The sequence below is a fragment of the Amblyomma mixtum genome, chromosome 9 (assembly GCF_055824585.1).
Source record: "Amblyomma mixtum isolate Tamu chromosome 9, ASM5582458v1, whole genome shotgun sequence".
NCBI classification, from domain to species: domain Eukaryota; kingdom Metazoa; phylum Arthropoda; class Arachnida; order Ixodida; family Ixodidae; genus Amblyomma; species Amblyomma mixtum.
Genome location: NC_143020.1, coordinates 37,966,707 through 38,029,592, shown reverse-complemented (window position 1 = coordinate 38,029,592; position 62,886 = coordinate 37,966,707). Strand labels below are relative to the sequence as shown.

The window sequence follows — 62,886 nt, the reverse complement described above, 5'->3', positions numbered from 1 at the left end:
TGTTGGTACAAAACGATGGACTCTTCCTCTCTTTAGAGCTTTGCTCGTTGTTTTTTTCAGTTTAGGAAAAGTGACGGGCACATTGGGAATGCATTGCAATAATGTTAGTACCCCTACGAAAATTTCGACCTCGCGGTTGGGAACATTGGCCTAAGCTCGACAGTGCGACCTACTGTCAGTCATAATATTTCTGGCTCCGGAAACAAGAAAAGCTACTTTTTACACGCACTATTGCGGAAAGCTACATCGCAAGATCGGTATCATTACTCTTTTTTTTTGTTCAAAAATAACTGGCAAAGAGACACCGGGGCGAGGAAGTAGGGAAGGGCACACGTACGACGTACCGGAAGCAAACACCACACAGTGCAGTAACACTGAGCAGCTGAGTCTTTGGCAGGATAAAATTCGGTTGTTCCAAATCTGTACCATCAGCGCGCAAAGTTTCGCAGCTATTTTGCACCTCTCTGCTCTGCGCTAACAAAGATGGTAGAAAACCGAAAGCTCAAAATCTCTTTAAGGCACCCTCCATCTCTTCCTTTCAATCCGAGTATTCGAAGCGCAGCAGTGTTATCATTGCAATCTTATATGAAGGGCGTCCTTTTCTGAAGCTTAAATGCTTGAATTGTCGAACGTAACCTGAACATTAAGCACCAGTTTTTTTCCGCACACGCACTATAGTATCTGAAGCACGAGTGATACCCACTTGGTGCGTGTATGCTGCCTTCCAGAAAGTACAGAGCTGGTAGTTAAATGAATTTTAAACATGCCAATTTCGCTTGTTTTCTAAAGGTGCACAGAGAGATTGGTGAACTCGTCGAGCTGTCAGGTGCCCAATGTGCAAACTTTCCAGGTAGGTAACTCAAAGGGCAGTGCTGGCTTTTAAAATAGAGGCGTATTTGCTTAATTTGGCCACGACGTCCTCCGGGCGTCTGTGAAGTACGCAGCGCCTGCTGGCGGGCAAGTGGTGGCATTATTTATGGCAAAACGCCACCATCTTCAGGAAACTCAAGCGGCTTGAAGTCTGATACCTTAGCTGATCCACAGAGTTAAGGGCTATCATAGAGGCATGCAGGAGCGTGGCGTCTGTTGTCTCAATTATGTATTCGTCCTCAGCCATGCGCTCCGCACATACCTAGCATACAAACGCGACATAAACGCTATGGATGCCTTGGTCCGCAAGGCATTGAAGGTAGCACTTCACCTTCCCATCAGCACACCTACAGACCGATTACTAGGCTTTGGCCTCCACAACACGAACGGAGAACTCGTGGAGACCCACCGGCAGGCACAATACATCAGGCTCACACTATCTTCCACAGGCCGATTTCGCGCACTGTGCCCTGGCACGCCCTCCTCTAGTCCCAGCATTTCCAAATACCTCAAGTACTGCCACTTACCCGAATTGAAGAAACTTTTCATCACTTTCGAACTATTTGCTCAGTTGCCTTCTCCGCTATCTCGTATTTACGTTTCAACACATTCTTTCATGAGGTGCGTTTATCGAGTTCCTACTCACAGTTATGACGACCTCCTTGTCGCCTCGTCGGCGAGTAAGACCAACGAGGTATTGGATCTCAAGAAACGGGGTTCAGATACGGGGCCAGATGGGCTCCGGTAGAATTGAATTTCATGATCAGTTCGGCACACTGCAGGTCCCATTTTTAGAGAGGTATTTGCTCATTGCTTCAATCAGCACGTTTTTCGAGATTCCTTTAGAACTAGTCGCATTATTCTGATGCCTGAAATCAGTCCTTTCTCCTGTTGTCCTATCGACTGGCGCCGCTTCACTTTTTTAAAGTCTGATGAAAACGTACTGGCTAAAATGACTGTACGGCGTCTGGCAGCGATGCTGCCGTCTTTCATTACCTGTCACCCTGTTTGTTCCGCACCTGGCCGCGATATCCACCGCCTATCGTCTGTAAAGCGTGAAATCCTGGACTACGCTATCCGCCGCCGCGCTAAAAGATTGCTAGTTTCCCTCGAATAGGAGATGGCATTCAGTTTTCTCGAACATGAATACATTTACACTCTTATGTAAAACGACATATCCAGCACACTTTGCTTTGATAGCAGAGAAAGTGCGCCTTTTTTCCTAACTCGTTTTGTTCGTTAAGTTTGCCTGCTCTCTTCTCTGTGTTGTGGCATTGAAGCACTTCCTCTTGACTGTACATCGCCACCCTCGAATTAGCAGTTTCGATTTGCCAGGTCGCAAGACAGAGCGTGCCATAGCTTACGCTGATGACACCACAATGCAATTTGAGGATGAACGGAGTCTTCTTGAGGTCTTCTCTATATTTTCAGTGTATGCCTAGTTGTCTCGAGGTGCTCTGAGCTTCTCCAAAAGCAGTTACATAGTTGTGGGGTCCTGCACGCTCGCATATCATCAGTAATTCTGCGAGAGGACGTGCACTTTAGCGTAACCTTTCGCTGCCTGTGTGTCGATCTGGGATAGAGTGTGGCCTTTGGTCGCAGAGGGAATAAAGGCCAGGACATGTTCGACGCTGACTTATGATCTCGCTTTGCACGAGCGACTTTTCCTTCTTCGTTGAATGACGCTGGGTGCCTTCTGGTTCCTCTACCACGTTACCCAGTCCCATCCTTATTCTCAGAAGTGTTCCTTGTTGTCACAAGCGTTTTTGGTCCGGAGGAGGAGAACTTTTGTCTTGAGCTGTGCTAGGGCAGCCCTTTGAGCGAGGTGGATTCGCGTTTCCAAGCCCCTCTATCGACTCATCTCTGGTAGTCTTGAAGACCCTTATGCACATCTTCCTTGGGCGCGCGTGTCCCTCACGAAGCCTGGTAAGGTATTTTTGGGCCCCTTAGGCCGTACCATATATGCTGCGGCTCTCTTCAACCGTGAGCCTCATTGTGAGCTGTCCCTGGTTTTTGCAGACTTGCTACGGCTATCCACATAGTCTTAGCTATGTGGATATCCACACATTAGTAATGTGTGCAGACCGTGTGGTCAATGTCATGGGGTCTCTCTTGCTGCTGCCTGTAGTACCAAAAAGCGGCGCTCGCCGAGGCGTTGCCCCTAGTGGGCACACATAATGACATCTAGACTACCAGCGAGCCTACAAGACGTTGGCAGCTCGGCTGGGCTGTTCTGCCTACTCGCAACCACCTAGAGCGGTGGGGAGTTGTGAGCACCATGAACATGCTCTAATTATCCGCTCGCGGTATCTAACCGCCACTGAACCGTCTCTTTCAATGCGGCGCTTGTCTTCTGACTCGCGGTTCATGCGCTATTCGAAGGGTAGTGCATTTCTTCGTTTGTTTCAGATGGCCGCTTGCATACCCGATGGCCGCTTCGCACGGCTGGCTGGCCTGTTTAGTTTATGGCGAGCTCTTTGCGCAGCGGTCGCTGGTGGCATTCGGCGTTTAGCCATGTAGCTAATACTCGGTCATCTACGAAGAGAATTTAGACTATTTGACGGTTTGTCTCTTGTTCTTGAGGCTTAGAGGTGTTCTTCCGGCAATGGTCGTGTCAATTTATTGCTGTGCGCAAAAACCATCCCTTTCTTGTTTTTAAGCCGAACTGACATGAAGGGCTTTATCAGCGCCATATAATTCCCTCTCAAAATTTCTGTTTGTGAACTTTCTGCTGTCCGTATCCTTTCATGTTAATTGATTGCCCTAATGTACTTTTGTTGACCCGCTTCACTTGTCTAGTATGAATGCTCATGTGAATGTTTAGCGTGAACGTTGATGTATTGTTTTGCCGTTTGAATTGTATATGAGAAAATAAACTTTTTCTACACACGTACTTTGCCTGCTGGAAGCGCTGATCAAACCAATGAGCATTTCGGCTGCAATAAAATCGCTAGTGTGACATAGGCAATGGAAGCTTAGTGCTTAGCTTGGATGCATGACATCGCTGCATTGGTTGAGAGAGTGCGAAAGTAATTTAATGAACCGAAATGTGGAGAAGTCGGCCGGAGGTGAACCGGCCAGCTACTCCGCACTAGAGAACGGTGAAAGGGGAAGGAAAGGGTTAAATTGTCCGAAGCTATTATGTTGATTATGCAAGTCGCTTAACCCCTTCAGGCGCATCGTTCTTAAATGTGTATACGCGCGGGGCTGTACACTTTGCTTAAACATGCGCAAATGCAGATGCAAGAATGGATGTCGTCTGATAGGAATAATGTAGAAGTTATTGTATCAGTCCTATCAAGTGAAGACAGGAATCACATTTTGAGTCAAACCAGTTTAAACTGTGACCTTGAAACCAATATAGAGCAACAATGTCTATATATAGCGAGCCAAGAGGCATTGCCTAGGGCGTTTCGGGAAGGCTATACTTTTTAGCAATCCTGGCATGCTGCTTTCAAAATTTGGAGTTTATGAATTTCTTTCTTCCACTTTTTAAATAGACGTCGCTATTGGGGTTAAAAAAAATTCGACAAAAACGCTTAACACTGCTTCAGTGTGAGAATGCGAAGTCATCGCTGTCCTTGGGTGCACTGACAATCACACGCGTGTGTCACCTACCGGAACGCTGTACCACTGTACGATGAACGCTTTCTACACAATTTTCACAAGAAAATTGGTTTTTGAGAATAGGGAATGGCGCAGTTACTGCCTCACATTTCGATGGACACCTCAAGCGCGTCCTCTCGGAAGAGGTAGTCTGGGAAGGCATACAATTGAAGGTGGATGCGTTGTCGATTCGAATCCTTGTCGCATACTAGCCTCGAACCTGACTGCCACATGTAAGCTATATACAACGAGAAATCATACGGCAGCACGCGGAACGCTGTACAACAAAAGGGTGAGTAACAGTTTTGGTACAGCAGCTGTCGGGCAAACTTTCGTTGCACTGAGGTCAGACAGTGAGAATTATATATAGACGAACTACTCGTATATGGTTCTCTGAAGTATTAATGCTTCATTGACGTCTGCGTCATAAAGCTGCTGATGACGTCATGCTATTTTTCTTCCCTTCGCTAGGATTTTCTGTATCATCTGCGAGCACACGCACGCACACCACCGGCTTTTTTGTAATGTGACTAGCAGTGCTGTAGCATTAAAACAATAAATCAGTAATCTTGCTACATATTCAGCATGTCGCAAATCTCTGTCGTTTTTAGAGCGTAGTCCATTCTGTGCTATGGGCTTAAAGTAGTAGAACCAATGCATCCTTGCAGAAAGAATCATTTTCCAGCATTTGAGTGCAGGAACCGTTGATAGCTGTTCATAGGCATTGAAGCCTTAGCTACCAGCAGAACTAAAAAAAATGCTTGCAAGGAAGCGCCCTAGAATCATAGATAACTGGGTGTGACTGAAAAACAGGACGCACGCGCGGAAAGACCGCAGTGTAGAACAAGAACGCACCTATGCATATATAGGATTTCTAAACCAAAATAAATGCACAGTTACACTACCTAAAATTTGGACCATGATACGCCTTTGAGGGTGAAGTTACGTGAGTGAAATGCCCAACAGTGCACGAAATTGCGTCGGTACATACATTTTTCTGTGTAGAATGCAGTCCTCAAATATCGGGAGAAGTATACCCCCTTTGTACGTGCCTGCCTAGCGTAGTTTCTGAGGAAAAATCTTCAATAATTGAGTTTTTGATGCTCGAGCAGATAATTTCATGCAAACCCTCGTACTTCCGGTTCTCTAACAGCAGAGCTCATGATGGAGTTTTCCTGCAAAGGATATCACGCGCTAGAGCTTGAAATATTAACCACAAACATGTGTTCATGTTCCGATACGATGACCTTCCGGTGCGGCGGCCGCAGCTACACTCCACAGCTGCACTTGAAACGCTGAAAGCGCAAAGATGGTCAATGGGGACGTGAAAAATCTACGTTGATATATCCTCCGCCCTACGCCTCTTTATATTCGGCGAGTAGGGACTTGAGTTTTTGTAGTCCATATTGAGGAAAATCAGCGGAATGTTTCCAGTGTTCAATTCTCAGTGCGCTCTTCGGTTTTTGTTGTCTATAGTTTTTGCCTGCGCAGAAATTACTGTTGTCTTTTTTCAGTCGTATAATGTGGTACTGGTGTGTGGGAAAAACTCCGAGCTTCTCTAGGCAACGTTGGTCTCCTAGAGCCGTCCGTTTGTTAGCAATTAGGACACACGTAAACATACGCACGAGCTCAAAAGGAAAAAAGCAAACAGCTCCTTATTCAACATCTCAGCAGTCACGCTCTGTTTAATTTGTTCCGCAACGTTCAGCATGCAGCGAAAATAGGGCAGCGGCATCAAGTAGTCTGCACGTGCACTATGCACTGATAGCCACAACATAACCTAGTGACAGACAGAACACAACATTTTGTTTACTGTCATCTATGACTTAGCGTCAGTGCACTTGCATGCAATGAAGAGACCTACTTCACCAAGAAGCTGCCCTAGGCAGTGGATCCCAGAGCACAACCAGCCTGCCTTACAGTTGACGGCGAGTAGATAGAGCTGCGCAGTCTGCGCAGGAGGGCGCGGCAGCGGAACATGTTATAGAACGGTGCTAGAGTGTCACCACGCTCCTCTCTCCCCTGCTTTGTTAATTTAAATGACTGTTTGACTGCCTATACCTCCTGCTCAACGCCAGCAATGCGTGGCGTGCCAGCCATGCTTTCTGACCGTATTCGGTTAAAACAACATGTTGAAAATTAATTTCGGCGTCTTTTTATCGTTGTTTTTTTGGTTGAAACTAAAGAGACACACCCCTACGTGCTACGGAATATATAGAATCTCGATGCTTCGCACCAACTATTCTTCTTTGCTCGTTCAAGCTAGAGCGCGAGAAATCTGAAATATATGTTGTGGCTTGGCTATAGCATGCTTCGTTTACGGGCAGTTAAACTCGTTTTGGAGCAAGCCAACGTAAGAGAATATATACAACGGGGTAAGGAGCTGGGTAAATCTCTCTGTTCATTAAACCCATCAGAGAACTTATATCTGTATACCTAACCCTTTTTCATAAGTAAACGGAATTAATATTGTCACGTTGTAGTGACGGCAGTCCAGCGGTCGGGAAGACGCCAATAAGACTTGGAAAGGAAGCTCTTTATTTGGGCTGACTTGCGCCCGCAAAAGAACTGAATCACTGGGCGGCGGCGTAAGCAACAAACGTGCTCGTCAGTCGTCGAACAACGAATGTCCGCCGCTCGCGGCATCGCTCAATTTTAAGCCGGCAAGGAAACTTCCAGATAACAGGTCAAGATCATCTACAGTAATCTGGAAAAACCTAGATGCAGCCTTTCATGGCTGCGATCAATCGAAATTAGTCTGGTCGCTTCTCGCGTCACGAACAAAAATGATAACACCCCTTTTGTGCGGCCTTGCGCGAACGAACGGACACTACAATGATACGTGGCAATATCACTGTCCTCGCATTAGCCTCCATCCTTCACCTACGGAGAAGATTCTGAGGGAGGTGAATGGTGCAAAGATGTGCTGCAGGGTGTTAGTGCTCTCAAAACTATCTCCTTAATGATCCTGTCTTTCACTTTGTCTTTTGAAATATTGCTTTTATCTCGCTTGGAGTCCCAATAACACGCCCTTTGTGGCTCCTGGAACCTTAAGGATTACGACCTGGGACATTAAGGATTAGAAGGATTACGATAATATTTTTATGCGAAGCATATTACTACACCTACACTACAGCCCGTCGAGCGCGGCGGTGGAGCTACCATTGACCTTTAGCGTGACCACGTGACACCACGTGACAACATGACGTCACAGCTGAGAAGAGATGGGCTGCCGGCTCGCGCGGTCGGCCGCGGCGGGGGAGGCCCACATCAGAGGCGCTGCAGCTGACCATGTGACGCTACAGCAGCGGTATAAAGCTGAGCTTGCCTCGCTCTCCGGCCACTTACGAGGCAGCCAGGTATTGGGATGCCGCCTAGAAGCAGGGCTGATTTTAACGAGAAGCGAAAGCTTCAGCGTGCCACAGAGACCGATGAAGAGCGGGATGAACGTATGGCTAAGCGGCGTGCTCAATATGCGGCTCGGCGACAACCAAGGAAAGCCAAACAAGTATTTAACCAAGGAAAGCCATGTATTACCAAGCCTAGCCATCAATATGCTTCGCATCTGACTACGCTTAACCTTAGCTAAGCCTCAGCCATTTTTAATAATTTACAGGAACAAGGATTAGTGCCCATAATTAAAAGAAATAAAAACGCCATGATAAAAATAAAGTATTAAGTGCCTTTTTTTCGTTGAGACAACACGTAAATAGGAAATATTGCAACAAGAACATAAAGTGACAACCTCGACTGCAAAAAGTTTGAGGTGAATATAAACCACCCTAAAGCGACAAATCACAGTTCGTCGCCACAGCAATTACAGAGAGCCAGACTCTGTGCCTAAGGTCTTTGTGGCGGCGAGCATCTTGACAAGGCAAGATACATTAAGTAATATAGTTGGCCTGGTGACCAGTGATATCGGGAGCTGCTTTGAATGCGCACATTGTAGTCATCATGCCAACAGACTTCCGAATGAAGCCCACCAGAAGGACAAGACAGAAAAGATTTGCGCCAATACGTGTTGTTATTCCCTCTAAAAGTTAACGCACAAACGTTAGCCACTGAAGATTAACCTGCCAAGTGTTTGGCGAAAGCTGGAGGCGCACGGCGAGAGTAGTGCGGAACTGCTTGATCTTCAATCCAAGCCAAAAGTTCCCCATCACCGATGTAACCCTCTAGTTTTACGATTAGTTTGGAATGGCATAGGCAGTCGAAGGCTTTAGCAAAGTCGAGTAATATGATGTCAGTTTGGCTGTTCTTGTCAATACTTAAAGCTACGTCTCGATCAACTTCAGTTAACTGAGTAACTGTTGATAAGTCGCGGCGGAATTCATGCTGATGAGGCGATTTGTGCTCTAGAAACTCTGTTATGTGCTTAAAATTATATGTTTAGTAGTTTACATGCGGTACTAGTGAGTATTTGTCTATTTGTACTTTGCCTATTTCAAGGAGTATACGATGTATTGTGCCCATGTTTATATTATGTTTATGTTTCTGAACTAGCATGCTTTTTTTCTTTAGGTTACTTAAGAAAATCTGTCAAACTTTTTCTCAATTTTTCTGTGCTGTGAAGTGTCTAGATTATATGAGCAGCGGTACTTTAAAAAACCGCTTTTAGAAATCTTATCGTTCACTATATTTGATGCATGTAATGCCCACCTATTCAATCCTCAACCAGAGATTGGCAGTATTCCAAATAAATAAGCAATAACAGCCCAGTCGTGACCTGAATAGTATGCCTTTTTGTGTCTATACGGTGGAGCTAAACAAACGCTTAATCACAAGCTAACGCCACAAGCGTAGCCAAGGTGCGACTTTCGCAACACAACTAGGTTTAACCAAAGCTAAGGCACAGCAAATTTTTTTTGCTAGGTGATATAAAGGCACTTTTTTCCGGGCTTATCCGCAATCCATCTAACGCCGTCGCCGAATTCGTCAGCGAGTCGACCATGAAGGAGAACACCCTGGAAGCACGAGCATGCTATTACCGAGAACAGACAAAGTCGCCTCGTCACGACTATAGGATAGCACGAAATTAGGAAAACCTACAGGATGTGATCCGCGACATGGTCTCGAAAGAGCTGCGTCGGCTGCAACGGTCTGCCAACTAGCCTGAAGTTTAGTTTAGTTTAGTTTATGGGGTTTAACGTCCCAAAGCGACTGAGGCTATGAGAGACGCCGTAGTGAAGGGCTCCGGAAATTTCGACCACCTGGAGTTCTCTAACGTGCACTGACATCGCACAGTACACGGGCCTCTAGAATTTCTCCTCCAAAGAAATTCAGCCGCCGCGGCCGGGATCGAACCCGCGTCTTTCGGGTCAGCAGCCGAGCACCACAGCCACTGAGCCACCGCGGCGACCATCGAGCAAATCATCCACACCAACATCACAGCCAGGCGGTAGCGATTTTACGCTGCTCCAGACTGTTGCGGTTACTCTGCACGCTTTACCTCGAAATAAACAGTAGAAGAACTGCTGATTGGGCTGGTTGGTTTAGATTCATAATGATGGTTCAACAGCGCACACACACACAAACCAAGAAAGGCACAAGACAAAAAACATCAGCGCTGGTTTGTGTGTCTGGTCTTTTTCTTAGTCTGTGTGTGTTTGCGCTGTTGAACCACCATTATTATCTCTAAAATTTGTTGTCAGCTTCAAAATGAGCGCGGTCGAGAGCGGCGGGCATTCTCTTTCAGGGCCGCCGAGTGCGCTTGGTGGTACGTAGCCGCTGAGTCATGCAATTCTTTGTGGGCGCATGAATGCCCCAATAAAGTTTTTTTTTTTCATCACCCCTTTCACTGCTTTTCTGAGTCCAGTCACCACTACGTGACACTAGTCTTACACTGTGCAAATGACATGCCAAAGTAGCAAAGATATCGTCGATACAAAACAAAGCTAAGGAAACTTTATTTTTTAAATCGAGTTCTTTATGAGTGGTGTGCCCAATTAGCAATGTGCTTATTACAGACGTTACATAATTTTGTGAATATAACAAATTGCAAAGCACGTATTACAGAAAAAAGAAGGCAAAAAAGAAGTAATGTAGGAAACCTCAATGGATATATACGCCGTTTTGAAGTTACACCAACTACTTTGCGAGGGTGCTTTGCAGTCTCTGGTTATGCTTGTTAAGGAATGGTGACCTTTAAGGTTACGGTTACCTGCCATTACTCAGAGAAAGATGACACAAATGCTCAAAGTGAGGTAAGGGCACTTGAAAAATTATGTAGTTTATTGCCAGCAGTGTTACATGTCAAAGATAATTTTCAGAAAAATTATAACACGTACCGAAGGCTGAAAACAACGACTATAGAATAAGCGAGCTTTAGGCTCGAATCTCAGCAGATGTGCTGTCGGGGTCTGTGCTAGAAATCGCATGTCCGAGGGTCGTACACCTGGTACTTTGGTGACGAGCCACAGTTTTCGTTGTAAATGAACTCACAGCAGTCGTTTGGTGCTTGCAAAGTTCCTCTACGGCGCCAAAGGGAACATCCATTGCCTATTCATTGTAGCAAAATTTTAAGAAAGGAAGCAGAAGTGAAGAATTGAAATTAAACACAGCAGATATAAGCCACGTGTTCGCAAATCTATTGGCGTTTTCGACCCCTGTGATAATCTGTCACTTGCATGCACTAAATCTAAATTAGCGTTGGCTATCCGGTTTGGGCCACCAATTGACGCCTCTGAGTTTTGTGCCCATTGTAAGTAAGGTGTTGCGGCGAACTCCCCCAGAGAAGCACAGGGACTTAGGAATGGTGACAATTTGGTGACCCGATTGCGGTGTCTATACTTGTTATGGCGAAAAGCATTCGCTTGTCCAAAAAACTGTGGTGAATGATTTCATGGACGTCTAGGACTACACGCTTGTTTTATGATCAGTTATTCTTTGAACCTGATACTTTCTCACGGAAATATCGACAGCTGCTTTTGCAGCCATCAATGTGCCGAAATTGTTATCGGCGAGATCATGAGCTCCGTGGCGGAGAAAGCAGGCACTTTGTCACATCCAGAATTGATTGGAATTGTTCTGCCAGACACCAGTCGAAATAAAATTACTTTACAACACTCAAACTCGACGTGCCAGTCCAGTGAATTAGCTTCTTCTCACTAGTTCCGACCCCTTTTATTGCACAGAGCATTGAAAGCAAATTCTTGAAGCGTTAGCTGATTGTTTCAGCTGGTTTACAAACAAAGGAAAAAGGCGAGTGCTGGCACATTTCTTCGCTGATTCTAATATGCCATGCCGAACATTTTCGAGATATATGTGGTCTCTATAGTCAAGCCTGTTCTTAAGAATATTTATCATAAAAACGCAATGAACGTTACTTGCTATGATAAACAAAAGGTCCGAATAATCTGTGGCCATCGTATTGTACTCCAGTATAGGCGTTTTTGTTTCTTTTACCTTTTCCGATATACCTCGACTTCCTGACACCGTTGCGCCGGAAACAACTCCAAACCGTACCATCGTTAAAGCGTCGTAGTCGCTGTTTCCGTGAATATGAAGTAATATCTGCTAGGGGCGTCAAAAACAAATCATCTGCATGAAACCTTTGCGCATAGTCGTTTTTGCTCTAAACCAATATACTAGCTCGTGCCACAGCATTCTACACATTGGGCAACAGCACCTGTCATATTTGCAATCGGGTGGAAAAATATTCAAGAAGTGTTTTTTTAAAGGCGAACACTATCCTTTTAACGGAAGCCTGAAATATGCTCCTGCTTGTCTCTGCGCATTATGAAGTACTATCAACGTTGACGAAAATAATTAATTTTGGTCCTATCCGAGGCCAAATATGCACATGCGCACTTTAATAAAGAAAGGGTATTGTTGGTACTTTCAGTGAGTGGTTGTCATTATTAACTTTATTGAAATTGGAAGACGCTCTTGAAGAATGGAACAAGCTGTCTTCCGATGTCATTATGTCCATTGACTCTATTTACAAATTGTTGGCATCTACCTCATAGGCGTATTTCGCATTTATGTCTGTTTGCTAGAAAGAGTTGAACATGTCTCCTTGTATTTTGCTCACTTAAGTTTCGCACGATGAGTTCATAACCGCAATTCTGTATTCTTTTCGCTTGTGCTGCTAGCGCCCACTTAGAGCCTGCACTATTTGTTAAAAATATAATAACTAAGTTCGTTCAGGTTTCTAAGCACTTACCGTCTGCGGTGTAGCGATGACGAAAAACAACACAGCTTGAACAGTCAACGTAGATTGCGTATAAATCTTGGAGAGCCGCATTTTCTGATTACATAAAAATAAAAAAAAATGTAACACTCCCTGAACCTTCCTTTAAAGAAAATATAGCGCTTCACTCTAGGCAATAACGTGTACTTAGAATTCTTCGGTTCCTAGCATATACCACTGTCTAACCAAAAAATTATAATGACATCTACTATAACGCTTATTTCACTTTAAAGCGCTCCTTGGGCAATTTATTCTCACAAAGTGTGAATATTATATCTAAGTTGCAGCCTCTCTGTAAAAACTTAATATTAAACACTAAGAACCTTGTCCTAAAACTGCACATAATCTTTTTGCGTAAATTTTAGATAATTAAATCACATGAGGAATGCCTGAAATCATTGCCTTTAACTGCACTTGAGTAGTCACCTGTGTGTATTTTAACATCCAGAGCGCGAAAAAAATGTCAATGCAGAATTAGATAAGCTCTCGAAAGGGCAAAGTTCACGCGGAAATATTCGACTAGGCTATTAGGAGCGTTTCTCTCTCAATTTTAGCGGCGATGTTTAGCTAGACTGCGTGGCGTTTTCCTGCCGCGTATTAAGTACGCATGGACATGTTTTAAATGTGCTCAGGTCTCAGCACGTGACCAATGCGCAAAGACGACACCATTCCTGTTTTCTACATGGCAATACGTAATCGTGCCTAATGCCGTGGCTTTCCCAGAGTAAGGTGCATATATAACTTTGGAATCCATTCTCTGATTGGTTAAGGAAGTCTGGATCCGATTAGGACTAATCAGGAACAAGCATGGAAGTTCTCTTTTTTTTAAGTTTCGGACATTTAAAGAAGAAGGTGAAGACTACCTACTGCCCAGCCTTAGCGTTACTGTGAAGTTTGTAGTCAGTCATGCTCAGTTATTCTAGCGTGTGCGAACGGGAGCAATGCGGTATTAGGCTTTAATCTGTACATGAACCTTTTCACGTCGCTACAATCTGGTGACACTTAAAGCAACTGGTACTATGTCGCCTCGAAGGTTTTTTAGAAAATAGTAAAAAAGAAAAACTATATTTGTTGTAATTAGATGAAATTTAAGGAAATCTATAAAGCTTGAAACCAAACCTTTTGAAGATTTTGTTTTTGTGCTGGCAATAAAATCAGTGACGCAACATCCTATTCCAACCACGTTCATGTTAAGGCTTCTCCCAATTTTGCGTTGTGCGTACAATCATGATGATGACATCATGTTGTCCAAGATTTCCGACTTCTGGCACGGTGTGAAATGCTTCGAAGCAAAACTCCGCTTGCTCACCTGCGATAGGGCTTGTTTTCTTTGTTTCGACTAAGCGTTCATTCCTTGAAAATTTATTACTATTTGTTAGAAAGCCATTATTCCCTCTCATGAGCGTAGGTTTGTTTGGTATATGGAGACGAATGAAAAATTTCGCCACTATAATAGGCAATTGTTTTTTTAAATTCTAAAATATGATTTCCCGTAGTTCCCTTTAAAGTTTTACACACTAAATTTAATTATAGTCGCAGCATTCATAAAAAATGAAGCATAGAGTTCACAATTGCATTTAAAATGACTAATTTCGAACGTTTTGGTTGCTCCAGCACATAACAGGAAAACGTTCGGGAACTTACAAGACTATGTACTCACCGTCATCAGGAATGAACTTGTGTATGTTTTTCCCTTTGTAACAACGTGGAGAGCTCAGTTTACAGCTCCCGGTCCTATGAAAAGAAGAGAATCACACTTCGCGGTATTTCGCGTCCTTCGCTTAAGTTTCACTTCTTTCGAAGGTGAAGCTGGCAGTTACCCTTGTTTTGTATATCCTGATTTGCGTCAGCCTACGCACAGACTACGTTTTCGACCATTTTGTTATGGAAAGATCCTCGCGTGACTTCTTACTTCAGCAGCAGACAGCGCAGTCCGATTGCATACAATCTACTTGTACAAAACCCGTTTTTATTTTGCTCAGTTAGAAAGGTAAAAGCAGTGGCTTCTTTTTGTAATAAAGCTATTTATCGTATGAGGGTTCTACAAACTTTATCCCGGCAAATGTTTTGAAGCACTTTTCAGTGCGAAAGAAACGCTGTTATTTTGTTTCGCTATATGCACATTGCACAGTTTTTTACGCGTCTCCTAATTCTCCCTGCAGAGGCTAAGTACCTAATAATACCGCTGTCAGGAGACCTTTTACTATTCTTGCGTTTAGTAGGAAAGTTGTATAGGGATTTTTCACGTACCGACTAAGGCTATTTCAAGGTGCTGCTACTGTAGAAGTCATGCCTTTCCTTCTGTCATCTGTTGTATGCCTAAGTTGCGAAATGAAGAATTGAAATCAAACTGAATAATTCTGCGACTACAATGAGTGGCGCGAAGTCGATACCAAAATTTTTTACACCACTCTACAACTTGACTTCATTTTATACCTCAACGACCCTTGTTAGACGGTATTACATAAGGGGTGGGGCATGCAGAAATGAAAGTACCACTAATTCTCTAGAAAGTTATGCAAATAAAAGGTTTTCATTGCGCAAGAACATGTCAAATTAGTTCAAGAAACTGAGATGGACAGCTGACAGCAACGACATGTCTTCCACTCGGAAGAAGTGAGATGAACTGATTTCTTTTCTGACACCAACGCTCAATGAAAAAACGAAGGCGAATGAATGATTGTCACACAGCTCATATCGAATGCACAGTGCTGATACCGCAACCATGATGCTCGGGTAATAACACTACCTGCCATACCTACGGAGCGGCGGCCCTGTGAGATGTGTGAGGAAATTTCACATGCACATTTATACTATAGCCTCTGTCTTTGCCCAAGCCGGAGATGCTGAGATGAAAATTAGAGCAACTGTCGAATATACAATACACAAAATCACAGAAAACCGCTACGTTCAACGTGCTAACGAAGACTAAGATCCCCACTTGTGATGAGTCAAAAATATATATCGCATTAATGGGGAGAAAACATCGATGTAGCAGTAGCGACATTAGAAGAGCGAATTCAGAAAAGGAAATAATTAATTTGCGCTGTTAGCACTGTGGTTTAAGATATGTGTTTTTATAATGCCGAGAACTTAAAGTCCTCTGATAGGTCTTTCCCCAGTTTTTACATTTCGAGGGAAAGGCGATAAAGGAATAAATTAGTCCAGGCGAAACAATGTGTTAAAAATGCTACAGTGCGTGCCGTGAGCCTTTGAATGAGCGGTATTTAAAACGGGCGAGCTATAAAGGTAGTTCTCTCGGCTTAGCATGTAAACGAAAATTTTCAGGTATCAAACCTTATGTTTTGATTGGAAAGTGAGACATTTTTGGGGTGCCAGAACAGCAGATGTGGAATGAATATTTGTTGTGTAGGCTCTAAAAACCTGCCAAATCATTCTATTCAGTGAGGAGGGAGCGACCATGTTGTTAGCTGGAGTCACCATATTCTCTGCCACAAACACTATGTTCCCTGTATGCAGCTAAAAACTACTAACGGCATTTCAAAACGGCAGCAATTTCCAAGGAGCTCAGAGTTGTCCAGTAAACGGGGTTCGAATTCTAGGCCTCTGATGCCTCTCTGTAACCATTAATGAAAGTGAAGATACGGCCTTGGTTTACTGGTTTGGATAAAATTCCATCGGTGAGGATGCGAAGCGCATATAAGTTGCATGTAGCGTACACTATGTACTTTGTCCATTCTGGCGGCGAGGAAAGAGCTGCTTTCGGGTGAAAACATCAGACTGTTTGTCCTTTATTTTCCTATCACAGCTGTGATAATTCTATAACTTTATTCTTCCAACTTTCAAACAAAATCTAATCAGGAACTCCATTACTATCGCCGAGCTAAAAAAATGGCTTGGCTTAGCTTATGGTTAAGCCTAGGATGCGAAGCATAACGCCGGCGGAGGCTGCGCGTCCGCAAGCGAGCGCACGAGTTGAGCCCCAGCTTTCACAGCTGTTATGACGTCAGCGCCCCTAGCGGAAGGAGCGGGTAGTTAGGCCGCCGGTGGAGTCTGCGCGTCCGCAAGCTAGCGCACGAGTTGAGCCGCAGCTTTCACAGCTATTGTGACGTCATATCACGTGGTGCGCCGATGTAGGTCAAGTGCTAGCTACGCGGCCGCGCGCGGCGCAGCAAGGAAGAGCTCGGTTGTGCGGCTAGTATGCTTCGCATAAAGAAACTATCCATCGAGACGACTCACCAAATAAAAATGAAGTAAGTCTGAGGCATTAAGGCCTCGGTACGAATGCATAATGGTTAGATCAGTGGCAAGAAAAGGGAGGCACAGGGAACAAATTGGTGGCACATGCGCTGCTACTCAGCAAGGGACGAAGGTCGGACTTTAGTTGAAAATGAGCGCCTGTGTTGTCGGCGTACTGTTTTGCTTCGCACTGCTAGAACAGCCTGCAAGAGATTGTGATCTACTGCAAACAACTGGTATATTGTGGAGACGCGTTTTCGTAGCCGAGAGCTTTCTGTGCTTACGTTGATCCATTCTGTCCGAAAGTAAAAGTGACTTGAGAGGTGAAATTTTCGTAGGTTCCATATCTGTGAAACTTGAGACACTTGGATGAGCCACCGAAGTCTGGATCAGCGTAGTAGTTCCTGTGCATGCAGATCCATTCACCTACATCTGGGTAGCACTGGAAACATGGAAAGGAACGGAGCTGATGCCTGATACAGCAAGATTAATATGTGCGCATTTGGAGCTTTCGTTTAACATGGAGGCGAGAAATTGCTAGCTTCGTACATGTTTATATCTGACTTGCAATACTGCAAAATAAACTAATGCAGTTCTCGCTTTGACTTCTTCATAAGTTTGAAATCGCCCTTCCATCGGCTACATTTCTGCTACATTAGGTGTTTGAGTGGCTGCCCTCGGAGGTGGTGGTTCCATGCTCGGTCACTGATCTAGGGTCATTTTTCTTACTCTGCGAAGCTCATAGCAAAGCTGCAGAGCTTTCTCTTTCAGCATTATTACACCGATAATTAGGACCTCAATCAATAATTACTTGAGAATTCAGCTTTTGTATGGGCGGCTCGTCGTATTCTTTGTTTTTAATAAGCTAATGCCGCAAAAAGCGGCGTGGTAAGTTTTTCAACTCTAAATTTAATATCACTGAAATCTTGAGGTTATCTCTTATTGAGTAAACCTTCTGGATAACTGGCTGACACTGAATTGGCAAGAAGGTTAAATCTGCCTTCATTTTAAAGTGAACTATATCACTGAATGTCTAACAAGTAACATACTGTGTGCTAACGGGCCAAAAACGTCACCGATATCGCACCTTGTAATAACAATCTTCCATGCTGCATTCTTTCCTCAGTTCTTCACAAATAAAAATGCGCTAGGTGTACCGTACCCCTGATTTTATATTCAAGTGGGATGGAAAGTATGCAGCAGCTGCATCTTACCGGTACTCACCTATGGGGCAGAAACGTGGAGGCTAACAAAAAGAGTTTAGCTTAAGTTAAGGACAACGCAGCGAGCTATGGAAAGAAAAATTATAGGTGTAACGTTGAGAGACCGGGAGCGGACGTAGTTGGTGAGAGAATAAACGCGAGTTAAGGATCTTCTAGTTGAAATCAAGAGAAAAAGGTGGGCTTGGGCAGGACATGTAATGCGAAGGCAAGATAACCACTGCTACTTAAGGGTAACGGAGTGGATTCCAAGATAAAGCAAGCGTCGCAGAGGGCGGCAGAAAGTTAGGTGGGCGGATGAGATTAAATGGGTTGCGGGAATACGACGGCCGCAACTGGAGAAGGGCAGGGTTAATTGGAGAGAGAAAGAGAAAAGGACGGAAAGGCAGGGAGGTTAACCAGGCGATGCCCAGTTGGCTACCCTACACTTCGGGAGGGGAACAAAGGGGAAAAAAGGAAAAAGAGCGGCAAGGAAATGAGTTGTCTAAGTGTCCAGCGACCACTATGTCACAGAGACAGAGGGCGCGCACTGAAAATTTAAAGATTATAGGCGGGAATGCAACCCCGAGTCTCTTAAGAAAGTCAGGAGCGCTTTCACCGCTTTCCGTTGTCTGGAAGATTGTGTCCAAGGCCCCAGAGCGTTAGACTCTGTTAAAGGACGCGAGTCCAAGCGGAGCAGAAGCACTTAGGAAACCGCGCTCTCACTCAAAACGAGGGCAGTCACAGAGGAGGTGGCTGATCGTTTCGTCACAACCGCACTGGTCACACGCAGGAGAGTCAGCCATTGCGATGAGATGGGAATAGGCGTTTGTGAACGCCACTCCCAGCCACAGGCGGCACAACAGCGTAGTATCACCGCGGAGGAGGCCGAATGGTATATGATGTTGGAGCAAGAGGCTGAAGTGATGCGAGCGGGGTGTCCAACCTCCAGGGGCAGACCACGACGTTACAGTCAGGTTTCGGGCGAGCAGTTGAAGGTGCCTTGCTGCGTCAGCTCTTGTAAGTGGTATGCGGACAGTGTTGGTTGTATCGTGAGCCGATCGAGCAGCATCGTCAGCTAAGGTGTTACCAACAATGCCGCTATGGCCTGGTACCCACTGGAAGATGATTTCATGATCTTGTTCGATTGCCTGGTGGTGCAGATATCGTATCTCCGCTACAAGTTGCTCATGGTCGCTGTCTCAAGGCAGATCGGAGACATTGTAGGGCAGATTTTGAATCACAAAAAACATCCCATTTTTGAGGTGATTGTTGTGAGATATACTGTACCGCCGAAAGAAGTGTGGCCAATTCTGCTCCAGTAGAGGTAGTCCGATGCGAAATTTGTTGGTGAATTTGAGTTTGTCGCGCAGGAACGACCACAGCGCAAGCAGAACTAGTAGAGGTTAGTGATCCATCCGTATAGACGAGAGTACGGTCCCAATATTCGAAGTGGAGCATGGACAGTGTCAATTGATTAATGGCTGGCGTCGATAGATTTGATTTCTTCGCTATCCCCGGAATAGCAAGGCGCACACATGGGAGCCGCATACACCACAGAGGAGAGGGAGGTAGTGCTGCCGGGGTGAACTGTTGTGGGATCGACGACTGCTGCGTTGTTATCACTTTTGCAAATGCAGAATGTGCTCTCTGCAGTGGCAGACGCGCAAGGTGATAATGTGAAATCCTTGAAATATGACGGATGTGCATTCGCAAGCAGTCTAGGACAATATAAGTAGAGATCGGGTGGTATTTGGCGAGTGCAATGCTTCCCGGTGTTGATGCGCTTCGAGGGAGACCTAGGCATGTGCGAAGGGCCTGACCCTGCACTGTCTGGAGGGCACGCATGTTAGTCTTGGACGTCTTTGTGAGTACAGGTGTACTGCACCGCAAGTATCCCAGAAATAGAGCTCTGTACAACTCCAGCATTGACTGGACCGACGAGGCCCATGGTTTTCCACCCAGAAGTCGGAGTAAATGAGCGATAGATGTTAGCTTTTTTTTCAGTAGAGTGCAATGCGGGCTCCATGATAAGTTACGGTCGATCAGGATCCCTAGGAAACGATGAGTTTGCAGTAAGAAATGATGTGACCGTCGATGCGTACCGGATATGGAATCATACATCTACGTGCAAATGCCACTAGCGCGCACTTTTCCGGTGAAACGCTGAGACCTTGCTTCTGGAGATACGAAGAAGTGATCGATGCTGCCCGCTGAAGTCTTGCACGCACCTGTAGACGCGTCAAAGAGGAGGCCCAAATGCAGATGTCTTCGGCGTACATACACACCTGGACGGTGTTGGGAAGGTTCTCAGGGAGGGCGATGAGTCAGATTAAACAAAGTAGGGCTAAGGACACCGCCCTGGGGCACGCCACAGTAGCTGTAATGCGCAGGCGTCGGGCCATCTTCACACTGGATAAAAAATGATCTTTTGGACAGATAGCCCTCTATCCACGCAAACATCCGACCACCGATGCCCACAGTTTCCAGCGCATCAAGGATGGCCTCATGGGTCACGTTGTCGTAGGCACCTTTCACATCCAAGAAGAGTGCCACTGACAAACGTTTCAATGGCTTCTGTTTTTGAACCGTGGATACGAGATCAACGACGTTGTCAATAGAAGAGCGACCCCGCCTGAAGCCGGCCATAGTGTCGGGGTATATTTTGTAGTGTTCAAGGTACCACTCAAGGCGCGACAAAATCATTTTCTCCATGACCTTTCCTACGCAACTGGCCAAAGCTATTGGCCTATACGATTAGAGCTCGACTGGAGATTTCCCTGGTTTTAGTAGGGGTATCAGTGGACTCGATTTCCATTCTTGAGGAACAGCACCGTCGAGCCACGAGTCGTTGTAACGTTTGAGGAGCTCTTCTCGTGCGTCGTGGCCAAGGTGGGACAGCGCAGCATATGTGATTCCATCTGGCCCTGGTGAAGACGAACGCCGACATCCTGCAAGAGCAGCGTCGAGTTCCTCGCGAGAAAAAAGGACATCCATGGCTGAGACCCGTGAGGCAGGAGGAACACGCCGGGAACTCGAAGCAGTTGGTACACCAGCAATTTTCCTGCAGTAGTCCGTTGCTACCTCAGACTGCTGTCGATCTTGATAGACAGCCAACGCATAGAAGGGTTGTCTTTGCTGCGGAAGCGTACGGAGGCCCCGCAAAGTACGCCATATGAGGGACATGGGCTTGCGGGGATCCAAGTGCTGACAAAAGGACCTCCAGCGCTGGTTCGCCAGCTGATCCATTCTTCGTTTGATTTTTTTCTGCGTACGTCTCGCTTCCCGTAGACCATTTAAGCACTTGGTTCGTCTGTATCGCTTTTCTGCTCTCCGCCGAAGAGCTCGCAGGCGTTCTAGTTCAATATCAAAATCACTGCGTATTCGTGAGGACGTGATGTGACTTCTCGCAACATTCATAGCATTAGCTATAGTGTGCTCCAGCCTGCCAGTGAGGGCTTCTTTGCTCATCCCCTCCATATCTTTTCGAAATACTGCCCAGTCAATTCGCGCGAGTTGGGCTGGGGAGGACGCACCAAGGCCGTTTATTTTGAGGTAGGTAGGAATGTGGTCACTTCCATGGGTCTCCACATCACAAAACCAGCGAACACTGCGGTGCAACGACCTTGAGACTAATGTCAAGTCCAGGCAGCTGCTATAGTGACAGCCGCGCAGGTATGTCGGACAGCCGTCATTCATAACATACAGATCATTGTCGGAAGCAAATAACGCCAGATGCCTTCCTTTGGTGTTAATTCTGGTGCTTCCCCATAGCAAATGGTGGGCGTTAAAATCGCCAGTAATGATCCAAGGAGCACGGGTTTCTTCCATGATGGCCTTCAGCCTTTCGCAGTCTAATTGAGAGGAGGGTTACACATATGCTGCAATCAGTGTGAATTCTAGCGTTTTTGTCTTGATTAAGAAACACGCGTATTGATTGTCATTGTTAGGTGGAACTGAGCAGCAAACATATGTCATATCAGTGCGGAGGTATACCAAGACTTGGCTGCGCTCCCCGCATGTAGGGGCGAAAAAAGATTCGTACCCGGAGAGCCTGATTGCTTCTAATAATTTGGGCTCGCAGATTACCAATATCGGGAAGTAGTTAGTGAATACGTAAGGACGAAAACTTGACATTCGCGACCTCAGACCTCTTGCGTTCCATTGGAAGATCGTGGCGCCTCTGACTTCCTCACGAAAGGAGGGAAGGTGGCCAGCCATTATAGATTAAAGTCCTTGAAGTGCTGAACACAAGGAGTCCAGCACTAGTAAAACGCTTCGAGCAGTTGGGGATCGCAGATCCTGTAGGAGAGGCCGAATTGCGTTGACCACGGTCTTTAATCACGAGGGTTTGGCGGTCTTGCTCCGGGAGCCCGTCTGCAGCGGCCGACGTGCTCAGCGATGGGAGCTTACGTGGAGGGGCCTCAGGAGGACATAATGGCGGAAGCGCTGGCCACGGATCGGAACCTGATGACATCTGGCCACCCTTGTCCACAAAGGGCGGACGGAGCACACTGGGGCGAGGTGGAACAGGAGGTGGAGGAGGGCGAGCAGGAGGCGCCAACAGCGCGTCGTTGCGGCTGCCATTGGCAGCAGCCTGTCTGGATTTCCTCTTGCGTCTCTTGCGAACGACCGCGGCGGCTTCGCGATGCGTCGAGTTGTCTCGGACCATTTATCTTAGGACAGCACGCTCTTCTTTTAGCCGCGGGCAGTCTCTAGATGAGGCGTCATGGGGACCGTTGCAGTTTGAACACCTGAGAATTTGTGCTGTGCATGTCTCAGAATCATGAGGCTCGGCACACCGGGAACACACACTCGCGTTGCCGCAGACTCTGCTAACATGGCCCAGTTTCATACAATTCGTGCATTGTAGGGGCTTTGGTATGAATGGCCGTACTGCGCGACGAAAAAGGCCTACCTTCACATGTGACGGGAGGCTGTTGCCTTTGAAGACAATCTTGACACAGCGAGATTTCCCAAGACGTGAAACTCGGAGAATCACGGTGCCTTCGTTTCCTGGCTATACAAGTATGGGCAGATCTTCTTGCGTGATCGTCTCATCGACGTCATAGATGACGCGAGAAGAAACGGCCTCGCCGAGCGGGATAACTGTACGGACCGACATGCCTCCGAGTTCATTGATGGCCTGCAGTGATTCGAGTGCTGGCATGATGGACGTCAACAGCAACAACGTTTTTGCGCGAGTTCACGCGAACGTCTTTACTTTCGTTCGGCACAAGGGCCTCAAGTTGCATTGAGACAGCTTGCCTGTTAAGCCGCCTCATTTTGTGGGATCGATGCGCAGGCAGGATGAGAATCGTATGCTTCGATGCTTGGCCAGTTGTCTTCACCGTGGACTGGCTCGATGAGGAGCTGGCTCTTAATAGTCTTCTTTTTGTCCTGCGGCTGAGGTATGTCTCAAATTCGCCTTCGGTACTGTCCTCGCTGAAGTACTCTATGGTGTCCTCGCTGTTGGGGTCACTGGGAAGGCTGCAACGCTTCCTCGAGAACTCGAGGAAGGAGCCGGCAGTCCGGTCGGATGCCCAGGAGGATCCACATCCATCGCCGTACGACCGGGGCGGCGTCCCCGCAATACACAGACAAAATACACTAACAAACGCTGGAGACGGATAGAAAGCGATTCCACCAAGAACATTCCAAGAGAGACATGGGAGAAGCCTTGGGTGTAGTCAGTGTAGTGCCTTGGGTGTAGTGCTTGGGTGTAGAAGCAGTGGGTGTAGTCAGGCTGATTATGATCATGATGATAATGATGGATGGGACCGACCTTTCGGCAGATAGATATGTATGTATAAGAAAGGAGCGCGCTAGTTAACATTCATTATATTAAAAAGTATCGATACTTAGTCGCATACGATGCGTTCTAGCTACACTGCGTTATTGTAGCAAAAATCGGCACTCTAGTGCTTTTACTTCATCTCAGGATGTGCTAATGCGTCAGAAGCCTAAATCCAATAGTTTCCTACCTGGCGAATCTGACCACTTATTTGAGCACGGCCGCCGCTCAGCTTCGCCCTCGAGAAATATTGCACGACTAAAAGAAGGGCATCATCGTTGCAATGCTAGTATTTTTACCCCACCAGGGTGCCTCAGTGCTTATGCGATCGGCTGTTGACCCAAAACGCGCGGGTTCAATCCGGGCCGCGGCCGTCGCTTTTCGAAGCAGGCGAATGCTAGGCGCCCTTGTGCTTTGTGATGTCCGTGCGCGTTAATGAACCTCAGGTGCTAGAAACTACCGGAGCTCTTCACTACGGCGTCCTTCGTAGCCTGGGCCACTTTGATGAGTTAAACACCCATAAATCATAAGGAGGAGAGCCAAATCACTCACCTTGCTCAGGTCTTGGTACTTTTGCAGGTCGCTGCGATCTTCAGGATAGTTCGACCAGTACGCGAGGGCTCCTAGCCTTTGCGCGACAAGAGCGGCAAGAGCCGCGAACAAGATCTTAGCTTTGCCACCCTCCATTGTTTGTTCGCTTGAAGAGCGCGGGGCACTATGAACATTGATGATTTACCTTTGAAACGTCCGCCTACAGGACCGTACATGAGTCGCTTTCTGCCACATCACTGACAGCTACGCCAGTGCTTTCATAGTTATGGGCCTAAAATACACGAGAAAAGGCTCGCAGGAAACCCTTTGAGTTCACCGGCTTAATAACCGTAAAAAAAGGTTGCTTTAAGCTGTAAAACTGTAAAGGTGGTCGTCGTGTATGCGTATATACAGTATTCACCAGCTTGTGAATTGTTTTCCACGTGTAGAGAGGACGCTGAACTCAGCCGCCCGCATGAATCCCAGTGAATACATTGAAGCAGCTTTTAAAGTTTTCAAGCCTCTTCTGTGACAAGATACTAAAGCATAAGGATTGCCTGTTCGAAAAACGATGGCCATTTCATATATTTAAAATTTTTTCGCATCGGTGTGTCATTTAAGAAGTGGGAGTTACATTGGGTAAATGTCCCACTAGATTTGTCTACCCCTTCAAAAATTGCGTCCTCGTACTTTGGAACAATGCTGAAATTATGCGATTATTGTCATTATTGACATTATTACTTCTGGCACCGGACACAAAACAAAAACTTTTCAGACTCACTATTGCGCAAACCTACGTAACGATGTCGGTATTATAGCATAATGTGGACGAAGGCGATGAAAGTTTCAAATCTGCCCTCCGTAGATGTCATCATCGAGCTTGTCCACACTCTTAAGACGCAGGTGAGTACATCACCATTTTAAACACAACCTTAAGAAGCTAGCGAAGCCTTTGCTACAGGCTTTCTATTTGTTCTAATCTGAGTATCGTGGAACTATATATATATATATATAACTGGAGGTGGATACGGTGTCGGTTTGAATCCTTGTCGCAACTTATCCTCGAACCTGACTGCCTCATGTAACCTATGTAAAAAGGGAAAACGTATGGCAGCCCCCGGAACGCTGTACAACAAAAGGTTGCGTCTCAGTTTTGGTGCGGCATCTCTCGTGAAAGCCAGCGGCGCACAGACGTTGGGCAGTGGGGAATATACGTATTTTGAAGAAGGACGTGTATATGGTTGTATGAAATGCTACTGCATAGCTTGCTGTCTGGCTCGCGCGACAGCTTGATGACGTCATATTACTTTTCTTTGTATCGCTTGGATTTTGTGTAGCATGTGCGAGCGCACGCATGCACGCCGCGGTTTTTTTTTAGTAATATGACTAACAAGGCCTTCGCAGTAAAAGAGTAAATCAGTAGCCTTGGTCCATTATCAGCATGTCACCAATCTCTGTGATTTTTAGAGTTCAATCCATTGTGAGCCACGGGCTTAAATTAGCAACACCAAAGTACCCTTGCAGAAAGCAGCATTTACTAGCATTTGATCGAATGAACCGTTCATATCTATTGCAAGCGACTGAAGCCCTGGTTACAAACAGGACTCAAAGGGGAGCTTATATTAAAGAGCCAAAGAGCACGAGCAAATGGGATGGCTGAGTAACCGGACGCATGCGCGGAAAGTCCGCAGTATAGAACAAGAATGCATTTCTGAATTTAAAGGAGATCTAAACAATAAAAAACAAACGTGCTGTTAAACTACTTAAAATTTTGTGCCATGATGTGCCTTTAGATGAAATTTACGCAAGTTAAATGCCCGGATGTTCTCGAAATTTCCAAGGTACACATATGTTTCTGTAAATACTGCGGTCCTAAAAAGAAGTATGACAGCATTCGCAGTGCCGCATAGGGCAGTTTTGAGAAACATTTTCAATGCCTAAATTTTTAATGCTCGAGCCGATAATTTAAAGCAATGTCGTACTTTCGCGTCTGTGATAGCAGACAGCATGGTGAAGTTTTCGTGCAAAGGATACCGCCCGCTAGAGGTCGAAACGTTAAGAGCACACACGTGTTCTTGTTCAGAAACGAGCTTGCAGTGCGGCGGCCGCAGATAAACTCCACAGCTGCAATTGAAACGCTACAACCGCAAAGCTGCTCAATGGAGACAACAAAAATATACCTGGATATGTCCTCCGCCATACGGCTGCTTATATTCTGCTAGTAGAGACTGAACTTTTCGTTTTTTTTAAATAAAAAATGAGCGAATGTTTCCAGCATTCATTACTGAGCGCGTTGTTTGTATTTTTTTTGCTCTCTGGTAATTGTCTGCGGAGAAATTACTGTTGTTGGTCGAATATTGTGGTACTGGTGTGTGAGAAAAACTAATAGGTTATCTGAGCATTTTTGGTCTCCTCGAGACTATGGTGCATGCATTCGCACGTAGAGCACTGTGAATGATGAAGGGTGCACGAGCTGCCATAAAAAAAAAGGAAACGCAAGTTTATTCAACATCTCAGCTGTCACGCTCCGCTGATTTGTTGCGCAAGATTCAGCAAGAGGTGAGATGGGGGCAGGGGCATCAAGTAGTCAACCTGTGTACTGTGCACGGATGCAGCCGCACAGTCCTCGTGATAGCCAGGAGACAACTAACATATTTGTGACACTTATCTTGGGTACCACGTCAGCGCCATTAGATGTAATGGAGAAGCCTACTTAACCAAGAAGCAGCCCTAGGCGTTGTACAACGAGAACAAACAGCCAGTTTTATGCAGACGGCCAAAAGATGGAGCTGCGCGGTCTGCTCAGGTGTGTTCAGCAGCGGAAACATTTGCTAAAGCGCACTACTCTACCTAATAGAGCGGTACCAGGGTGTCACCATGCTCCTCTCTTCAGTGCATTGTTAATCTGCCCGACTGTTTGACCGAGTATAGCGCCTACTCAAAACTAGCAACGTGATTCGTGCAAAGCATCTTATTCGGTTAAAACCAGGTGTTTTAAAATAATTTCGTGTTTTTTTACTGTTCTTTTTCTGGTAGAACCAAGGAGACAATGCCATATGTGTTACGCAATGCACATACTCTCGATGTTTCACATCAACTATTCGGTTTTGCTCGTTCGAACTAGAGTGAGAGGAATATGAAATATATTGTAGGACTGAAGGACGCTGGTAGGCTTCCTGCTTCCATCCTGCTCCGACCGATCCCCTCTGTGAATAACCCCCCGTGCGTGCTAAGCACGTAACAGTTTGGTGAGAGGTGCCGGGTATCGACCACGGAGCATTCCATTTACCGAAGGAGCCGTAGACTCGTAGGCTTCCCACCACTGCCATCAGACATGCCTGGAGACGACAATGCCGAGCAACCCGGGACATCCACAGCGAACAACTGGCCACATTACCGAGAGCCCCGCACATTTTTTGGAAAACCTGAAGAGGACGTTGACGAGTGGCTGAAACACTACGAGCGGGTGAGCAAATACAATCGCTGGAACGCTGCTACCAAACTGGCTAACGTGGTGTTTTTCCTTGCCGCCACTGCCCTTGACTGGTTCGACAATCATGAGGATACACTGAGTTCATGGGCAACCTTTACGACCGAAATCAAGAAAAATTCTGGGAATGAATCGGCAAAAAAGAAGCGTGCGGAACAGACATTGCTTCACCGCGCGCAAGTACCCGGAGAAACTTGCACGGCATACATCGAAGCCATCTTAAAGTTATGCAAGCTAGTTAACTCCAGTATGCTTGAAGAAGACAAAGTCGGCCACCTTCTAAAAGGAATTGCGGAAGATGTTTACAATTTCCTGATTAGTAAAGAGAGCCTGAGCACCACCGCTGACGTTATAAAATATTGCAGAACATTTGAAGCTCTTAAGCTGCGTCGAATTACCCCTAAATTCAGAAGATTGGCCAATGTCACCTCTATAGCCAGTGTTGAAGCCTGTCCTCCAAATTCTATGGCTGATATGATTCGTGAGATTGTGTGCGAGGAATTGTCCAGATCCCGGGACACCTTCTGCCGCACAGAATATCTGCGGCACAGTTCTGCACCGGTGGAAGATGTTGCCGCCCTGTCGACTCCGTGGGCTCAACCTAACGGCACTTTGCCCATGGACGATCGGAACATTGCCCAACGTTATGGCCACCAGCCGGCGGAAAGGAGGCCCACCTACCCAGAAGACGTGGTTCGTCAGCAGCGAGATCCTGGCTCCAGCCAACGTCGCGACTTTGTTCGCCAGGACTTTTATGGCGGTCGCTGGCGCTCTCAACCTTTGTGCTACCGGTGTGGCATTGCAGGGCATATCGCTAGATATTGCCGCCGTCGTTTCCCGACTTCTCAAGACTGCCAACCCCCGGCGCCTACTTACGGACAAGTGCACACCGCGCAGCAGCGACCCTCAACGTCCGCTTGGGACCCACACCGTCCGAGCACTTTGCGGAGTTCATCACCTGCATCTGACCGCAGTGTGACGCCGCCACCTCAGCGCCAACGGCGGTCACTTTCTCCTCGACGTCGTGCATCCCCTCCGCCTCCGGGAAACTAGGAGGCGCGGCCAATGGAGGTGAGGCCGCCGGCGAGTCGATGACGTCCAATATACCTCTGCCCGTGTTTATGTTGAAGAACAAACTGGAAGTGTTTATTGATGGTGTGAAAACAATGGCTCTTGTGGACACTGGTGCTACCGTATCCGTTATGAGTTTGAAGTTTAAGAACCGTTTAGGTAGGAAAGTGATGTTTAGTGGTGACCGTGCAGCGTTATTCCGTGGTGTCGGTGGTGAACCTTTGGTTCCACTTGGTGTGTGTGCTTCGGATGTTGTTATTGGTGGTCTAAAGTTTAGAACAGAATTCGCAGTGCTACCACGGTCAACGCATGATGTGATTCTTGTAATTGATTTTCTGCAAGAGTGTGGTGCAACTTTAGACTGTCGTACGGGAGAAATTGCTTTGAATTCTTCACTACTTTCAGCTCTTGTGGATAACTCGACACCGGATTTTGGAGCATTTGCGGTGGAAGAAGACACTATTGTACCAGCTTTCTGCGCAGCATTCGTGCGGGTTTCCTCTATTCACAATCAGTGCGAATCTTTTGAAGCTGTGGTAGAGCCTACGACACTCGCCTGCTCTAAGAAGAGTATCGTCGTGCCTCGTTGCGTCGTTCCCGTGGTGAGAGGCCGTACTGAGCTGTGGACAGTGAACCATTCTGAAGAGCCAGCTGTGTTGCCCCGGGGCCTCAAACTCGCCCGTTTCGAGGAAGGTGTGTCAGGTTCCGTCGCGACGTTAACCAACTCTGTCAGTGAGCAGCACGTGAAAAGAGATATGGAGACCCAAGTTAAGGCTATGATTAATCAGGCTCTTCCCACAACCGAGCGTCGCACTCTAGTGGAACTCCTTCTGAAGCACGTGTTCGTGTTCGACTTTGCCAAAGACGATTCTACACCACCGCCTACCAGTCGTATTCATCACACGATCAACACCGGCTCCGCACCTCCTATACGCCAGAAGCCCTATCGAGTCTCAGCCACTGAACGTAAGTTAATAGATGGCCAAGTTCAAGAGATGCTAAAGCGACGCATAATTCGAGATTCTTCAAGTCCTTGGGCAGCTCCAGATATCCTTGTTAAGAAAAAAGATGGCACATGGAGGTTCTGTGTTGACTACCGTCGCTTAAATACGGCCACGAAGAAGGACGTCTACCCGCTTCCACGTATATATGACGCAATTGATTGTCTGCACTCCGCTTCATACTTTTCTTCTATTGATTTGAGATCCGGCTACTGGCAAATCCCCATGCACGCTGCAGATAGGGAAAAAACGGCATTCATAACACCAGACGGACTTTACGAGTTTAACGTTATGCCTTTCGGATTATGTAACGCACCTGCAACATTCGAGCGGTTCATGAATACAATCCTGCGTGGACTTAAGTGGCAAATTTGTTTATGTTATTTGGACGACGTTGTAATTTTTGGCAAAACGTTTAGTGAGCACAACAGCCGCCTGGATATTGTGCTTGATTGCATGGAACGAGCTGGCCTTATCCTCAATTCCAAGAAATGTCATTTTGGGAACCGTGAAACAATTGTTCTTGGTCATTTAGTTGATAAAGAAGGTGTTCGACCAGATCCAAAGAAAATTGAAGCTGTCAAAAGTTTTACGGTGCCTCAATCAGTGAAAGAGCTGCAGAGTTTTTTAGGGCTCTGCTCGTACTTTCGACGCTTTATAGCTAGGTTTGCGGACATCGCTTACCCACTGACGTGTTTTCTGCATAAAGATGCACCGTTCAATTGGACCAGCGAATGTGACGCAGCTTTCCGACATCTGAAATTTCTTTTGACCTCGGGCCCCATCCTACTCCACTTCTGCCCATCGGCACCAATTGAAGTGCATACTGATGCAAGTGGTATCGGTATTGGCGCTGTACTTATCCAACGCCATGGTCACGATCAGCACGTGTTAGCATATGCCAGCCGTTCATTGAGTAAGAGCGAAAGAAATTACACGGTTACTGAGCAAGAATGTCTCGCCGTTGTTTTCGCTGTACAGCGCTTCCGCTCCTATCTGTACGGGAATGCTTTCACCGTCGTGACCGACCACCACTCGCTTTGCTGGCTAGTGAGACTTCGTGACCCCTGTGGCCGGCTTGCTCGATGGGCGTTGCGCCTACAAGAATTTAATTTCACTGTGGTGCATAAAAGCGTCCGTAAACACTCAGATGCCGATTGTCTTTCCCGTTTGCCGCTTCAAATGACTGATGACGACGCAGACAACTTTGATGAATACTTGGCGTCACTTTCACAAGCCTTCTCCGATCTTCAAGTTTTCCGAACTGAGCAACGCAAAGACCAAACATTAACCTCTTTGTTTGATGCCGCTCAAGATTCTGTAAAGAATACTTTTTGCATTCGCGACGGTTTGCTTTATAAGAAGAATTTCGCTTCTGGAGGAGCACGCATGCTTCTTGTCGTACCCGAAAACCTACGCATCACAGTTCTTGAAATGATGCACGACGACGCCACGTCTGGGCACTTGGGAGTGACACGCACACACCACCGCACACAGCAACGATTTTACTGGCCTAACATGCGTTCAACCATCCAGCACTATGTAGCCAGCTGTGTGCAATGCCAGCGGTTTAAGCTGGTGGTGGTGGTGGTGAAAACATTTATTAATCATAGAGAGAGGTGTTGGGGGTCGTGACCTGAAGGGTCACGCCCTTACAACCACTAGGTGGGATGCCTAGTCAGGCACACCATTGGCGTTTGCCGCAGCCCGGGCGCGCTGCGTTAAGGCCCTTTGGGCCTCGAGGGTGCAGCAACCGGACAGGGTCGCCTCCCAGTCCTCTCGGGTGGGGTTCGGGATAGGGGGTAGGGATGGGTTCTGCTGGCAGGCCCACACCATGTGGTAGGTTTCAGACACCTCCCCACAGTGTGAGCACCGCCCGTCGAATTTAGGATCGAAATGCTTTAGAATTGCAGGGCACAACATCGTGTTGGTGAGCAGGCGCAGGAGTACCCGCTCGTTGTCCTTCCCCAGCCCTTTGCATGGGGTGGGAAGAGTTTGGTGCGTGGATTTGTAATAATCGCATATTTCCTTAAAAGTGTAAATTGGATTGAAATGGAAGTCCTGGTCGGCGTCATGATGCCATTGCCATGATGCGCCTACCCGCCCTGCTTGGTGCGGTCGAAGGGGTCCAGCACGCGCTATACGCCGACGACATCACCATCTGGGCTACGCAAGGACGCCTGGGGGATATGGAGACTAGCCTGCAAACGGCCGCCAGCATAGTGGATCGCTATGCTCGAGACTGTGGTCTGCAATGCTCCCCGCAGAAATCGGAATTCGTGCATTTACGTCCCTCGCGCACATGCTCGACCCAAATCAATCTCTCGTTGCAAAGCGGTCCCATTCGCGAATCCAAGGAAATCAGAGTCCTTGGACTCTTCATACACAACCAGCGACGCTGCGACACAACACTCGCCAAGCTCCGGCAGGTGGGGGACCAGGTGGGCCGCATGGTCCGTCGGGTTTCCAACAAGCGCGGTGGGTTACGATGCAAAGACGCCTTGCGGCTGGCGAACGCATTCGTGACCAGTCGAATCTTGCATTCGACTCCCTACCTCCACCTGCGGAAACAGGAGGAGGATTCCCTCGAGGTCATCCTCCGCAAAATCATGAAACGAGCGCTGGACCTCCCAGTTTCTACCTCTACCAGCCGCCTTATGGCACTGGGGATGGTGAACACTTTTAGGGAGCTTCGGGAGGCCCACCTCAACAACCAATACACTCGTCTCACAAAGACAGGGTCGGGTCGCCGCCTTTTAGCCCGACTACACATCCAGCACACTCAATTCACAGAGGAGAGATGCCGCCTTCCCGTACACTGGAGACGCGCCCTCCACGTGCGGCCTCTCCCCACCAATATGTCCAAAGAGGATCATAATGGCAGGCGCCTGGCGCGGGCGGAAGCCTTGGACCGCCATTTTCGGAGCAAACCAGGAGTCTTCTACGTGGACGCGTCCGGCCCGGACTCTAGGGGATGGTACACGGCCGCGGTCGTCCACGAGGGTAAAACAGTAGACGCCCTTACTTTCAAGGCCCAGTCAGCAATTCACGCAGAAGAGGTTGCCATCGCTTTGGCAGCCTCTGACACCTCCTCCAAATACATAATCACCGACTCACGAGGGGCTTGTCGAAACGTCACGCAAGGGTGGGTTACTCCCCTAGCTTATCGTATTTACCAAAATTGTAGCCGAGACTCGGATCCCGCGCACCGATCTATCGTTTGGGCTCCAGGTCACCAAGGCGTCCACGGAAATGAGGCAGCCGACGCCGCCGCCCGCGCGCTCTCTCTTTAAGCTGCCGACTTCAAGTCCACCTGGCAAACTGCGGCCAATCACACCTCCAACAGCCCCGTTTGAGCAAGTTGGCATTGACCTCCTTGGACCTTTCCCACGGTCCTCGAAAGGAAATCGATGGATTCTTGTGTGCGTAGACCACTTAACCCGTTATTGTGTGACAGCCGCGATACCAGCTGCTACTGCGCCTGAAGTATCTAACTTCTTACTTCGTTTCGTCATTCTTCGGCACGGCCCTCCTGCAGTTCTCATTAGCGACCGTGGACGCCAATTTACAGCGGACGTTGTTGAAGAACTTCTCCGCCTCAGCAGCTGCAGTTTTCGCCACTCCACGCCATATCATCCCCAAACGAACGGTGTGGTAGAACGCACTAATCGGACGCTCACCACCATGCTTGCTATGTACGTCGCTGCAGATCATAAGGACTGGGATGGCGTCCTCCCGTTCATTACTCATGCATACAACACAGCGCAACATGAGACACCTGGCTACAGCCCCTTTTACCTGCTCTATGCTCGCTCGCCTCGCTGTGGCCTTGACACCATTCTACCATTTTTCATCCACGACGAACCTTCTCTTGCGACCACACTCTGCAGAGCTGAAGAAGCTCGCCAGCTTGCCCGCGTTCGAATTTTATCTTCGCAAGAGCGTTCCAAGAACCGCTACGACGTCCAACACCAAGAATTTTCTTATGTTCCTGGTGACATTGTGTGGTTGTGGACCCCTCTACGCAAGCGTGGTCTGTGTCAGAAACTGCTATCCCACTACACTGGACCGTTTGTTGTGTTGGAGTGCATTAGTGACGTTAATTACGTTATATCACGACTAACTGCTAGTGGTCGACGGTCACGCCAGTCTCAGGTGGTGCATGTAGCCCGCCTCAAGCGATTCCATCCCAGACGGTCTATTTAACTCGCCCGACGGGCTTCGTCTGCGCGGAGGGAAATGTCACGTGCTTCCATAGAACCTCGACGGAAGAAGCAGAAGATGAAGGACTGACCAGCAGAGAGAAAGGAAGAGAAAGAGCTGAAGGACGCTGGTAGGCTTCCTGCTTCCATCCTGCTCCGACCGATCCCCTCTGTGAATAACCCCCCGTGCGTGCTAAGCACGTAACAATATATTGAGGCTACTGTCTAACGCTTGCGTTGCTTACGGGCGGTAACAACTCGTTTTGGAGTTAGCCAACGCAGCATAATATATGCCGTGGAGTACAGGGCTTAGTAAATATCTCTGTTCATTTAGCCCTTTGAAGAACTTATATCTATATACTTGACACTTTGAGTAAACGGCATTAATATCACAGTTCTGGCGATCGCCTCCATCGTTCACCTAAGAAGAAGATTATCAGGCAGGTGGGTGCTGTGAATATGTGCGGCGGGTTGTGAGTGCTCTCAGAAATGTTAAATTAATGGTCCTGTAATTCACTTTGTCTTTTGATTTCTTGCTAATAACACGCTTCGTGGCTCAGGGGATCACTGGAAAAATGGAAATATTTTTATATAATTTAGAAGGAGGAGGATTATCGCAGAAAATTCACAAAAAAAACGACGTCAGAAGAGAATGATGTATTGGTGTTGTTTTTTGAAGTTTATAAAACACGTTAGAAAACACTAAAAAGTAAGAAAAAACGTTTTGTTCAAAGAAGCGAGAAGGCGATTTCAACTCAACAGCACATTCTTGTCACCGCGAAATGCAACTACGCTGGTATGGTGCACAGGGCCGGTGCACCGCAGAGCACTCCGACACCTGCCGAGGCTACTTCCCAATTTAAGAGCGTACGTTGTTGGGCTAGTCGGTCAATCATGGTAAATACAAGGGGGGGGTACTGCGCACAAAAAGACATGGACAAGAAGATAACACAACAAGCGCAGACTCGTGATTATATTTGAAAAAAACGACAGTCCTTTTATAGTTTCGAACTGTTACATCACACACATGTAGAAACCAAAACCCTGTCTTCATTCTGATACAGTTTCATAGAAGGGTCACTGACGCAATCTTTACCCTTCTGTTTCTGTTCCGTTCCTGTGTGGCACCTGTACTGGCTGACGTCTTCTTGTCCAGCATTGACTGTATTCTGGTGCGCTATTTTGACGTTGAGACAACTCTGATAATATTTAGGTACGTTGATGATTATTTAGTGTTTCTTAAAGATCGACCTGGCGCGACGCACCCTGTGACTGTGGAAGAATTTTTATCGATTTTCAGACGACATTTGAAGGGTTTAACCTTTACTCACGAGTTACCGGAACATGACAAGATACAGTTTTTAGATATTAACCTTACTTTAACACCAGATCATGTTTGCTAAATGTACTTACCACGTGCACAGAAAGACCTGTTGCCGTTCAGGTCAGCACATTCCAAGACTGTTAAACGGGCCATCGGAACGTATTGCTTGCAGGGCGCCTTGTCTAAGTATTGCGCTCACCTGGTGCACGAGAGCCTCAATAATCAGGTAATTAGGATGACGAAGGCTGGTTTTCCTGCTTCAGTCATTGCTGCAGTGGCAGAGAAGCGTCTGCGCAAACTGAAAGATAGGACGTGCCGGGATAGTGGCCGTTCTAAGGAAATGAGGCCAGGGGTTCTACCGTATATTCACATAATTTCCCACAACTTGAAGAATGTGGCGAAACGCTACGGCGTGCCGGTAGTTTTTACCGCCCCGTGCAAGTTGGCCTCATTGTGCCCTCAGGTCATGTCCGGAGGGAAGAGGAAGGCGGACTGCGTGAAGCGTCATGCCACTCGTTTCGTCAGCTGCCAGACGGGTGTCGTATACCAGATTCCCCGCACCTGTGGCAGGTTTAACATCGGCAAGACAGGCCGATGTCTGAATTACCGCTTAAGGGAACACCAGCTTTCCATGAAATCAGGGACAGGGTCGAATTTACCCCTGCATTGTGGCGCATGCCCGGATGCTACGCGCAATAAGCCATGCCTGCCTTTGCTGACAGATACCAAAGTTTTGAGGAGCAGCCGTAACCAGGTGGTGCGAGTTGGCGGAGGTGTTTTGCTTCAAACAGAAGGGTAAAGATTGCGTAAGTGACCCTTCTATCAAACTGTATCAGAATGAAGACAGGTTTTTGGTTTCCACATGTGTGTGATGTGACAGTTTGAAACTATAAAAGGAGTGCCGTTTTTTCAAATATAGTCGCGAGTCAGCGCTTGTTGTGTTATCTTCTTGTCCATGTCTTTTTGTGCGCAGTACCCCCCCCCCCCCCTTGTATTTACCAACTACTTCCCAAGAGAGTGCTGCAGGGCCAACCACGCCGCAGGCACAGACAGCGAAGGCTGCTCTGCCATCCCCAAAGGAGGGAGTGCCGGTCCATAAGGCGGCAACCCGCAACACTTCCCCCGACCGGGGAAGACCTGGAACCGACACACCCGCGGCTTCTCCGCGGGTGTGTCGCCTCTAGTGAGGATCAGGGATGTAACTCCCAGACCGCCGCTTTGCAGCGGCGCATCAGCTCTCTTCAGCGACAAGACAGAGACCTGATAATGGGCCCAGCCCAGCCCTTTTAGTGCCCTCCAAAATCTGAAACATGACTTGTTTGGTTCAGTGGAACCGTAGATCAGCGCTGATGAATTACAGAGACATAATATATATTGCTGCGAATATTTGCATCATTTGTTGATTCCTCAACACTGCCGAAGGGCAGCGTTCTCGCTTTGTAATACAAGACGCGACCATCTTAACTGGTGGCCTCCAGGTGGCGCCGATTCTACGTTTGTCCAGAATGTTGTAGTAATTTTGCACGCTGTATCTCGATATATCGCTATCAGCTTCACAATTCAGTGCCGCGCCGAGGGGCGGGCATCCTGTTGGACGACCGCTGAGCACGCCTGTTGCTGTGCTGCATCCGAGTCTTTCAGTTAAGTGAGCGCAAAATAATTTTTGCTTCGAAGCCATTCTCGCTGAACGGACTTCAGCCACCACATCGCCACATTATTCTAGGATCAATGTTGCCTGTAACGTGATATATTTGGGAAACCAATTTTGGTTCAAGAACGGTTAATATCCTGAAATATAAAATTTTCACCATGATCGCGAGCAGGCAAATAGACCCTCGGGAGGCGTCGCATTTTTAATTCAAAGCTAGGCCCCTGCTCAAGCAGTAAATTTTAAAACAAATAATGATGCTGTAGTGGTCAGTCTTGGTAGCTACAAAACACTAAGTTATGTTCTCTGTACCTTCGTCCACATATTGCAATGACAGTGCAAGATCTCTAATATCCTCTTTACACGGGCCGCCTAACTATAGTTAAGCTTAACTGCTGTTAGAGGGCTTAACCATAGTTAACGCAAACCACAGTTACCCGTGCTTACACGCAATTTGGGCATGTCGGTTAGAGTGACGGAAACCGTCATGTGATTACCACCTTTGTGAATTTATGATTTCACCTAAAGCGGTGTATTATCAATCAAGATTACTTTAAAAAGATTATATGATCGAAAAAACGGTTGTTTCTCGTTCTTCTATCTGCGGGGCAGTTTTTTTCCTGCGCATGTGGCGGACCTTAGAGTAAAGCTGGAAAGTAGTCTACACACAATGATCGTAGTTGACTTTCAGTCAACATAATAGCCATATCTAGCCACTACTGTCCCAACGGGAGCCGCCATATCGCTCGTTCCCATGGAGGAAGAAATGCTCGTTCCGTTGTGTCTCATTTTTGACTGTGTTCGCAACGCTTGTGCGTCGTTAGTGCAGTCAAGTGCGGCGCTTCATTGCCTCCTCGCTTTCGTGACACGAGTGTGCGATATCGTGTCCTGTGCTCTTCAGTGTGGGATTATTTTCATATGTCGAGTGCCAGACGTGTGGTCGAAAATGCGTTTGGGCGAGTGAAACCACGCTTCAGAATCTTGCTGAAGCGTCTGGAGTGCAACGTACACAATGTGAACACTGTGATCCGCGCTGCTTGTGTGCTGCACAATATCTGTGAGAAGCTCAATGATCAGTGTGATGCAGGCTGGTTTGGTGCAGTGCAAAGTGCAGATGAGAGGCGTCCTCAGCCAGTGTGCACAAGTAGCCGAGTAGAGCCGTCAGGGGTAGCTATACGGAATGCTCTGGCAAAGCATCTTTCAGGCAACTGAAACATCTTGCATGATCCGTGTTCCTTGCCTTTTTTTACTAATAGATGACTCAGTGTATTGAGCAACTAAAACCTTGGGCTAATTGAGGTTCAGTTTTGTTAAGATGAATTAATAGGTGGTTCAGCTGCGTAGCTGCCAGAGAGATGGCACGATGTAACAGGAGCTAGTTCTGTGTATATAATGAGAATGAGAGGAAATGGCAACTGTAGGTTGGCACAGAAGGCGTTTTGCCCGAGGTTGCTTTGCTTTCACTGCAGCAAAGCTGATGCATTGCTGGTATAGCTGGTGCCATTTATGAGGACTTCATTTAGAGGCTTGAGTTTCTACTACTGCACCCATTCTGCCACTGCTCTCTTCTCACAGGAATTCCAAGAATACCAACCTACCTTTCTTTTAACCATTTCAACCGCTTGTCGCTCGTGCTGAGCTGCCATTTGCATCTCTTTGTAGGTGTCTCTTTGATTGTGTTGTATTTAATTTTATTCTGGAGACATATGCATGCCTGTGGTAATGAGCTTTTCCTCAAATGAATCTTAAGCTTCATGAAGGGATGTGATACTTTGGTGGGTATACGCTGCTTGCATACTTCTATTCAGATGATGACATTGTCTGCATATGCCATGAAGTGTACATCTTCGTGGTGGGCAAGACAGTGCTTTAACCTGTTCACGATTACATTAACACCAATATGCGGAAAACTCTATTGTCAAGCCTGTACTGTCTCTTTTTTTTTCAAATCTCGGATGCTGCATGAGAGTCTGCTCACTCTCATTCTAAAATAGAGCCTTATTGCATGGTGGTCATTTTGTCCTTCCTTTGAGTTGCTGTAATGGTTCCCTCTTTCCTCAAGCAGTTACGGTGACAAATATTAGTGCAACCAGTATCGACAGAGTGCGTGTGTGTATTGTGCAGCAGGGGATGGAGGGACTATCTAGGATACATAGTCATTGTGCCATTGGAATTAACCCCTTGTAACACCATGTCAGCAACAATATGTTTGTAGTACTGTATTTTTAGTTTGGCCACCGGTAAAACACAGTGTGAAAGTTTTATGCTGCGCACGTCAACCATTATGTACCATTGATAGGGAGATTTTAGTTGTTGTGTTGCTTCGTCATGACTGTATACCCCTTGCTCTTACCTAGCATTTCAGGAATGCTAGGGGCCTCATTATGGCATCATTTGCACAAATTTATTCGAGTAGAATTTCATCTGCCTCCAAGTTCAGATTTGTTTCCTTTATTAATGGTTCAAACAACACATGCGTAATTATTTCCCCATAAGAATAATTCTCATGTGCTTCTGCATTAACTCATGAACACAGGCTCCGGTAACCAAGCATCAATAAATCCACTTCAATGTGTCAACATTCATAGCTTTTAAAATGACTGCTGCTAAAAAACAAGACATTGAAGAAAGTGTAGTGCAATATGTTTGCAATGAACTACTTGTAAGCAACATATATCAGACATGTACAGTTTTATGTCAGAACTAACTTTCTACTTTTAAGTCCCCTAATCTCAGCTGGAACACTCACTTGCCATAAAGGAAACCCATTTAGCTACAAACCAAATGAAAGCCTTGTAGCGAGATTACTTGGTACAGAGGCTGCTTACTGCTTTGCCAGGATGAGGCAGGTGGAATGATACTCGGAGGTTAACTGTTTTAAGCTAGAGGTTTGGGTGAGTGGGTCATATGTAAGGATGAAATGCAGCACAAAGCAAAGGAAGGACAAGAAAGAACTTGACGAAGCATACTGCTGACTGTTAAGCTCGTCTTTTACACCTGTGACAAAATATAGTTTGAGAAGGGGAACACTACTAGAGAATAATTTGTTTACACAGAGCTCACATACCTTACTAATATCCCACAAAACTTTCTTTCGAAAGCATGAAAATCTATCATTTGTACAGTTAGGCTCACGTTAAGCTGTAAAAAGGTGCGGTTTTTACCAACCACTAGCCCTTCTTGCGACAAACAGTCCTTCACCTACACATTACTTTCGCTGACAAACCTGTTAAATCATGCAGATCTCAATCCTTCCAGTAAATAAACAATTTGCTGGTACACAATAATGAAAAGCTGGTTTACGCTCCCATTTTTGTAGCTTAAGTTTCACATTTTATAGTATTCATTGTTGTTGAATATTGCTATTTTTTTGCTGATATACTGTCATTGTGCTATTTCATTTTGTAATTTTGTAGCATGATCTGTGCATTGTGTGTTGCTCTCTATTGCTTGCTGTGTATTTCTTCGCAATATTTGTGTATTACTGGCCTATATGCTCCTGTTTTACCAGTTCAAAAAGCTTTTAGTCTCGCACTCACAGTTTTTGAAAGTGCAGTGTGATAGATACTATTGCATTTTCTGTTGTTTGTTTAGCAAAAGTAAACTTTCTCTGTGCATTTTCATGTCAGTACTATTTTGCTATCATTAATATTCCCCAGAGTCTCCCCGCACGCTATCACTTACCCTAAAGAAAGCCCATTTGGTTGGAAAAGAGATGAACGCCCCTTGCAAATGATGATCAGTGGATAGGCAACAGCAGGAAGTTCACTGTGGAAAGGTATGTGGAGCGATACCCTAGGAGCAACAGCAGTATTTCTTGCCACAACCTTATTCGTTCATTGCACCCACACCTATATTCTTCTGTAGTGTACACACACCCATTGTCAATACGTATACTGCACACTGCTGTGGTAGTCAACCCCCACAGTAATTTGCTGCTTAAACCACAGTATAAAATTTCAGACGTAAAAGAGCTTTGTTCATATCATCACATGCTGCTAAATACCTTTGCATCGGTCTGCATTGTCGAAACGCCTCCTCTTTGGAGTATCAGAAACTGATTCCATTGCCTCTTAAGCCGTGCTAGGGTGAGGTGCACGTGACAGTCCAGTGAAATATATGGCAGCACCCAGGAAGCCCTCCAAAGAATACATCACAAACTGCGAACCAACAAGCACTTGTGATCACTCTTTATTTTGTGACTGACTGCTTCCTCTCTCAAGGAATCTTTCTAGAAGCCTGACCATGCTTCCGTTAATGTCGTTCGCTTCTCTTTGAAGGCAGACCATTTTTTTGCGCATTTTATGGGCTTTTCGTTCGGCCCGTACTGCTTCCTCTGCTTCTGTTTTGTGGAGGGCAATCAGCTGCTGCACAGTGGTTGCCGGTCTTTTGTGGCGACTCTTTTGAGTTTTGGGTCTGCTACCATTTGTCCCAGCAGTAACCGCACTGCTTCCTCCACCGCCATTGCTGCCACTTGCAATTGCCAGTGCATGTACCACAGGAGTGGTGCTGCAGCTGGCGGAACTGGCAGCATTTTGCAGGTGGTCCTCTCTGCTTGCTTCTGGAAGCCCGTCCTCCCACGACATCACCACTTCTGCACCGTCAGGTGCCTCATTGACGACTGGCAGCTGCACATGACACAACACAGAAAACAGCATGTTTTTAAGATTTGAAAGGAGAGGTTAAAGACATCCTAAAGAAATGCACTCACCAGCTGCCACAGCATATTGAGAAAAACAGAAGCTATTGACGGCCACGGTGAGGTGGGCATTTCAGCATGGCACTGAGGTTGAAGGGGTCTTATTTTGGTCTATGAAGAAAGGAAATGGCGCAGTAAATGTCGCACATATTGGTTTACACCTTAACTGAAAGGAGGGAGTGAAAGAAAAAAGGAGGAAAGAGGTGCCATATTGGAGAGCTCAAATAATTTCGACCACCTGGGTATCTTTAACGCGCACTGACGTCGCACAGCACACGAGGGCCTTTTGCGTTTTGCCTCCATCGAAACGCGGCCGTGTCTGTACATGGTTTCAAGAAGCAAGTGCCATTTTTTCTCTGCTTTGCTGATGCTCATGGTTGTGGGAGTGGTTTACTCTGCACAACTCCCAAATGTGCTCTTTACTGTTTGCCACTGGCCAGCCTGTCGTAAATCGAAGTACACAGTGCACTGAGAAATGGGTAGTGATGGAATTGTGCCGTGATTTCATGAACTGATAGGCAATGTTACAAATAGCAAGTCACCTCCATATTTTCCTCGACTCGCCCATTATCGTTGATGGGCAGGCACCCAAGAAAACTGTGGAGCTGCCAGTAGAACAACCATGGCACACCGGGTGAGCCTGCAGCAGTGCCTGTCCGTCTCAGCTGCCTGAAAAAATGGAAATCATTTCAATAAATAATTGTACTGCTTAAATAAAAGACATTGAAGATTGCAATCCGAGCAGTTCGCAGTCTCAGCAGTTATCTTCAGTGCATTAAAGGCCACTGTGCATTCAGCACTGCGAGACTAATATTTCACAATTATGTGCCTAACCAGCAGGCGCTTGTGCTGGTGAAATTAGTGCAGTTTAAATTTACGATGTTGCTTTAATCCTACCGGTTGCACTTCTGAAAATGAAGCCGCAACTGTCGTATTATGGTTCTGCTAATGGCATTCAAGTATCTGTGAGGCAGTGCAGAGTGGAACGCGGAAAAGTTATAAGAAATAAATAAATCTGCTCAGTTACTGCCATAGCAGGAGGCCTGAAACGCTGACGCGTGCGTGCAATGCCGACGCGTACCGAAGATGAAATACCGACGCTGATGGCGATGCAGATCGTAGACAATAACAACACAAACGGTGGATGAAGTTGTCATGCAGTTCGATGCACGCGTGCACGAGCGAAGTCAAATTAGAACGACTATACGCCGAGTGACGTGTTTGCTGCCTCTGTCATGTGTCCTTACTCTCGAAAACTTTACGACCTTTATAACATATCTGCAAGATCGTATCGGACACCAGTAATCGCTAGCGACATGTGCTATACTGCCGCACATGGGGTCTATAGCTCAGTTGCACCAGAGTTCTTCAATAGCTTGTTGCACTGAGTAAACAACACCAAGAAAGCGATATTGCACGAGTATTATTCGTTTAAGATCGCACTTACCGGTATTTCTTGTTGAGGTTGTCCATCTTCTGCTTGACTTGCTTGGCAGTGTATGGGCCTTCGCCCGGCGCAAGCCCGGCGGTCAGCGCGTCCGCGATCGCTGCGTATCGCGCGTTGCGCGTGTTGCTCGCAGCGCAGGGAGATGGTCCTCCCAGATGCGTATCAAGGCCGTTGTTGTTGCATCAGGCCAGTTGACACGCCTCTGGGAGGACGACTCGCTTGACATCGGCGCTTCTGCAGCCGCGGGCGCCGCCATCTTGTCGCAAACAGTAGTTAGCCGCAAACAGTAGTTACCCAGCTCGGCTACGTTAACTGCGGTTAGTGGCGTAACTATGGTTTGGCTTGTCGTGTGAGCACGGCTAACAATAGTTACGGAGAACCGTAGTTACCTTAACTGTAGTTAAGGGCACCCGTGTAAATACAGTATAAGACAGTTTCTGAACTTCCGGGGAAGCGAACGCTCTGTAATGGAAAGTTTCATCCTTACAATTAATGTATGTCTATAAAATACGAAAAAGGACACATAAGTTTGCCCAGGCTCCTGAAAAATGCGCTTCCTCAATATCACTTCCGCAACTCCATTTCTTTTAAACAGTTTTAAGTGGGATGGGTTAAATGATTCACGGGGAACTGATCACTTTCCTGCTGTCATCATTGTATCATCGTCTGCTCTGTATTCCCTACAAGCCCACAGCGGTTGGCACTTCAGCTAGCGGACTGGTCGCTCTTTAGAACAAATGACACCCTGCAAAAGGAATTTCATACAGAAATCGCCATGGACTAAATTAATCAAATGTTTGCTACATGTGCAATATCAACCGCAACACTCACCATACCACAAACAACAGAACTCGTACAGAAGAGCCACAAAGTACGGAGGACAAAAGACTGCACATTGTCGAAAAAACAGCAAAAAAAACCTGGAGCGCTCAGCGTCGATATCCCACTGCAGAGAACTTACTTATGTATAAGAAGGCTATGGTATACTTGAAGAATCGCAGAGAGAACTTCCTAGCAGAAATATGTGTCCTCAATAAACAGTTCTGATCATATTCATTTCCAACCTCAGTTGTTGACAACACGAGGCGTAGAAAGATGATTAGAAAAACAAGACAATATATTGGGTGAGCATGATTCTAAAGTCTCAAATTTCTCCAACTACACAAATACATTCCAGAAGCACAAATCGATAGCAGAAAAACGTAGCCTTTCCTCTTGAGCAGGCACGAATGAAGACTACCAAAGAAGGCCAACAAAGAACATTTCCTGCAATATTTAGACGTACAGAACAACATGGAAGTAAACCATGTTTTCTGGAACTCTAACACACGGTCAATTAAACCGATGCTCAATGTAAACTCAGAGCACTCCAAGATAGTTCTAGAGTAGCATAAATTGCTTAGCCAAGTCGTGCCTCCAGAATGCTCTGGAGAAATCATGTTACCATGCGATGAAGATTAGCTTAGAAGCCCAGGTGACCAGATTAATGGAAGGAGGCTACCCGCAGCAACTATTGGCGCATATCTTGGGTGAGCTAGCTAAAAAAATAAGTAGAAGGTTTTCTCACAAGAGCCAACAATGCAAACGGGATAAAAGTAATCAATTGGCCGTCAGTCCACACGCACACCGCCTCTTAGATTTCTCGAAGAACGTAGCGAAGCGACATGAAGTTGATGTCTTTGTGTCCCCTCCCTTGAAACTGGTTTGGTTTGGTTTATGGGGTTTAACGTCCCAAAGCGACTAAGGCTCTGAGAGACGCCGTAGTGGAGGGCTCCGGAAATTTCGACCACCTGGGGTTCTTTAACGTGCACTGACATTGCACAGTACACGGGCCTCTAGAATTTCTCCTCCAAAGAAATTCTAGCCGCCGCTGCCGGGATCGAACCCGCGTCTTTTGGGTCAACAGCCGAGCACCATAACCGCTGAGCCACCGCGGCGGCTCCCCTTGAAACTGGCCCGCATATGTCCATGGGTGTTTCATAAGCTGGAAGAACCAAACCGAGGTGCACACAGGAGTTTTATTATACACCATGGGAAGCAGTTCGTTGCGAGCAATGGATGCCTAGTGTATCAGATCAGTTTACCATGCGGAGCCATTTACGTAGGGCAAACTGGACGATGTCTGAACACGTGCCTTCGGGAATACAAAAAAAACACCGAAAATAACGACCCAGATTCTCGCATTGTCAAGCAATGTCTCACGTGCAGCGGGTGCTCGCGCTTTTTCAACACAGCAATAGTATTGTATAACCACAGGGATAAGACCACGCGGGAAGTTATGGAACCATATCGCGAAAAACCGGGGCAAGTGAATCACCAAGGACACAATAGTCCTTACAGATAAAGAGCTCGCTTTTCTGGACAAAAGCTGAGGGCTCAGTGTTCTGTATGTTTTTTATCTATCACTGCACACTCTTTGTATGAAACATGAACAACAAAAAAGTGTTTTAACACATTCTACAGTGAATACATCCCGTTACATCCCATGTTGGTTTTACTTGATCAAGCACTAATTGATTTCTCAAGTACTTTTATATTTCTTAAGGAAGCCAATATTTTAAACAAATTATAGATACCACCTCTAAAATAAACATTTTAACCATGCGTGTGGCGCATCATAGCTCTAGTTGCTTTTGGTGCCATTGAATTCATTACAGACTAACTAACATTTGATCACAATCCTTGAACATCATGCTGGCCCAAGTGTCCTGGGTGAACAAGTGAGCGCTCCACCCAACTGTAGCGTTATGGTTCCTGTAGGTGCCACAGAAGTCAAGAACATCGGAGCCTTCATCGAGTGGAACTCGCAGTTGCTTCTAGAGCGAGGAATCAGTATCGCATGAGGCATTACCCATTTTCGCACTTACCGTACTCGCTGCTGACGAACTTCACCGGAGAATATCGGCATGTCAACGGTGGAACAAAGATTGTTTTGTTTGACTAACTATCCGGCGTTTTTTTACGCCTTCGCTCTGTCCGACGGAATCCCAGAACATTCACCTAGGGAAGATAAAACACCTCTTTGTCTTACACTAAGGCCTAATCAGGAACTGTCAACACCAGATCTACAGTCTCCTTCGAACCTACAGCGAGTGCTTCTCGTTATCGCCGAAGGTAAGAAAAGCTCCGTTTTTCAAGCATCCTGTTGTAACCGACCGGCGCTCCCGACCTTTCCGCCAAAGCCCCTACCGTGTGTCGCCGCGTGAACTCCAAGCCATCCGGGACCAAGCTGAGGAAATGCTGCGCGACGAAGTCATCAGCCAGTCGATGAGCCTCGGGGCAGATCGGGTCGTCGTCGTGAAGAAGAAGGATTGTAATCTCAGGTTTTCTGTCGCGGTGCCGCCGCGGTGGCTCAGTGGCTATGGTGCTCGGCTGCTGGCCCGAAAGACGCGGGTTCGATCCCGGCCGCGGCGGCTGAATTTCTTTGGAAGAGAAATTCGAGGCCCGTGTACTGTGCGATGTCAGTGCACGTTAAAGAACCCCAGGTGGTCGAAATTTCCGGAGCCCTCCACTTAACCGTGTTTTGGTTGTGTCAGCATATTCTTCGACTGGCGCAAAACGAGCGGTGAACTCGTGACCACTGGTAAAATAAAAATATATGGTGAGCCTATCGGCACTACTTCGGTCCACTATACTTTGAAGGACTAGGCTAGGTGGGTGAGCACTCAAAATTGAGTTCTCAAGTAATCGGTTTCGGTTAATGTGATTCGACGTCCCATAGCGACTCAGGCTACGACTGAGGGCGTAGTTGAGGACTACGGATAATTTCGACCACATGGAGTTCTTCAAAGTGCACTGACATGGAACAGCACACGGGCCTCGAACAGTGCGTCCATCGAAATGCGACCGCCGCGAACGGGATCAAACCCGCTTCATTTCTTTCAGCGGTAATGAACATTACCCCCGAGTAACATTGACAACTGATTTTTCAAGTAATATATGAACCGCTAAATAATTCGGTATTTACACTACCTCAAGAAAGAAGATGAAGCTACTAAGCAGTTCTATAATTATTTCCCCTCAGATATACAGGACGGGATGAACTCTGCGCCCTTAATGGGCTGCCCTAAAACGGTTTGTTTTTATTAATAAGTGCAAATAAATTAGCCATTGCTCTAGAAAAATTTACAACTAGGAAATATGTTATCTTGTTTAGAAGGTGGCATAAACGAGTGATTACCCTAATCCGCCACAATGAGTACCGTGTTGGTACCCAGCAGTAAAGTCAAATCTGTGTTGTTTCGCGCCCCGAATAAACATGTTGACTATGACGGCAGCCGTTTTGTAGGCCTCTGGAAGAACTCAGACCACCAGTGTTCTTTAACACGCGATCACATTCCACAGAAAACAGGCATTTTGCATTCCAGCTTCATCACAATGGCGCTGCTGCAGACAGAATTCGATCTCCTGAGTTTAGGCTCTATAGCTACGCACCCACTGTGGCAGGTGCTAGGCAGGAGTTTCATGAATAAAGCGCAATTACTGAGTCATTTCCGACGAGCCAATTACTGAGCCATTTCTTGTACACAAAAATACTTTGCGTTCAAATCTAATTCCAACGAGCCAGGTGTCTCGCTTAGCGGGCGAAGGTGTTCCGTGGACTCCCTGGCAGCGCTGCAACATTCAATTCAATTCAGTTTATTTCTTTCCATGGAAAGAGGAGCTGAGGCAAGAGGCTGACTTGCCTGACGAAGGCCTCAGCACCCATACACGGTTAGCAATGTAGTGGCAAAAGTAAAACATTTGAAAAAATGTTACTTGTAATACAAGTTACGAAAAAAAAAACGAGGACGCATATGCAGGTTATAATACAATAATGCACAAAAAACAATTTGCAACACACACTTCAGTACATAAAGTTCACACAGCAAGAGCAGGCAACACAACCAAGATTTACTGATGAGAATACATAATCATCAAACAAAGTAGCATGATTCACCGAATACACACAGTAGCTGTAAAGAAATCTCGAGTGAAGTATTATGGAAATTTAATGTTACTGCATATTAGGTAATGTTTAAGGTTCTTATTGGACCAAGATGCGGAAGATTTCAAGTCAAGAGGTGGCTGTAAATTATTTATGGCTTTAGGAACTTGGTAGCGTAGTGTCTGTTTACCGTTATTGGACCGGATTCTAGGTACCAGTTTTCTTTGCTTTCGGAAGAGGTACAGGGTCGTCCACTCTTAGTTAGAATGCTCTAGCGCATGACCGCACTTTTCAGAGGGCCGCCGCGTGCGACACAGTCGCTCATCGCAGCAAAGTGGCGCAGGAGAAGGTGTACCTGGACGTGGTGCTTCGCGTCATCAGCCACTTCGCTTCGATGCGCAGCCGTTTCGGACGCAGTGACCCTGCAAAGAGCACGGCCATGCGCTAGCGTTTTCTAACTAAGAGTAGACGACCCTGTACGTTGTGGAAGAGTTTTCAGGAATAGAAGCGTATAGTCGTTTTTTGTGAATATATTGAAATAGTCGGAAGAAGTATATCTGATCTGCCGTCAGAATGCTATGTTTTATGAATAGTCGCATTGATGGGAGGTTCTGTGGTCGGCCGTGATATCCTTCAATTGGTTTCAGTTCTTTCTTTTGTATCTTAATTAATTTTTCGTAACTACCGGAAGTTGTAGTACCCTGTAGCGTTCCACTCCTTAAGGCGAAGTTTAAGCTTCATCCCATTTTTGTCCATGTGAATAAAGTCGCATCAATTCGTGACGGCGAATGGATTCAGGGCAATCATTTCGACGTGTGTGCTCTCTAGTAACCTTCTAAGCTGTGGCGCATGTTACGTAGCCTGTTTTCGCCAAAGGACGACGCAACCATGATTCCAGCAAGCGGACATCCTGCCATTTTATTGCCTAGTTCGGAATGTATAGTCATCGTGGAGCATTCTGTCCGCTCGCACAGTTCATTTTATCACAACAAACAATAGTTACACTGACAGTTTATATGAGTTTGTTATTTTCGTAGCTTCACTGAGGATAGCACAAACGAACATGCGCTCCCCTGCTATGTTACATCCGACAGCTTTATTTGTGCGGATACGTCCTGTTTTCATTTTGACAACCTCATATGGAGGCTCCTTTTAAATATTGTTCAATAAACTTCAACAACGCACAGCAGTTTGAGTCATGTTCTCTTCCTCCGTAAACGATAGACAGATAGGGAATTTCCTGCCACTTCGGAGTAGGCACTTTCCAGACTTCAATCGCTGCAGTGCTAGTGATGATCAGTGTGGAGATTTTCTGACTGGGTGATATCAATATATAACAGCCGATTTCGCCATAATTGAACTCAACGATGGCACTTTTCATACTGACCATCGAGAATAGTGAAGCAATCATGAACACCATCAGCCGCCGCGGTGACTCAGTGACTATGGTGCTCGGCTGCTGGCCCGAAAGACGCGGGTTCGATCCCGGCCGCGGCGGCTGAATTTCTTTGGAAGAGAAATTCGAGGCCCGTGTACTGTGCGATGTCAGTGCACGTTAAAGAACCCCAGGTGGTCGAAATTTCCGGAGCCCTCCACTTAACCGTGTTTTGGTTGTGTCAGCATATTCTTCGACTGGCGCAAAACGAGCGGTGAACTCGCGACCACTGGTAAAATAAAAATATATGGTGAGCCTATCGGCACTACTTCGGTCCACTATACTTTGAAGGACTAGGCTAGGTGGGTGAGCACTCAAAATTGAGTTCTCAAGTAATCGGTTTCGGTTAATGTGATTCGACGTCCCATAGCGACTCAGGCTACGACTGAGGGCGTAGTTGAGGACTACGGATAATTTCGACCACATGGAGTTCTTCAAAGTGCACTGACATGGAACAGCACACGGGCCTCGAACAGTGCGTCCATCGAAATGCGACCGCCGCGACCGGGATCAAACCCGCTTCATTTCTTTCAGCGGTAATGAACATTACCCCCGAGTAACATTGACAACTGATTTTTCAAGTAATATATGAACCGCTAAATAATTCGGTATTTACACTACCTCAAGAAAGAAGATGAAGCTACTAAGCAGTTCTATAATTACTTCCCCTCAGATATACAGGACGGGATGAACTCTGCGCCCTTAATGGGCTGCCCTAAAACGGTTTGTTTTTATTAATAAGTGCAAATAAATTAGCCATTGCTCTAGAAAAATTTACAACTAGGAAATATGTTATCTTGTTTAGAAGGTGGCATAAACGAGTGATTACCCTAATCCGCCACAATGAGTACCGTGTTGGTACCCAGCAGTAAAGTCAAATCTGTGTTGTTTCGCGCCCCGAATAAACATGTTGACTATGACGGCAGCCGTTTTGTAGGCCTCTGGAAGAACTCAGACCACCAATGTTCTTTAACACGCGATCACATTCCACAGAAAACAGGCATTTTGCATTCCAGCTTCATCACAATGGCGCTGCTGCAGACAGAATTCGATCTCCTGAGTTTAGGCTCTATAGCTACGCACCCACTGTGGCAGGTGCTAGGCAGGAGTTTCATGAATAAAGCGCAATTACTGAGTCATTTCCGACGAGCCAATTACTGAGCCATTTCTTGTACACAAAAATACTTTGCGTTCAATTCTAATTCCAACGAGCCAGGTGTCTCGCTTAGCGGGCGAAGGTGTTCCGTGGACTCCCTGGCAGCGCTGCAACATTCAATTCAATTCAGTTTATTTCTTTCCATGGAAAGAGGAGCTGAGGCAAGAGGCTGACTTGCCTGACGAAGGCCTCAGCACCCATACACGGTTAGCAATGCAGTGGCAAAAGTAAAACATTTGAAAAAATGTTACTTGTAATACAAGTTACGAAAAAAAAACGAGGACGCATATGCAGGTTATAATACAATAATGCACAAAAAACAATTTGCAACACACACTTCAGTACATAAAGTTCACACAGCAAGAGCAGGCAACACAACCAAGATTTACTGATGAGAATACATAATCATCAAACAAAGTAGCATGATTCACCGAATACACACAGTAGCTGTAAAGAAATCTCGAGTGAAGTATTATGGAAATTTAATGTTACTGCATATTAGGTAATGTTTAAGGTTCTTATTGGACCAAGATGCGGAAGATTTCAAGTCAAGAGGTGGCTGTAAATTATTTATGGCTTTAGGAACTTGGTAGCGTAGTGTCTGTTTACCGTAATTGGACCGGATTCTAGGTACCAGTTTTCTTTGCTTTCGGAAGTGGTACAGGGTCGTCCACTCTTAGTTAGAATGCTCTAGCGCATGACCGCACTTTTCAGAGGGCCGCCGCGTGCGACACAGTCGCTCATCACAGCAAAGTGGCGCAGGAGAAGGTGTACCTGGACGTGGTGCTTCGCGTCATCAGCCACTTCGCTTCGATGCGCAGCCGTTTCGGACGCAGTGACCCTGCAAAGAGCACGGCCATGCGCTAGCGTTTTCTAACTAAGAGTAGACGACCCTGTACGTTGTGGAAGAGTTTTCAGGAATAGAAGCGTATAGTCGTTTTTTGTGAATATATTGAAATAGTCGGAAGAAGTATATCTGATCTGCCGTCAGAATGCTATGTTTTATGAATAGTCGCATTGATGGGAGGTTCTGTGGTCGGCCGTGATATCCTTCAATTGGTTTCAGTTCTTTCTTTTGTATCTTAATTAATTTTTAGTAACTACCAGAAGTTGTAGTACCCTGTAGCGTTCCACTCCTTAAGGCGAAGTTTAAGCTTCATCCCATTTTTGTCCATGTGAATAAAGTCGCATCAATTCGTGACGGCGAATGGATTCAGGGCAATCATTTCGACGTGTGTGCTCTCTAGTAACCTTCTAAGCTGTGGCGCATGTTACGTAGCCTGTTTTCGCCAAAGGACGACGCAACCATGATTCCAGCAAGCGGACATCCTGCCATTTTATTGCCTAGTTCGGAATGTATAGTCATCGTGGAGCATTCTGTCCGCTCGCACAGTTCATTTTATCACAACAAACAATAGTTACACTGACAGTTTATATGAGTTTGTTATTTTCGTAGCTTCACTGAGGATAGCACAAACGAACATGCGCTCCCCTGCTATGTTACATCCGACAGCTTTATTTGTGCGGATACGTCCTGTTTTCATTTTGACAACCTCATATGGAGGCTCCTTTTAAATATTGTTCAATAAACTTCAACAACGCACAGCAGTTTGAGTCATGTTCTCTTCCTCCGTAAACGATAGACAGATAGGGAATTTCCTGCCACTTCGGAGTAGGCACTTTCCAGACTTCAATCGCTGCAGTGCTAGTGATGATCAGTGTGGAGATTTTCTGACTGGGTGATATCAATATATAACAGCCGATTTCGCCATAATTGAACTCAACGATGGCACTTTTCATACTGACCATCGAGAATAGTGAAGCAATCATGAACACCATCAGCCGCCGCGGTGGCTCAGTGACTATGGTGCTCGGCTGCTGGCCCGAAGGACGCGGGTTCGATCCCGGCCGCGGCGGCTGAATTTCTTTGGAGGAGAAATTCGAGGCCCGTGTACTGTGCGATGTCAGTGCACGTTAAAGAACCCCAGGTGGTCGAAATTTTCGGAGCCCTCTACTACGGCGTCTCTCATAGCCTTAGTCGCTTTGGGACGTTAAACCCCATAAACCAAAACCAACCAACCGTTTTCTGTCGATTACCGTCGATTAAACAATACAGCAACAAAAGGTGTTTACCCGCTTCCTGGAATCGACGATACCCCAGAACACCTCTGAGAAGCCAAATATTTCTCGTCTATGTACCTGAAGCGCTGAGATTGGCAGATCGAGGTCGATGAAAGGCACCGGGAGAAGACCGCCTTTATAGCGGCAGATGACTACTGCTGTTTCAAGGTAATGCTAAGTGAAATTTTTTGCCCAAGCAACAATCAGTCATGTAATGGATGCCGAACTTTGGTTGTTTACAGGTCTATGGTTGTTTACAGGTTTTCTTTTTATTTCCAATTTTTTTATTTCATCAGCGTAAATTCTTCTGTTCAGTACTACGAGGGGGTACCCAAAAGAAAGTGGACTAATTTTTTTAATCGGTACAGCTTCTGTGCTACCGCGTTTTATCGCTAGGAGCGCATATAACGAACATTTCAGAGTAAGTATGCCGAGTGCCGTCGCTGAAGGAGGTCAGACTAGTTTAGGAAGAGTTTTAGAGTGACGACGGTTTTGTGTGAGTGTCGTTTTTGCAATGGCTGATTTTCGTGAACAGCGTGCTCCGGTGAAATTCTGATTTTTTCTCGGAAAAAGTGGAACGGGAACTCTTGAAATATTGAGAAAGACGTTCAAAGACGATGCTATGGGGACAACTCAAGTGTTCCTGAATTAAATCCTGAATCAAAGCAACAGTCATGCCAATGGAAAACTCCAAATTCACCTCGCCTCAAGAAAGCTCGTCAGGTGAAACCAAACCTCAAAACAATGCTGATTTGTTAAGCATGAAATGCTTTTAGCTCCCGTTGTCGGCAGTGTGGTGACGTCACGCCGAGACCGAGAGCCATCATCCGGGCACTGAAATCCACTCATCCGGCCACTGAATTCCAGTCATCCGGGCACTGAAATCCACTCATCCGGGCACTGAATTCCAGTCATCCGGGCTCTGAAACGAGAACATCCGGGCACCGTACCAGACATGACGAGATTTGTTGTTGTTGTTGTTGTGACTGAGAGAAAGATGAAGAGGAAATTGCACGGGCCTGCTACTGGCTCGAGCCAAGCCACCACCGCTGCCACGTGCAGATAGAGGAGAGTTAAAAGATCACAGGAAAGAGAAAAAGGAAAGAAGAGACGCGCGTCGCAGCAACAACTGCGTCCGCCGGAGCGGACGCTGCACAAAAAGAAGCGGCCAAAGCCGCGCTCGCCGAAGCGAGAACAGATTACTCGTCCCCCATGACGAGATTTAACGAGACTCTCTAAGCCCTCCTACGCGACCGGCATGCAAGCGCCGGTTGGTCTCCAAACGAGACAAAAAATAACTGCTGCCAGTGCCTTCTCAATGTTTATCAAGATATCAATGGAGCTGTGGGTTTGATAATGCACGGAATTACAATTTCCGATTTCTAATAACGCGTGCAAAAAGCACATAAATGCCACGTTACACTTCGTTGTCATACGTGATCCGGGGGAGAAGCGCTGCGTTCAAAGGGCAAGGCATCGCGCCGAACGGGTGGTGGCGTTCCTCCCTTCCTTTACGGTGCGGTTCGGGTGTCCACCGAGATGATAGAGAATTACTGCGCCATTTCCTTTCCTCAAAAAACCTTGCGTTCAAATGGCAAGGCATCGCGCTGAACGGGTGGTGGCGTTCCTCCCTTCCTGTACGGTGCGGTTCGGGTGTCCACCGAGATGACATTAGGCCCGTAAACATTTCATGCTTACTCTACTCTCGTTTACGGGTGAGGCAGAGATTTTTTTTTTCGGCGTGAGAGGAGTCGTCCATTCAGAATTTGTTCCGCAGGGTCAGACAGTTAACCAGGCTTTCTGCTTGGATGTTTTGAAAATATTGGGCAACAGTGTTTGGTGGAAGCGGCCTGATTTGAAGCAGACGGGTGACTGGTTTTTCCACCAAGGCAATGCCTCTGCTCACACAGCCCTGTCTCTACGACCAATTCCGACCAAAAATGGCATGACCTCTGTTCTTCAACCCTCATACTCACCCGACCTTGCCACGTGCTACTTTCTTTATTTCGTAGAATGAAAAGACAGGTGAATGGAAAGCGTTTTGCTGATGTTGCTGAGGTGAAGAAAAAAACGACGGAGGGACTGTCAAGCATCAAAAAAGATGAATTTAAACAATGTTTTGAAAAATGAAATGAAAGATTCGACAGACGTACCATTGTAAGTAGAGAGTACTTTGAAGGATATTGAAGGTCTGTGCTGAAAATGTGAACAAATAATTTCAAACAAAAATAAGTCCGGTTTCTTTTGGGGTATACCCCCTCGTATGTCATGACGTGCTTCATCTTTGTGAGCCTGTGAGTGTGCACGTGCTCTGTTCTTCTGTCTTTTTTATATTTGTTTACCTTGCCCAACCAGGCCTCGGGCAACTCTTAAGCTACGCTCGTAGCGCTTCGTCTGTTGCCATTTCCAGAGCTTCACTAGAAAAAGAAAAGTACTCCGTGTTTGCATTTTCTTAGTGATTATTTTTTTATACTCAGTGTTTGTTTTTGCCCACATTTTAAATTAAAGCATCGCCTAGATGTTTCGTCAAGAGAGGGCTAATGCCGCAAAGTATCGTAATTTTATTTGTTTACGCTGAATGCTGCCAGGATGCGGTTTCATCGCTCTCATTCTGATTCAAGACGCGATCAGAATTATCTCGAAACATCACAGCCAGGTGGACGCAATTCTGCTTTGTTCCAGACTGTTGCAGCTACCGTATGATAGCACGCCTTATTCCTAAAATTCGTTGTCAGTTTTATAGTGAGCATGGTCGACAGAGGCGGGCACCATGACGACCACCGAGTACGCTTAGTGGTATGCTGCCGCTGAGTTATTCAGTTCTTTGTGGGCGCAGGTATGCGTAATCAAGTTTTTTTCGCCACTCCATTCGCTGCCTTTCTGACTCCCGTCCCTAATACGTGACACGATTCTTACTCTGTGAAAAATAACATCAAAATAGCAAACGCATCACTGATACAAAATATACCTAAGGGAAATGTTTTTTGATCGAGTTGGTTATGAACGGAGCCGAATTAGCAGTGTCATTATTACAGATGTCAAATAATGTTGCAGAAATAAGAAAATACAAAGCACAATTTATACAAAAGGCAAGTCAGAAAAAGGTTAAAGTAGAAAAAGTTGAGAATGGGTGTGTACCGCGTTTTGAAGTTATACAAGCTCCCTTGCGGGAGGCGCTGCGCTGTCTCTGGTTATGCTTGTTAAAGAATGGTGAGTTCTAAGCTTTGGGTTACCTGTCATTACCCAGTGAAAGATAAAACAGGCTCAGAGCGAGGTAAGGTCACTTGAAAAATCATGTAGTTTATTAATGAGAATGTTCCACGTAAAGGATTGTTTTCAGAAAAAAAATTGGAACATGTACCAAAGGCTGAAAGCGACGACTACGATAAACGAGCTGTAAGCTCCAATCTGAGCAGATGCGCCTTCATGTCTGCGCTGTGATCTTCCGGCTAGAAATCGCATGTCTGAGGGTCGTACAACTGGTACTTGGGCGATGAGCCACAGTTCTCGTTGTAGATGAACTCGCAGCAGTCGTTTGGTTCTTGCAAAGTTCCTCTGAGGCGCCACAAAGAACATCCATGGCCTATTCATTTTGAGAAAAATTCAAAGAAAGCATAAGTATGGAATTGAAAGTAAACACAGCAGATTTTAGCTAGGTGATCGCAAATCTATTGGGCTTTTCGACCTGTGTAAGAATCTGCCATATCCGCATGCTAAATTTAAATTAGTGTTGGTTACCCGATTTGTGCCACCAACTGGCGCCGCTAAGCTCTCTGCCCATTGGAAATAAGGTGTTGCGGTGAACTCTCCCAGTGAAGCTCGGTGATTTAGGAATGGTGGTCATTTGGGGACCTGATCAAGTTTTCTCTGCCTGTTGTGGCCAAAAACATCCACTTGTGCACAAAAGTCTGTTAAATGATTTCATGAACGCCCTGGTTAACTCCCCCGTATTTGATAATCAGTTATTGACTGAACATGACACTTTCTCACGGAAATATAGGCTGCTGCCTTTGCATTCATCATTGTGCCGAAGTTGTTATCCGGGGAATCATGCGGTACGTGGCGGAGAATATAAGTGCTTTTGTCACATCGAGAATTCATTTGGATGGTTCAGCTAGGTACCAGTCAAAATAAAATCAGTTAAATACTAAAACTCGACGTGTTTTTCCAGTGCATTAGCTTCTTCGCACTACTTCTGACCCATATCCTTCCACAGAGCCTTGCCAGCAAAATCCTGAAGCGTTAGATGATTGTTTCAGCTTGTCAAAAAACAAATGAGAAAGAGGAGTGCTGGCGTATTTCTCCGCTGATTCAAATTTCTCGAATTCTGAGATATGTGTGGTCTCTATACTGGAGCTCACTGTTAAAAAAAAACATCATAACAGCGCCGTGCCACGTAACTTGCGATGATAATCAAAACTTCTGAATAATCCGTGGCCATCGTACTATGTACTCAAATATTAGCCTTATTGTTTCTTTTACATTTGCCCGTACACCTCGACTTCCTCACACGCTTACGCGGAAAATAACTCAATACAGTACCACCGTTTAAGAGTCGTCGTCGGTGTTTGCATCAAGCGGGTCAAAAAACAGAAGCATTGATGTGAAACCTTTGCGTAGAGTCGTGCTTTACTCTCAAAGCACTCGAATAGCTTGTGCGTAACAGCACTGTAAAATTTTCGAAATCGGGTATAAAAGCATTCAGACAGTGTTTTTTTAAAGGAGAACACTTTCCTTTGAATTCAAACCTGAAATATGCTCCTGTTTGTCCCTGGGCAGTATAAAGTACTGTAAACGAAGACAAAAACCATTACTTTTGGTTCAATACGAGATGAAATGGGTACATGCGCAGGTGATCAAAGCACGTGTATTGTTGGTAATTTCGGTAAGCGGTCGTCATTTTTAAACTGTATTGAGATTCGTTCAGGCTACTAAGCACTTACCGTCTGCGGCGTAGCGATGACGAAAAACAGAACAGCTTGAACAGTCCATGTAGATTGCGTAAAAATCTTCGAGGGAGGCATTTTCTTTTTAGAAAAAAAGTAATAAAAACAACCAATAACACTGCTGCACCTTTCTCGAAAGAAACCAGTCCTTCACCACCAAGCAATAATTTGAACCTACAGTTCCGCAGCCCCTCGCATATACCGCTCTCTAACCAAAAAAAAAAAAAAATCAGTAGCGTCCACTCTAACGCTAATTTCACTTTAAAGGGCTCCTTAGGTAATTTTTTTCTCACAAAGCGTGAATAATAAATCTAAGCTGGAGCCTCTCTATAAAAACTTAATATTAAAGATTTAGACCTGGTCCTAATACCGCACACTATCTTTTTGCGCAAATTTTAGATAACTAAATCAAATGAGAGATGACAATCATTTTCATTAGCTGCAATTGAGCAATCATTTGTCTGTATTTTAATATGCAACATTTGAAAAGTAATGTAAGTGCAGAATTAGATAAACTTCAACTTCACGCGGAAATGTTCCTCGAGGCTATTAGGAAGATTTTTTTGTGACTTAGGGCTGCGCTGCGTAGCTAGACTTCATGGCGTTTTTCTGCAGCGTATTAAGTACGCATGAACGTGTTTTAAATGTGCTCAGTACACAACATGTTACCAAAGTGCAAATACGACAGGATTCCTGTTTTCTACATTCTACATTGCACTGAGGTATGCTCTTATTGTTAAGAACGGCTCTCTAAGAATAGGACTAATAAAGAAGAAGCAGTTCTTTTTTTAAGGTTTCGGGGATTTCATAGAGACGGTAAGGAGTACCTACTCCTAAGACTAGGTTTGTGTGAGGCTGCTCATTAGAATATTGTAGTCATCATGCCCAGTTTTCGCATCCCGTGAGAACGAGAATAATGCGACATGCGGCTTTATTCTGTACGCGTACTCTTTCACATCGCAACATTCAGGTGACACTAAGGCAACTGATTATATGTCGCGGAATTGCTTCTCTAGAAAAGATTAGCAAAGCTAAAGCATATTTTTTACAGTTTGATGAGATTTAAGGAATAGAATCTATGAAGCTTGAAACTGAGGCTCTTCAAGAATTTGTTTTTGCGGTTGCATTGCAAACAATGACGATATATTCTATTCAAACCGCGCTGATGTTTACACTTTTGTTTTGCTGAGCCTACTACATTGGTCCTGACATCATGTTGTACAGAATGTCTGGCGTGAGGCGCGGTATGGAAGGCTTCGAAGTAAAACTTAGTTTGTTCACCTGCGATGGGCCTTGCTCACTTTGTTTCGACAAAGCGCCCATGCTTTGAAAATGCATTGCTATTTGTTCGGATGTCATTATTCCTTTTCCTGAACGTAGGCTTGTTTGGCATGCGGACACGAATGAAAAATTTCGCCACTTTGTTAGGCAATTACTCCATATTTTAAAATGTAAAAATGACTTCCTGTAGTTCCCGTTCAAGTTTCACTCATTGAACTCAATTATAGTCACAGCATTCATAAAAAATGACGGATAGCGTTTAAAATTTATTTAGTGGTTTGCATTTAAAATCGCTAATTTCGAACGCTTTGGTTACTTCACCTCGTAACACGAAAAAGTTCGTTAATTTACAAGGCGGCGTACTCACCGTCGTCGGGTGTGAACTTGTGTATGTTTTTTCCTTGGTAACAGGGTGAAGAGCTCAGCTTACAGCTCCCGGTCCTATCAAAAGAAGACAATGACACTTTGCAGTGTTTTGCTTTGTTCGCTTCCGTTTCACTTCTTTCGAAGCTGAGGTTGTTATTTACCCCTATTTTGTATATCCTGAGTTGCGGCAGCCTACGAACAGACAACGTTTTCGAGCGTTTTGTTAGGGGAAGATCCTGGCGTGACTTGTTACTTAACCATTCCGAAGGGCAGTCCGATTGAATGCAATTTACTTGTAGAAAGCTGGTTTTTATTTTGTTCACTGAAAAAGCTAAAATCATTGGCTTCTTTTGTTAATAGAGTTCTTATCGTATGAAGGCTCTGCTAACTGCATCCCAGCAAATGCTTTGAAGAAATTTTGCAGGTGAACGAAACGCTGTTATGATGTTTCGCTATATGCACATTGCGCGACTCTTTACGCATCTCCTAATTCTCCCTGTGGAAGCTAAGCACTTAATAATACTGCACCCAGGAAAACTTTTTTAGTCTTAGATTTAGCTGGAAGGTTGTGTGGGTATTTTTCACGTAGCAACGAATACAATTTCAGTTTGCTGCTACTGCGGAAGTCATGCTTTTCCTTCAGTCATTTGTGGACCGTCTAAGTTCTGAAATGAAGACTTCAAATCAAACAAATTATACAGTGACTACAATGTATGGCACGACGTCGAAAACAAATTTTTTCAGCAACTCCTGATCTTCACTTTATACCTTAATATCTTTCGTTAGAGGGTATTATATAAGAAGTTCGGTACGCGGAAATAAAAAAAAAACAGAGTAAGTACCGATAATTTTTAAGACAGTTAAAGAAATAAAATGTATTCATTGTGCAAGTACATGTGAAAATTGTTCAAGAAACACAGATTGGCAGGTGATAGCAGTGACAAGTCTGCGGCTCTGACGTAGTGAGCTGATGTGTAATCCTGATGGGGAATGGTTTGCTTTGTGAGATCAAGACTCACTGAAAAATAACGAAGGCGAATAAATGACTGTCACACAGCTCAAATTGAACGCGCACTGCTGATCTGGCAACAATGACGCTCGAGTACTGAAAATACCTGTATCATGAGATACCACTTGTTCATTTTTACTATAGTGTCGCTCTGTTCCCAAGCAGTAGGGGCTCAGAAAAGCTTTAGATAGTCCGGAATACACAGAACAAAAAATTACACAAAGCCGTTGCGTTCGACGTCCTAACATGGACTAAGGTCGGCACGTTTGATGAGTTAAGAATATATATTGCATTAATAGGGAGAAAATTTCTATGTAGCAGAACCGATATTAGAATAGGCAAAATGACAACAGGAAAGCAATAATCTGACCGTCAGCTCTGCAGTTTGAAATATTTGCTCTTATAATGCTCAGAACATGGAGTCCCCGAGTAGGTCGATCCCCTGGATTATATTTCGGAGAAAATGGGATAAAGTACTAAAATATTCCTGGCGAAGCAATATGTTAGAAAATATCTAGTGCCTGCCACCTGCCCTTAAATCTGGGAAGTTTAAAACGGGATGGATATAAAGGTAGTTTTAGGCTTAGAATGTGAACCAATATTTTTAGGCATCAGGCCCCCCTTCTTTATTGGAAAGTAAAAATTTTCTTCGATGCCAGAATAGCAGATATGGAATCAGAATCTCCTATGTACGCTCTAAAATCCTGACTAATCGTTCTATTCGCTCAGATGTGAGCGGCCGTGCTATTGTAGCGAGAGCTACACTACGCTGTCCAGTCGAGCATTTCGCAGTGAGCCTCGGAGGCCGATAGTGCGCATGCGCGAAACCAGATAGGAACAGCAGGTGGGCGGCGCATGACGTCAGAGTTCGCCGCTGCCGCCAAGCCGGCTCGACTGCGTCCGGTGGCGTCGCGCGTAAGCTCTCGCCATGTATATTCTGGCATAGCTGAGCTAATACACTGCCAATTATTTTTTGTCCGTAGTCGCCATATTGCCTGCCACGTACAGTAGCTGTCCTGTACGCAGCTTGAAACGACTAACGGCATTTGTAAAGAACAACTTCGAAGGCAGTCAGAGTTACTCAATTAAGCAGGGTTCCTATTATAGCCCTCTGATAACTCTCTATAACCATTAACGAAAGTTGCGAACCGGCCTTGGTTTACTGGTGCCAATAAAATTCCACCGGTGACGATGCAAAAGCGCACATAAGGTGCATCTAGCGTGGACTGAAGTACTTTGTCACTTTTGGCGGCGAGAAAAAGCTGCTTTCAGGTGAAAACAATGTAATGCCATTGTGCTAAAATTATTCATTTGGAAGCAACATCAGACTGTTTGTTTTTTGTTCTTTTTATCACGGCTGCGAAAATTCTAGAACTTTATTCTTCCAACTTTCGGAGAAAGTCTAGTCAAGAACTTTATTACTGTACCAGAACTAAAAAAGAAACTATGCATCGAGACGGCTTACCAAATAACAATGAAGTAAGACTGAGAGAATAAGGCCTCTGTACGAAGGCATAACGGTTCGAGCAGTGGCAACAAAACGGAGGCACAGGGAACAAATTTGTGGCACAGGTGGCGTTATTAAGCCAAAGACGAAGGTCGAACTTTCTTTAGTTGAAAATGAGCGCCTGTGTTGTCAGCATGCTGTTTTGCTTCGCACTGCTAGAACAGCCTGCAAGAGATTGTGATCTACTGCAAACAACTGGCATCCTGTGGAGTCGCGTTTTCATAGCCGAGAGCTTTCTGTGCTTACGTTGATCCGTTCTGTCCGAAAGTAAAAGCGACTGGAGTGGTGAAATTCTCGTAGGTTCCGTATCTGTGAAGTTTGAGACACTTCGATGAGCCACCGAAATCCGGATCGGCGTAGTAGTTCCTGTACATGCAGATCCATTCACCTAGATCTGGGAAGCACTGGAAACATGGAAAAGAAAGGAGTCGATGTGTGATGTAACAGGATTAATATGGACACATTTGGAGCTTTCGTTAACCGCAAGGCAAATCATTTCTAGCTTCGTACATGTTTATATCCATCATGCATTCCTGCCCATTAAACTAATGCAGTTCTCGCTTTGACTTGTTCATAAGTTTATAATCGTCCTTCCATCGGCTACATGCCTTAGCTACATTAGGCGTTTGAGCGGCTGCCCTCGAGACGTAGTGGTACCGTGTTCGGTTACCGATTTAGGAGAATTTTTCTTCTACTGCGATGCTCGCGGCAAAGCTGCAGATCTTTACCTTTCAGCCTTATTGCCATGATCAAGTGGGTCTCAATCAATACTTACTTGATGCTTTAGCTTTTGCATGGATAACTCGTCGAATTGTTTGTTTTAATCAACTAATGACGCATAAAGAGGCGGGCTAAGTTTGTCAAA

The 62,886-nt window shown here is 45.9% G+C and overlaps 3 protein-coding genes across 3 annotated transcripts in view; all 3 read right to left on the bottom strand.

The window, feature by feature from the left end:
* Window positions 1-10,840: 10,840 nt before the first annotated feature.
* On the bottom strand, window positions 10,841-24,547 carry LOC149328778 (uncharacterized). Its single transcript, XM_089559087.1, has 5 exons — window positions 24,413-24,547; window positions 17,152-17,309; window positions 14,328-14,401; window positions 12,641-12,724; window positions 10,841-10,974 (listed from the first exon to the last, which is right to left on the bottom strand). The coding sequence occupies exons 1-5, from the start codon at window positions 24,545-24,547 to the stop codon at window positions 10,841-10,843; spliced, it is 585 nt and encodes a 194-aa protein (XP_089415213.1).
* A 15,571-nt stretch (window positions 24,548-40,118) lies between these two features.
* LOC149328777 (uncharacterized) lies at window positions 40,119-43,529 on the bottom strand. The gene is made up of 5 exons (XM_089559086.1): window positions 43,405-43,529; window positions 43,274-43,336; window positions 42,369-42,495; window positions 41,372-41,755; window positions 40,119-40,124 (listed from the first exon to the last, which is right to left on the bottom strand). Exons 1-5 carry the CDS (start codon window positions 43,527-43,529, stop codon window positions 40,119-40,121), a joined length of 705 nt encoding a protein of 234 aa, XP_089415212.1.
* Window positions 43,530-56,361: 12,832 nt separating this feature from the next.
* Window positions 56,362-62,886, bottom strand: part of LOC149328776 (uncharacterized) — a 7,506-nt gene continuing 981 nt past the window's right edge. Inside the window, exons 2-5 of the mRNA XM_089559084.1 lie at window positions 62,268-62,425; window positions 59,507-59,580; window positions 57,856-57,939; window positions 56,362-56,495 (exon numbers count right to left, since the gene is read on the bottom strand). Coding sequence (XP_089415210.1) covers window positions 56,362-56,495; window positions 57,856-57,939; window positions 59,507-59,580; window positions 62,268-62,425 — 450 coding nt within the window. The remainder of the gene's footprint in view (window positions 56,496-57,855; window positions 57,940-59,506; window positions 59,581-62,267; window positions 62,426-62,886) is intronic.

Coding starts and splice junctions, on each gene's coding strand:
- LOC149328778 (XM_089559087.1), bottom strand. CDS start 24,547: ATGGAGGGTGGCAAAGCTAAGATCTTGTTCGCGGCTCTTGCCGCTCTT. Junction 17,310..24,412: donor AGTACCAAGACCTGAGCAAG/GTGAGTGATTTG, acceptor CCATGTTTCCAG/TGCTACCCAGATGTAGGTGA. Junction 10,975..12,640: donor TCATCGCTACACCGCAGACG/GTAAGTGCTTAG, acceptor TACAATGAATAG/GCAATGGATGTTCCCTTTGG.
- LOC149328777 (XM_089559086.1), bottom strand. CDS start 43,529: ATGGCGGCGCCCGCGGCTGCAGAAGCGCCGATGTCAAGCGAGTCGTCC. Junction 43,337..43,404: donor GAGGACCATCTCCCTGCGCT/GCGAGCAACACG, acceptor GCTTGCGCCGGG/CGAAGGCCCATACACTGCCA. Junction 42,496..43,273: donor AACCTCAACAAGAAATACCG/GTAAGTGCGATC, acceptor CCATTTTTTCAG/GCAGCTGAGACGGACAGGCA.